This window comes from Lycium barbarum, chromosome 8 (genome assembly GCF_019175385.1).
Source record: "Lycium barbarum isolate Lr01 chromosome 8, ASM1917538v2, whole genome shotgun sequence".
Classification (NCBI taxonomy): Eukaryota; Viridiplantae; Streptophyta; class Magnoliopsida; order Solanales; family Solanaceae; genus Lycium; species Lycium barbarum.
In genome coordinates, this window is record NC_083344.1 from 101,476,362 (window position 1) to 101,548,450 (window position 72,089).

Consider the following 72,089-nt stretch of genomic DNA (forward strand, 5'->3'; position numbering starts at 1 on the left):
TTCAAATAAGGAAATGTATCATTATTTTTGGGATAGACTAAAGAGAAAAGTGTATCACATAAATTGGGGCAGAGGGAGTATATGTTTTTAAAAATTTAAAACCAAACAAAACCCAAATAATTATCAGAATTTAATCAGTTTGGTTCGATTCGCAGTTTGGATCGGTTTCTAACCAAACTGTGAACGCCCTTAGTACCACGTAATTTCCTCAAACTATAATGAAGTAATTGCACGGTTCCCCCTTCAAATGAATTGGTCTTTTATTTTGCCCTTCAAATGAGTTGGTTTTTCTTGGTCTTTTATTTTTGCCCTTCAAAATTGAACTTATGTCTAACGGGGTCGAAATTGTTTCAGTGAGTTGGCATAACTAGTAGATATTATGATGCGTAACTTATGCCCTTCTATACATAAGTTCGATTTTAAAAGATAAAAATTAAGAGAAAATTACACCATAAGTCACTATACAAGAATTAAGAACATAAATAGCACAACTTTTCATATTCTACAAAAAGAACACTATTTATGACATTTATAACATTTGAAAATAAATATGTGACGAATGGGAATGTCCCCTAAATTAGGGAATGATATCTTGTTTTCTTTATTTTCATTTATCCATCATTTATTTCTCTGATTTAAGGATAAATATCTACCAACTTATCTATCTTCTTCAACCAATATATCCTCCATCTCCTATTACTCCTCCCTCTATTCTTTCATTTTATTTATAAAAAACACATCCGAAAGATAATTATTATATGAGGTATTACTGCATATAATATTATTTAGCTCACACACAAAATTATACGAGGTATATAAAATTAATTATACAAGGTATATAAAAATATTATACAAGGTATAATAAAATTATAGAATATTATTATGTGTATAATAATTTTATTATACAACCCATTTCCTACTGTGTTGAATCAGAGCTACTATTTATATGAAAATAATTATACAACGTATATAAAATTATTATACAAATATTATTCTGTGTATAATAATTTTATTATACTACCATTTTCCTACCGTGTTGAATCAGAGCTACTATTTACTCCTCCATGGGTAAACAATGAAACCAGACTAGAATAGGAAGGAAGTGGAAAGAAAATTATTGTACTTATGTTCCACATCTCATTTTTTATTATGTTGAATCAAAACTGTGATTTTACTATCCATGTATGATTAATCAAATAAGGCCAGAATAAGGAGAAAGTAGAAAATTAAAAGAAGAACGTTAATTATTATAGGAGTAGTTAATCGTAAAGAAACAGTTATAAGATATCTACTATGAACGAAAAATGGGGAGATAATGATGTGGGTTTATTATTAAGAAAAAATCACGTCCGGATGATTTCTTATAAATAGGAATTTGTTTTTACTATGGAATTTCTTAATTTGCCATGGAATGTTAATTGCATTTACATGCTAAGTGTATGTAAATATTACTGTATCATTGTCTACTTATGTTTTTCCCCAAAAATTAAAGACCAGCCCAATTGAAGGACCAAAATTAAAGACTAGCACAAAATAGGGCCAAAAGAGCAAATGACTCAACTATAATAGGTGTCCACTATAGTCCACGTTGATGGTCAACGTTGTGGAACATATATGCATCATCCTTTGACGTGCTCAAGCATACACTTCGCAAAAATTGTAAATCCATTTCTCACACAAGATAAAATTCAAAATTTGGACTTAACAAAAGCACAAAAAATAAAAATGAAATTCACTAATCACTATACATTTTTTTTTCTTTTTTTTCCCGAAGCATCAGTCGATCACAAGACAAATGCTTTGAATTGGTCTTTGCGTCACACATGAACAAAGTAGTAACAGTATATCTTATCTTAATGGGTTCTCAGATTCTTAAAATCTCACCTTTTGCTTCTTCAACACCTCTAATTTTCAACTCCACCACCCCGTTCTTGAGATTCCAAGCCAAAAGAGTTGTCACCCAACTCAGATTCTCATCATCAAAGCCTCTCATTTCATCATCATCATCATCATCTGAATTTGGGTTTGTTCCTTCAAGTAAGAGGGGGTTCAAAAGTGGGGTTGTTGCTATGGCTACACCAGGGTCTGTTCAGAAATCAGAAGAGGATTGGCGTGCAGTTCTCTCCCCTGAACAATTCCGTATTCTAAGACAGAAAGGCACCGAGTATGCTCTTTCCTCTCCCTCTTTCTCTTTTTCCCTTTGTAATCTTTTCTTTAATTAGTGAAATCCCGCAAGTGGGGTCTGGGGAAGGTGGGTCCATTATATGCTTTAGTTGAGCTGAGAGTCTCCTCTCTGCCTACTTTAAAGGCTGCCTATTCGCCACTCTCCCCAGACCCCACTTGTGGAATTCAAATAAGTGTTGTCGCTAGGTATTTGAACAAATAGGATCGTCCAGTTGCTATATAACCTATCACTAAAATACCCTGGAGGGATAAGGCTAAGAAGCCCTTTTTTCTTTTTCTTTTTAATTCCCCTATAGTAATGCCAATACGTATAGAAAATGAGAGACCCAAAGTAAGGAGAAAATGACTTGTAACAGTGAAGATATAAGGTATCATACAAAATAACAAAAAAGTAAAAGTGACCGACATGCGAGGGGGAGACTTCTTTTATTTCACTGGGTATGTTGTATTGTATATAATCAGTGGGTGTATATCCTGCCTTTGTTAATAGAGGCGAAGTCAGGATTTGAACATCATGGGTTGTTAATTCTAGGATAGTGTCGTCAGGTGTTAGTAACAGGGTTTTAGATTTAATTTTTTGTGCAATATTTAGTGAATTTATTAATACAAATACAAGGTTTAAACTAAAGTTATTGTTCGAACCCGTATGTCGACTTCTAGCTTTGTCCTTGTTTGTCAATCCTGTGCTCTGTAAGAAGGTTTCAAGTAGGAATATACAAGTAGTTTCTATGCTAAACTTATTTTCCTATTATTGGAATTTTGCTGCCATTTTATAGTTCTTTATTTGAGTCAAGGGTCTATTGGAAACAACCTCTCTATCTCCAAAAGGTAGGGGTAAGGTCTGGGTACGCACTATCCCCCGCCCCCTCCTTCCCACAGAACCCACTTGTGAAATTACACTAGGTTTGTTGTTGCTGCTGCTGCTTTCATTTTATAGTTGTTATAAACTCCACCTCCCACCTGTGGAATTACACTGGGTATTTTATTGTTTATAGTAGTTATAAGCTTTAGAAAATTTTCTGGTTTAGTAAATTAATTGTTTGATGACAAAATTAGCAGTTGTTGTTGTTAGTGCTAGCTCGTTGGCTCTGACTAGATGTGTGGTGTTCAACAATTTTTAGGTCTAGGTTTACTCTCTGAACGTGGAGGGTTATGGATGGTCATTTTAGGTGTTTGTTACCATATTCATGCCCTAATTTACATGCTGAGTTTTGTTTTTCCTCTTCCATCGATTCAAGTTTTCTGGAGCTGCTGTACTTATATTATAAGAAATGCTTGTTATTTCAGGTTTATTTTTTAGCTTGTAAACTGATGTCAGTGGCCCGTTCTAGGCTTTTATACCTTCAAGAATTGTTTTACTTATTTAAATTGCAAGAGACCTTGATGAGCCTCTGCAGTTTTGTGACTCAGTCAGTATTTTCTATAACTTCCATTGAACAATTTGAAACTTAGTTCTAATATTTATGTAAAGTCAGTTAAAAAGTGCATAACTTGACCAAGTTTAGTTAAGGATAGAATGCAAGTTTATGGTGTTACTTTCTGAATTCACCCAATCTCCTGTTGAAATGACAAGAAATCTTGAAAATGTCAGAATTTTAATGTCATTTGTGGGATCACACTAGGTATGTTGTTGTTTTTACTAAAAGGAATTGCTTGTTGATCTTGATAAAAAAAATGAATTGCTTTGGAAGGATAACTCGTTGTGAGAATCATTCGAAGAGCAGTAGATGGATCTTGCATATAATAGGAGTCACGTAATCAATTACAGAGGATTCTTCAATGTTTTCTTCCCGTGGACATTTGTTCTGTCCCTATCTCTTTCCTTAACGCGCATGTGTCTGTGTGTGTGTGTGGGGGGGGGGGGGGGGGGGGGGAGTAGGGGTGTATATGCTGCAGTTTAATGGTGCTTACCAGAACTGCTTTTAACTCCCTCCAAACAAGCATTCTGGAGAATTTGTTCACCCCTTTGGCGTGAGGATTAACACAATTTCGTGAACATTTAACTCATTTATCTTGTTATCTAAGTTTATCACATAAGAGTGTGCGTGTTTTGGATATGATGCAAGATAAGAGCTTCTTCCAGGAGAATTCCTTGAATTTGTTCTCCTCATGTATGCTCAGCATGTAGATTTATAAAAGTTCAACACCAACCTTGTGGTTAAATATATTTTTATTTCTTCTGCTTTAGATACTCAAATATTCGACAAGGAAAAATAACACCGTTGAATGATCATGATGCTTATTAATTGATTAAGATGAAGAATTTACCATAAAGGATTACTTCACAGGTATCCAGGTACTGGAGAATATGACAAGTTTTTTGGTGAAGGAGTCTACCAATGTGCAGGATGTGGCACTCCCCTCTACAAGTCCACAACAAAATTCAACTCAGGCTGTGGCTGGCCAGCTTTCTTTGAGGGTCTTCCTGGAGCAATTAATCGCACTGTGAGCTTCCTTCTCTTTCTCCTCGCTAAATCAATATGGTTTTGTCATTTTGAAAATATTTAGATCATAATACTCATTATGTAGGAGAGCTATTGTTTGTGTTAGTTGGTGTTACATGTGTAAGGAGGCGGGCGAGTGGATCACCTCTTTTACATGGCGGGCTAACCATGAGGTTATGGTGGGATATGTTTAGGTGGTTTGGTACTCCATTGGTAATGCCAAAAACTGTGGAAGATTTGATGTTCAGTTGGAAAAGCTGGAGAAGGAGGAGAAGACAAAGGGCTTGGGACATGGTTCCACTTGCGTTAATGTGGGTTGTGTGGAGATGGAGAAATAGGAGAGGTTTTGAAGGGGTAGAGCCCAGTTCTCTCAGTTGAGGAGAAGTCTCGGGTCCCTTATTTTCTTTTGGTGCACATAGAAAGTTCCTTGTTGTATAGATGATTGAGTGGAGTGTGTAGAGAATCATATCATTTTGTAAATTCTCTCGCCTTTGATATATACCCCTTGTATACGGCCATTTTGGCCATGTTTATTAATGAAAATACTTTTCCTTGATTTAAAAAAAAGTGTGTAGGAGAGCTATTGTTTTTGGGCAGGGTCATCACTCCCCCCTAACTTCTGGCATAGAATATAGAGTTTCTATACGAGGTTACATTAATATGAATGTCCTCCCTGCCGTTAAGACCAAAAGTAGAGTCTAGCCTTAGCCTTTGGGAGGTCTGCCTCCTTATGTTAGCACCTTCTTTTAACTTCCTTTTGCTACCTTCCATTGTTTCTCTTTCTTCCTGCCATTTCCAAATGATGCTGGAGTAAGAAGTGAAGACAATCTGTTTATCATTCCTGAAGCTATTTAAGTAGTTACATGTGAATTTGAGAAAGAAGGCACCACCCCGTTTAATAATTGACAAAGTAAAGGCTCTACGAAATTCTTGTTCCACTATTCTCTAGTTTCAACGTTTTGTAGTTATACTTGTTCTTGAAATTTTTCAAAAGGCAGTCGACAAACATGGAGGTATTCCGTTGATTTTTCTTGAATATATTTGGTAATGAGATTGCTTCTTCAATATTTGTACGCTTTGCCTGGGTCCTTTTTAGCAATTTTTCTAGATTTGAGATTGTGGCACTGTCTGATGTGATATATAATTGTGCTTTTCAGGCTGACCCTGATGGCAGGAGGATCGAGATTACTTGTGCAGCTTGTGGTGGCCATCTTGGTCATGTTTTCAAGGGTGAGGGGTTCCCTACCCCAACTGATGAGCGCCATTGTGTCAATAGTGTTTCCCTCAAGTTTACACCAGCAAATTCTTAATCCATCGCACTTGGGATGTGATGGTTATTATCACAGCTTTATATCTCTCTTATAGTTTATGTAGATGCTATGTTAACTACTGATGACAGTGTTGTGTTTCGGAAATAAAAGTTACTTTTACTCTTGTGCATTCTTGGAAATGATTCTTGACCTTTTGTAATGTAGCTTCAATATATAGAAAAATTATACAAGTTGGATATAAATATTTCATTGACTTTGATATAAACAGCTGATGGCAACTCCATCCATCCCTTGTAGACAGAAGTGTTTTTGAGAAGCTGAAGCTTCCCAAGTATAGGTAAATTATAGATATTCAACAGTTGATCAATACAATCTGAAGCAGTTTCAGAAAGCCGAATCTGGAAAGTTGATACCGGGATATGCATTGATACGAGCAACTCTTTTGAGGTTTTCATGTAGCTAATCATTTCAAAGACCTTGTCATCATCCTCCTGTAATTACCGCACATGAGGTGTGGTGCCTTTGTCAGTTTCACGTTGTGCTCCACTTTCCATTGAACAGTTTTTATCTCTGATGTTCTCCTATCCCTTTGCACATAACATACGCGGGCAAATTTTGAAAGTGAGCCAAGTTTCTCGAAGCGGAAGGTGAGCGACTCAGGCCTTTATGTCAAGATCCTTAAACCAGTTATAGTAACCAAGCCAAAAAGGTAACTTTTTCAGGTTATCATAAGATGAAATTGACAGGTTCAGTGTTTGCAAATTACAAAAAGGTAACTTGTTTAGGTCATAGGTTGAAGATGGTATGAGGGTGCCTTAGATCGAACTGCCGAAACAAACAACTCAGACCTTCCTTTGGTACTTGTCCATGTACAATCTAGGACTAGAAATATTGTGAACAATATGTCCTAAAGAGTACATATAGCATCACAACGTTGACTTCTCCAAAACCCAAAGTCAATTATAGTCTCTTTATCTGTGATGCCAACTGTAATATCACTCATCTAGCCTAAACATATAATCATCTTGATCGCATTCCCCCTAATAAATTTCACATTTATCACCTAGACTTCCTAAGTTTTCCTAGATTAAAAAAAACATAGCCTATTACATTACCCAGAAAATATAAACAGAAAAAGAAGTTTTTAGCTCATAAAAGATATACCAGCTATTATTCATAAGAACTACGTTTACCTGCTAGAGACATAATAGCTGCTCAAAAAATTTCCATTTTTGAATCTACTAGGTAAATTTCTGTTCTTTTCTTTTTTTAGGTAGCTTTCTCACTGTACAGGTCATTATTTACTAATCCAGCTTCTACCATTTGGTGAAGGGGAGAGAATTCTCCCTGTAGACACCTTAGCTAACCTTATAGATGAATCTTGTTAAGCCACAAATCCATATTTATATATGCTCCACGCTAACTTGGCATGCCATTAATAAAATCCCTTTTTTATGTAGTTGAGAAATCCCCGAAGACACACATTCCATACTTATATTTAAGTCTCACGCTACACTTGGTGTGCCATTAATAGAGAAATTCCTGAGGTCAATGACTCATGGTTCAAGACGGTTCAAAATTCAGTAGATAATGGGTTTGACCTTCGACCTTCTCCATTTAAATACGAAGCTCTTGTCTGTAGTAGCCTTTAAACCCGTGAGGTACGCCTAACCTGTACATGTGCTGCAATCATACCACTAAACCAAAGCCCTAAGGCCATTAATGAAATACGTATCAAAACAATCACTGTAAAGCATTTTCAGTTCTGTTTCAGTGGCCAAGTTTCAGGGCTTAAGAGTTGAGGACACAGAGTGCCTATGATTTCGAACTTTTGACCATATTTGTTCGCTTTAATCTATGCATAGGTAGAGGTAAAAATTAATTTCCCCGATTACTCATCGCATCTTTTAACAATCTCAGAGTCGTATGTACCTGACTTCCACGGCATCAGTAGCAGAACTGCTAAAATTTAGCCACAAAAGCAGATCACTTTCATCACCATCCTCAAACTAATCATTAGTGGGTTTCAAGTTACAAATGCATCTTCCAGCTTCAGGAAAGATCAGAGGCAACGCCACAGATCACGGTGGATGAATATCATGCAAGACCTTGGAAGCTTGCAAATCCTCTGTTAACTTTGTGACTGAGGCATTCATACTTGGTTTATGCAATTGGAGAACGAAGATCAATTCATATATATTTAAATTTTTTCCTCTTGGATAGCTTTAAAAGTCATTTCCATGCAGAAAATACCGATGAAAGCAGCATCTTCTTGTGCTGAATCAATTTTAAGAATATGAACTCATTTCCACCCCCCACACGAGGGCGGAGAAAGAATTGCTACAGATTTCACGCCCAATTCAGTTAACAAGCTACAAAACTAGTTGTTCAAGCTTTATCAGTTGCCAGCTATTGAAGTGAAAGATCACCAGCAGGAATGGATCTCTTGACAAGCTTTGCCCAAGACTCGTTGGTTTCCGTAATAACCTTAAGTGCATAATCCTGTGATTGCAAATGAATTAGACAATTAGCAGGGTTATGTGAAGTTACTAAATATCAGTATTCTTGACGCATCCATGTCATTATGTGCTAAATAATTCACTCAACATAAAATCACATCCAAGATATATAGTAGTTATATAAAATCACATCGAAGATATTATAGTAGTTAAATAATAAATCACTGCAGGACAGCCTTGGAAAATTTATCTTCATATGTAATAACTCGCCCAGATGTGGATGTCAAATTGTTGCTAAGCACCAATAATCAGTAAAAATCTAAGATTGGTCTCTTCCAATGCATAAAGTCTCAAGATATTGCTCTCTCCATCCGAAATTAATAGTCACTTTAGCTCAAAATAATTGTCACTTTAGGAATTCAAAACGAAAGCTGGCAATTTTTCCAACTATACCTTTGATATTAAAGTAGTTCTTTTTAACTCTGCTCAATTCTCAAAAAACAGTTAATAGTTAATATCGGAATGGTGACAACCATAGGAGAGCTAACGCCATTCACACTATATGCAATCATTATTTCTTCAATATTCAACTCTTTATCTCATATTAAGTCTCTTCTAGTAAAATCTTCAACAAAGTATACTAACGTATTTAAGAGGAAAAAATCAATCTTATGTTCCTCCCTCGTCCCATTTTAACTGTTGTTTTAACTCTTTTCACGCTCATTAAGAAAACAATAGACACAAGGTATAGTTTACAAAGTTACCTCTATTTAATAAAAGTAGATTGATTTTTTCCTCTTAAATACTTGAATATGTTTTGATGAAGATCTTTACTAGAAGAGACTATTTATATGATATAAAGAGTTGAATATTAAAGAAATAAGCATATAGTGTGAACGGTAGTAACTCTCCAATGGGTATTTGACTATTAAATGATTTTTGAGAATTGAGCAGTATTAAAAAGAACTACTCCCTCTGTCCCATTTTAATTGTCATTTAGCTCTTTCATGCTCATTAAGTAAACAATAAATACAAGGTAGAGTTACTAAGTTACCGGTATTTCATACTCCCTCCGTACCAAATTAACAATCACTCTAGTTAAAAGAATTGTTCCAAATTAGGAATCCAAGACTAAAGTTTGCAATTGTTTTCCGAATATGCCCTTAATATTGAAGTAGTTTTTTTATACGGCTCAATTCTCAAAAAAACATTTAATAGTCAAATACTGGAATGTTGACAACCATTGGAGAGTTAACACTATATGCGGTCATTATATCTTCAATATTCAATCCTTTATCTCATATAAATAGTCTCTCTAGTAAAACAAAATAAATTTAAGTATTGAAGAGAAAACAACCGAAGGGGAGCCTTGGCGTAACTGGTAAAAGTTCCTGCCATGTGACCAAGAAGTCACAGGTTTGAGCCGTGGAAACAGCCGCTTGCAGAAATGCAAGGTAAGGCTGCATACAATAGACCCTTGTGGTCCGGCCCTTCCCCAGACCCCGCGCATAGCGGGAGCTTAGTGCGCCGGGCTGCCCCTTTTTAAGAGAAAACAACCAATCTACTTGTATTTATTGTTTTCTTAATAGGCGTGAAAGGAGCTAAATTGATAGTTAAAATGGCACGAGGGAGTAGAAGTAGATTGATTTTCCTCTTAAAAGCATGAGTATATTTTGTTGAAGATCTTTACTAAAAGAGACTATATGAGAGAAAGAGTTGAATATTAAAGAAATAATGATTACATATAGGGTTATTCCTATTGAATAATGATTAGCTCTCCTATGTCGGAAACCACCTCTATACCTCCCAAGGTAGGGGTAAAGTCTGCGTACAGTCTGCCCTCCCCAGACCCCACTTTGTGGGATTTCACCGGCTATGTTGTTGTTGGTGTTAGCTCTCCAATGGTTGTCACCATTCCAATATTTGACTGTTAAATGCTTTTTGAGAATTGAGTAGTATTAAAAAGAAGTACCTCTTTTGATTAAGGGTATAGTTGGAAACAATTGCCAACTATAGTCTTGAATACCTAAAGCGACAATTATCTCATGTCGTCTTTTTGAGCTAAAGTGACCGTCAATTTGGGACGGAGGGAGTACCTCTTTAATATTAAAGGTATAGTTGCAAATAATTGCCAACTTTTGTCTTGAGTTCCTAAAGTGATGAGTTATGACATTTCATAGTTTTGATGATTTGACAAACACGCCAAGGACCAGGTCCTTGAACAGGGGAAGTCCCCTGAAGACTGTACATCACATGACAGCTGTAAAGCTGTGTGCACTGTTCTGTCAGGCAGTACCACAGCAGCACAGCTGTATGCATGCTAAAAGCTAAAGACCAGTGTAACGTCTCTATTGAGGTCTTATGCATCTCACATGATCCTCACATGCTCTCATTTGAGTTCCTATTTAAACAACATGTTGGCATTGTTTAACCTATCACTTGAAAACCTTAATATCCAGATCTTTACAAGTGCAGCCGCCACTGTTCTATTTGGTGCTTTCAAGAACAAAGCTAAGACAAGTTCAAGGACCAGATCTCAACAACGGAAGATGTTTTGAGTCCTAGAGTTGTCTAGTCTTTATGATCTCTATATTGTAAACCTACACTTCTTCAAGAAGAGTTTCGTAGGTATTTTGTTTTTATCAAGCTTTTGTTGTAAAAACTTGGATAGAGTTAGTCATAATGGTATTAAGGTTCAGCTAGAGTTAGTTGAATCAGTTTGGTGCTTGGCTAGAGTTAGTCAAGAAGATTCTTGCAATAGAGTTATTGTAAGGGGAGGGATTAGTGGTCTAATTCCTACGTTGCAAAAGCTTGTAATCTAAAACATTGTTCAGTTTAGTGAAGTTGGAAATCTTACTGAGGTAGGTCGTGATTTTTAATACCTTGAGCAAAGAGTTTTCCACGTAAATATCTTGCCTTAGTTACTTTGAGTATATATCTGTGAAAACAACCAGGTCCCTTAGACTGTTTTGGTGGATTCATCAGTTCTATCAATGGTATCAGAGCATGAGCTTTCTAAAAGGGTAACACCTAGAAAGGATCTCTCGTTATGTCTGATCCACCAAATCTTGAGAAAGAAGAATATATTAATAGGCCACCAAGATTCAATAGACAACATTATGAATGGTGGAAGGCAAGAATGCAAGATTTCATCATGGGACATGACTCAGAGCTGTGGGGCATTATCTATGATGGTTCTCACTCTCCTATGGATGTTTGTGTGACCAGTGCTGCAACAGATCCAATGATAAAGGACGAACAAAATGATGCTGACAGGAAGGTAAGTCAAAAGGATATCAAAGCCAAAAACATACTTATTAGCAGTCTGGGATCAGAAGAATACAATTTTATTGCTCATTGCAAAACTGCTAAAGACATCTGGAAGGCTCTCCAAAATACGTATGAAAGAATAAATAGAGCAAAGCAGTCCAGGATTGAGATGCTTACTACTGAATATGTGTTCTTCAAAATGAAGGATGGTGAGTCAATTTTTGATACGTATGCTAGATTTTCCTCAATCATTGATGAGCTTCGTTCTCTGGGTAAAGGATATGAGGAAGAGTCCCTTAACCGCAAACTATTGTGGGCATTGCCAATATCATGGAAAAAGAAAGTGTATACCATCGTTGAATCTGAAGATTTGGCAAAAATAACTCTTGATGAGCTTATATACGATCTCAAGACCTATGACTAAAAAGGAAAGATGAAGAAAACAAGAAGCGAAGAAGGAAGAAGAGGAAAGTTACCAAGGATGAGGACAAAAATAACTCAGGAAATAAGGAGTTTGAATTAACTCTCATTACTGAGGAACTGTCGAAGATAGGATGCTGCAGCAGAAATGCTCAAGAAGAAAAGGAAAAGAACCGGGTCCCGGTCGACAAGCTCAATTCAAAAACTGCTGCTGACATCATGGTAGAAGAGGCTCTGGCTGCTTGGGAAGATACCTCAGACAAATCTGAAGATGAAAATGATACTGGGGAGGCATCCTCGATGGATATTGACGGGGAAGCTTCACAATATAATTCCTTCCATGCATTTGTGGCAAAATCTGAAGATGAGGATGACAATGAGGTAAATCTTCTTGATGTTCAAAGAAATCTAAAAAACTACTCTCAAAAGAAGTTAATATCTCTTGCAAATGTATTGATTGATGCATATCATAGCCTTGTAAATGAGAAAAACACTCTAAATGAGGAAGCTGATGTTTTAGTACAAGCAAGAGATGATATGGCAGTCACTATAGTGGATCTAAGGGAACAAGTTGAGGAATTGTCTAGAGATCATGCTCTGTTAAACAGCCAAATGAAAAAATGGATAAACACGCCTTGGAGAAAACAAGAGGGGGAGGGCAGTAAGACTCATCTTGAGATTGCAAGCAAACTTGAAAAGGCCAGGATAAGCCTCACTGATGAAGTAGACAAGAATAAACTACTTCAAAAGAAGCTAAAACAAGTCAAAACTGAACTTGAGAAGTCACTCCTTTGGACCTTGCCCTTGGATAAAACTGCTGCTACGCGCAATGGTGATGATAGAAAACAGAGTTTTGGTGCTAAAAAGGTCAAGAATCCCCACAATATGCAGGGTGAATGTTCCTCTGTGACTCAAAACTGGTGGTGCACTCATTATAATCATGTTGCTCGTTATGAGGACTTGAGTAAAGCAAAAGTTCGAGAAACAGAGAAGATGTTGAGAACAGACCTAGAAAATAGGGACCTGGTCCCCGTAAGAAGAAGAGTGTGTTACCAGTATGGGCGAACAGACATCTAGTTCACCCATTATATCAGTACTTGGGACCCAAGTTGGTTTGGGTTCCTAAGTTCAGCAAGTGATCATGTATAAAGGCTGGAGCAACAGTGGTTGGTACATGGTGACTGCTTTGAGAAAATGATTGAAGAAATGGAGAATCTTCTCACTCAAAGCCTTAAAAAGTGGGAGCGTGTCAAGTACTATCATGAAGAGATAATGTACTCTTTATGTGAGCAAAAATTGGTAACACACTCTCCCATAGAATTGAATGTGCGTACCAAATTGAAGATTTGAACTACAAGTGTGCTGAGTTGTATCAGCCACAGTTCAATATGATAAACCTCATTTTGTCAACAGATGGATACTTGATCTCTCTCAATGATGTAAATGAGAAGGATACCGACTCTGAAGGCATATCACTAGAACTGAGATGTGCAAGTTCTCTTCTGAGGACAGAGTGAAAAGTTGAAATAATGACTCAAGCTGAGTATATAGCAAATCAAAAAGGTATAGCAAAATGTCCAGAAGATGTAAAAGAACCTGCTTCTTTCAGCACTTGCAGTTGAGTTCCACCTAAGTCTGAAGATGTTACTTCTGATGCACTTTGGGCATAAAAAATTCCTCTTAAAATCGACATGGGAGGAGAAAAGAGAAGGGTATCTAGCTCATGGACAGTAATTCTGAAGAAGGGATGGTAAATAAGGAAAATCTTCTCCTGGTTTTGCCATTAGTAGTCATCGAAAGGTACTTTGATCAGTCAACCCAAGTGCAATCAAGGACTTGCTTAATGGGTCAGGATGAAGGATGATGTTAAGATCACTGAGGTGTCAAGTAAATCTCTGTTGCATGCAAACAGCTAGAAACCACTAATCCTTGTACTGGGTGCTGAGATGGATGGTAAAATTCAACCAAGTTCAAAGGGGTTCTCTTTGATAATAGCTAAGAGGGACAACAGTATTTTAAAGGAAGGAAGGAGCTGGTCCCGACTCTTCTTCAGGAGATAACATCAGTCCGATTGGATATGCTGAAGTCCCTTGAACTGGATTCCTTATGAATTTGAAGAGTAATCGTGGAATGAGATATCTTGAGTGAATATGGACGACCCTTTAGATACAAATAAGTAAATGACATGAGTTGAATACGCAATCAGAGATGTCACCAAACCTTGAAATGGTATGTAATCTGTAGAATTTGAGCAAAAGAGAGGGAGCAGTCTTGATGATGTGGAATATCACCTCTGAGGGACAATGTGAAAAGAATGACATTCTACATGAGGGTCTGCACCATATACCAGTTTGCTCGCTTCTTCATCAAGGCCTTGAGTTGGGTGCATATCGAAAGAAATCATTTGGAGTCGGTTTTGTTCAAGATAATCTAACGGTTCCTTTGTGACTGGCTATGATAAGAGAAAAGGTACAATGCGTCAAGTGTTTTTTGGAGATATCTAACTCACTCCTATACCATTACAGGTATGCTTACATGGCAATCTCAGGACAACTTAATATTAGAGACATAGCACTCATCAGAATTTTTGCCTAAGCTGGTGTCAAAAGTGTCAAGGGACCAGGTCCCTATGACTCAGGTTAATAGTCTTTTCAAGCACTTACATACTTTTTAATTTTGCCTGAGTGCCATGTCACTATTAGTTCCCGCCTCTTCTAAAATGAGCCAATTGCTTCATCTTTTCAGAACCGACCCGCTTGAAATGTTTTCTTTAACCAATAAGAACCTACTTTCTCTTCTCCTCTTTAAGCCAAAAAGTCACTCTCTTTCTCTCTCTCCTCTCTCTTCAACCCTCTTTCCGTTCTGCTCCATCTCTTTTCTCCTAGCACAAAATCAACCATGTCTAACCTAAAATCTTCATCTCCCACCTCTACTAAAGCCAACCTTACATCCTCTTCCATCGAACCATCTATTTCGTCGAACCCGAAGTCAATCCCTTCTCCCACAAAGTCTCAAAACTCGTCTGACCAAAACCCTATCTCTTTTTTCCCTATAACAGATGTTCCTGGTCTCTCTACTATTGATCAGTGCTTGACTCATGAGAAAAATGCCTCCTCCGCCATAACCCCAAAATCTTCAGAAAAGCTCGACTCAAAAGGGAGTATGACAACCTCACAATACCTTGATCTTTCTGAGGAATCGTTGAGAAGGATGACAAAATGGAGGTGACAAGCAAGGGTATCACTGAAGACCACTCAATAGTGGAAGAGGACCTACTCAAAAAGGAAGCAGGGGTTTCAAAGAAAATATCTCCAAACTCAAGTAACTCGGATTCTCTGGTTAGTGAGAAAGTTGTAGAGAAATGTGTTAATAGAGAACCTTTAAAAATTGGGTGTGAGTCGAATTTGAGTGCTCCTGTTAATGAAGAGACTGTGGATATTGTAGTTGTTGGGTGTGAAGAAACACAGAGGGGCTCTGTAGTAGTTGAAAACATAGAGAAATTAAGAGAAGAAAATGTTGAAAATGTGGGAATCAATGATGTTTTGGCCAGGAATTACTAATGGAAAGTGATAATGTGAGTGTTGGTTTGGAAAATGTTGGTGAATACCTTAATGACATTGTCAGAAAGATTGTGAATGATGTTGCTGATAGAGAATCTGAAAAAAAAATTGTTGAAGAAGAGTTTGAGAAAGAAATTGTGGAGACTGAAAGGCAATAGGGAAATTCCAGCGGAACAAAGGTAATGAACAAAGGACCTGGTCCCGAAAGAGATTGTTGGGATCTGGTACTTCTATCCACCGTTGCTATTCCTTGGGAAGGCTCCTCAGAAAAAGAACCTGGTTCCCCAAAACCACCTGAAAGGGAAAATCTTGAACGAGAAGAGATAAACTCTGATGAGGACATAGCATTGGGGACTTTCTTTAAACGTAGAACTGGAAGTGCCAAGTCAAAAGGAAATAAAAGCAAAGGTAAACCCACATCCGCTCGAGGAAAAGGACCTCCTACCACTAGACGAAGGGCCTTAACACAACTCAACTCTGCTCTTCAAGGTAACAAGGAGAAGAGTACTAAAAAGAAAAGAAAGTTGGCAAAGACAGCCAACTTAAGACGTTTGATAGATGAAGAGGAAGTTGTGACTGCGTCTGATAAAGAAAAAGAGGAGGATGCTCTTCTAGAAAGAAAATTCAAAAGGAAAAAGGAAATCTGTGATTGATGAAAGGAAAAATGTGGATGAGGTGGAAACTGAGAAAGTTGCTGAAAAAATAAGAAAGGTGAAGGAGGTGACACCCTCTCCTAAGAAAAGAAAGAGCTCAGCTAGTTGGGAAGCAGGCTCCTCTAAGAAAAGAAAAGAAACCTGGACTGAGGGACTTGGTTCCAGTAAAAAGGGAAAATCTAGAAGGGATGAAGAAAATTTGAGACGAGAATCTGAGAGGTCAAAAAGTATTGCTTGACAAAGTATTTGATCCGGAGGCGATTGGGCACCAAGGATTCTATAATTTAATGGAGATCGATCTTGAGAGCTCAAAGTTGGGATCATCTTCTTGAAGGGCCTACATTAGCCTATGAGAAGGAAGTGGCAGAATTCTTTGTGAATCTGCAGTATATGGATGATCTTGGTTTGCAAGGTTGGAAAAGTTGACTTTACATTGAATGAAGCTCAGTTGGGCGAAATTCTGAATGTCCCAATTGAAGGAATTAAAAAACTGGGAAATGACAAGGACATCAAGGCCTCAGACAACTTCAAGAGTATCATAGTCCGAATAGGAGAGTGGGTGACCACTGAAACTCTGTACAAGAAACAGATGAAGCCTCAATATCAGCTTCTATTCGAGCTAGTCACCAAAGTAATATTGCCTAGGACTGAAAAGAGGTGCATTGCATCTAAGAAGGACCTGTTTCTAATGGAAATACTGGACGGAGGACATCTAGTCAGCTTACCCTCTATCATGATCAAGCACATGATGAAAGTTGTGGACACAAAGGATGGCAAGCATGGTCTCCCCTACGGCTTCCTTCTAGCTAAAGTCTTTGATCACTTCAAGGTAATCTCTGGAAAGGTCACCAAAGGAATTAAAAAACAAATGTTTTCCTTGGGCACCCTAGAGGAGTGTGATATTATGCAAAAGAAAGGGGGAGCGGGATGTACCTCTACTATATCTAGCCTCATTGAGACAAACGAGAAGATCTTGGCTGAAATTGCCAAGTTGAAGCTAGAAAGACCTGGTTCTAGCGGGGTGCAAACAGCAGAGGTTGCTGAGTTGAGAAAAGATAATGCTCAGCTGAAAAAGAAGGTTGAAAAACTTCAGGAGCAGATTTTGGATACCCACAAAGCTGTAGATGCCAGGCTAGACATGATGTTCAAAGCTCTCAACCCCATCAAACCTGCAAACCCATGATTCAATTCTCTTAGTTCACTATCTATCTCTGTCATCTTTTCGATGATGCCAAAAGAGCAAAATAGTTTTAATGATTGATGTTTAGTTTTGATGATTGATAATGCTGTTGTCTCATCCACTAACCCTGGTCCCCCAAATGGGATTGATATAGTTCCTGCTGAGGGCCATATTCTCAGGGGGGAGTAAGTTCCAAATGAACCTAGTATGGTTGGTATAGTTGCATAGCTGTTTTGATTACATAACAGGTGAAAATGTCAACATGAAGTTGAGGGTCTAATCCGCAGGGAGAACCTGGTCCCACAGGTACAAATGAAAAATTGCATACTCTTATGCTACTGGAATTTATCTTGAAGTGGAAACCTGGTTCTCAGGGGGGACATCAATTACAAGTTTGTCATCATTAAAAAGGGGAAAATGATGAGTTATGACATTTCATAGTTTTGATGATTTGACAAACACGCCAAGGATCAGGTCCTTAATCAAGTCCCCTGAAGACTGTACATCACAAGACAGCTGTAAAGCTATGTGCACTGTTCCGTTAGGCAGTACCACAGCAGCACATTTGTATGCATGCTAAAAGTTAAAGACCAGTGTAACGTCTCTATTGAGGTCACATGCATCTACATGATCCTCACATGCTCTCATTTGAGTTCCTATTTAAACAACATGTTGGCATTGTTTAACCTATCACTTGAAAACCTTAATATCTAGATCTTTATAAGTACAGCCGCCACTGTTCTCTTTGGTGCTTTCAAGAACAAAGCTAAGACAAGTTCAAGGACCAAATCTCAACAACGAAAGATGTTTTGAGTCCTAGAGTTGTCTAGTCTTTATGATCTATACATTGTAAATCTACACTTCTTCAAGAAGAGTTTCGTAGGTATTTTGTTTTTATCAAGCTTTTGTTGTAAATACTTGGCTAGAGTTAGTCATAATGGTATTAAGGTGCAGCTAGAGTTAGTTGAATCAGTTTGGTGCTTGACTAGAGTTAGTCAAGAAGGTTCTTGCAATACACTTATTGTAAGGGAAGAGATTAGTGGTATAATTCCTAGGTTGCAAAAGCTTGTAATCTGAGATATTGCTCAGTTTAGTGAAGTTGGAAATTCTAGTGAGGTAGGTCGTGGTTTTTAATCCCTTGAGCAAGGAGTTTTCCACGTAGATATCTTGCCTTAGTTACTTTGAGTATATATCTGTGAAAACAGTTTAAGGACCAGGTCCCTTGGACTGTTTTGGTGGATTCATCAGTTCTATCATAAAGTGACAATTATTTGGGACAATTTTTTTGAGCTATAAGTGAATGTTAATTTTGGACGGAGACAGTATTAAATAGGGGTAACTACCTTGTATTTTTTTTCTTAATGGGCATGAAAAGCGTTAAAGCGACAGTTAAAATGGGATGGAGGGAGTAATAGATAAACAGAAATGAGCATCTTCAACAAATAGTTAAACAAATATGTCCAATAATTTCTCTGTATGAAGCAATCAGATCAACATAATTGTGTCCTGCAAGATACCTTGTTAGCCGGCTTGTTCCCTAGTCCAAACTTGTTAGCAGGCTTTCCGTCAGGGATCTTATAGTCTCTAAACCAGTCCCTGATAGCTGTCAGAGTGCCCTGAAAATTAAGAGAATTAGTTTGACGAATATTGACGAATTAAGAAAATTTAGTGAAGAACTCACATAATATATAATCGGAGTAAGAAAAACACCGAAGGGTGTGGCCTAGTGGTCAATTAAAAGAGTTGAGAACCATGGGATTGAGCAGGTTCAAATCACAGCGGATGCAAAAACACTAGGTGATTTCTTGCCATATGTCCAAGCCTTGGTTGACGGTATTACCCAGTAACTATGCAATGCTGGTGGGAGGTAGCAAATACCTCATGGAATTAATCGAGGTGCGGGTAAGCTGCCCAGACACCACGGTTATAAAAAAATATGGAATCAGTAATAAAGTTTTGATTTAGCTCATTAATAGCTATCTTAGTCATGACTTGGCATAACCATTTTGAAACATGGCACCCATACCTAATAAATGCTATAGCAGTGTTGGCCTTTTGAAAGCCATTGAAGTAATACTTGAACACAGTATTGAACAGGTTTTGCCTCTTATTACAGTCAACATTCATGAGCATTTACTCACTCTATTGAGAGAGCAAAAAAGAAAAAGAATCAAGGAACCTCACTGAGCAGATAAAGTGGAATTCCTCTAAGCACTAGTGTCCTTAGGATCCCATTGCAACCTTTTAGTACCTTTTTTGATAAATCAGAAGTATTCCATTGTTACTAGACTAAAATAGAGTAAAACAAAGATGTACAATACAGGGATGTGGCTCAAAGAAAGTTACATTCCAATCTGCCTAACTGTCTATACAGCATCGAACCTTAGCATAGAACCTCCAAAGATTCATACCATGTAAACTGATTTGCCAGTAAGAATTTAACCTAGTTGCAGATATAGAGGCACTAGACATTGAAGGAATGCAATTCCAAGTAAAGGTCATCACAATGGTTGTGAAACACAAATATCAGAGAAGTTCAAGATCAGGGTACATGTATAGGACTAGGATAGAGTGATATATAACTAGGCTTTATGTACTTGCAATGTGAATGGATCATCAAAAGCAATGGGAAAGTTTTTGTGTGTTTGCACGTTTGCTACAAAGTTCAGGAACTAGCAGCAAGTCTTAAGGATCTTCTTGTGGAGTAGGTTGATGAACCAAATGTCTTACCTCTTCCACATGGATACATGGAATGGGTACTTGGTATGCCTGTATTTTTTTTTTCTCTTATTCATTGTACTACTGGTTAATAAGGAGGGTATAGCTTATAATGGCCAAGAAATAATACAGAGCAAAAGTTGTAGTCCATCTTCATACTTCTACAGTTCTTTTGTACAAATCCAAATCATGCAACTTCACATAAGGGATTGGTGATTGTAACTTAGACGAACTAGTCCGCCTTCGAACAAAGATTCAACTGGGAGCATAAGCTGTATGGTTGAGGTTTGCAACCAAGGGTTAGAGATTTGCTGGAGATTAGTCTACCAGCAGTTATAATAGGAGTTTTGCCTAAAGAACTTTGACCATGTATTTGCTTTAAACTCTCACTCCAATAGTGTAAGCAGCTACTTCTGAAAAAATGCAAGGTCACTATTTTTATGCATAAAAGTTCATTCTTTCAACTTTTCTATTGCTGTTCCTAGGCAATGATCAATGGTGAACTTTTCAGAACTTCTTCTCAATGGATCCTATTAAAGAATTAAATTACTGATAAATTAATCAAACCAGAGAACATCCATAATACATATTGGCATAAGCATAAAAAGTCGAAAATCCTGACAGAGAAATATCTTTAACATGGCACACATAAACAGCAGCAAAAAAAGAGTTTCAGACAATGATAATATAGTGTTGCCGAACCATCAGCAGTGTGAGAGAAAAGGAGAATGGAAAACATAAGGGCCTTTTTGCACTCAAAGCATACCGGAAAATGTTTCTCCACATCATCGATATCATTGACAAGTGAAGCTCGGGGATCATCTAGGGAAATAGCAACTATTTTCCAGTCAAGTTCTCCTTCATCAATCATTGCCAAAGCAGCTAAAGGTTTGACCTTCAAGACTTGGCCAATTTTAGCACGGCTTTCCCCAATCTCGACAACATCAACTACAGACAAATCAATCATCAAGAAAGTTAACCAGCTCACCATCCTCTAAATTCATTTTTACCTTTTTGATGGATGATTAGAAGAAAGCTCATTTAACAATTTAGGAGCGCTGGAAACATACCAGGGTCATTATCTCCAAAGGCCCCCTCAACTTCAGCATTTGCCAATGAAGGGTCTTCCCAGGTTTGAGGAAGCAATCCATAGTTCCAGTGAATATTATATCTGAGAATGGTACAAGACATGCATCAAAACAAACAAAAAACAACACGACATCATGAAATTAGCAACTTCACACCACTGTCACTACAGAATATGAGCTAAAAGCTGCACCAGACTAAAACCTATTGGTCCTCAGCAGTTAACTCATGTAGGCCACACATTTGTCATCCTTTCAACCTTCTTTTCCAACATAAAGACAACTGATGGCCAAATAAATAATTCCACAGGACACAACGATCATACTAAAAGTAAGTAGGGAAATAGTGACATAGAATACTCTTACGGATAGTATCTAAGTTTCCATAGAATAGTCTTACGGATAGTATCTAAGTTTCCCCTTCTTTGTGTCTTGTTTAACTGGTGTGTACAGCTCATCCGTAGCAACTTCCATCTTTGCACTTGATTCTTTGGGAATTTCAGCAATGAAATTGAAAATGCCATCACCTAAATGAAGTGGTATATCATGCCAAGGGGATACCTGCAGATTATATCGATATAACATGACTGCATAGGAATTTCTTTGTTAAAATTTATGTTTATTTTGGCATGTGTTGAGAAAAAATTACTAACGTTGACAATGACGTATGAACTAAAATGTAAGAGATATATAGTAGCAAAAAACATGCCCTTCATTCTTGTTGTCTTCGTACCAATCACTATCTTCTCTATTTTGATTGGAATTTATTTGTAACAATCCTCTCTAAGGATCTTCTTGAAATAGACAACTTGCAAATGCCTCGGGCGACATTATACATGAACAAGGATTTAACAACAATATGAAGCTTCGTGTTGGTCATAGATTGATCTAGGAATTTATGCCAGTGGCAAAGAGTGTAGAGACACACACACACACACACTATGTACATATAGAATTGGAACATAATGAAGTAGGGCCCGCCAGTAACCATTGCCAACCATGTAAGTCCACTCATTGCAACAAGATACAGCTTTTGGATTAATCATGTAAACTTAAATGTATATCCTGGAAAATTTCCACTATTTGGTTGGGTATAAATAGTAAGTGGCGTAGAGTGAGGATAAGATATGACAACAATATGTCGCAATTATGTCAAATTGTTGTTGACATAAGTGATACAAGTGAAAATAATAAATTTATAAAGAAAATGGGTTTCACCCATAAGAAAAAATTAGTGCTGGTATGTTAACTTCGTTTGGTAGGGTGTATAAGAATATAGTACTGAATAGGGTTTATTAGTAATGTTGGGATTAGTTATGCTGTTATTATTTTTTATCAACGGTTTGGTTTGTTGTATACTTGTATTATATAACATGAATTTTTAAATAGCACTGAACTGGGTATGAATAGTACTGATATTGGTAATGCCATGATTTACTATGTATAAGAGAAGTACTGAATAGGGTGCACAACTAAAACAAGTATTAATTAAACACAAGTTGGAAACACTGCCAAATAAAGAATTAAATAATACTAAAGCTATATCAGTACTCCCTTCGTCCCAATTTATATGTCTTATTTTTCTTTTTGATTCGTCGCAAAAAGAATGCATTCTATATTTTGTAAGTTGACACTTCAAACACCATACATAGCAAGTTTAAAACCACAAAATTCAAAGGATATTTTAGTACATTACACATTAGAATCACAAGATTGAAAAGTCTCCTTATATTTCTTAAATTCCAGAACCAGTCAAACTAAGACACTGAAATTGGGACGAAGGGAATATTATTTTCTCTAATACCTCCTGCCAAACGATAGCGTCTTCGAGTTGAAGAATACAAAATGCATCACATTGCAATAGAGTAGCCATTAGACATCCACTATCAAACAAACATTTGATAGAAGGGAGGGAAGTGATAGTAATAACCTTTTTGCCGTAATGATCAACAAAAAAGACACGATAATCCAATGTTTCAGGCAGTCCTTGTTCTTTGATTTGAATCTGAGGATTGTAAATAGCACTACAACTAAAAACTCGCTTCTTGTGTAGTGCAGCAGGTCCGTTGCGGAAGCAAATGTTGAAATTGTTGGGTTTTCGAAGAAGAGGAGATTTGGATATGAGTGAAGCTGTTGCTATAGTGTTGTTGGCTGATGATATAGTCACTCTTGCAGCCGCCATTGTCAGTTGAAGACAAGTAAAGAACTGAAAAGGCAATGTCAGTGCTGATGTTATTATCACTTATTTAACTGGAAACCACTGGCTAATTTGGTCAGACTTGGACACACTGTTTGATTTCTGAATGTCAGATCTCTTAATTTTATACCTTCTCAAAGGCACTTTGAATAATTGCTTTAAACCCTATTACCTACTGCTTTCATTCCAAGCATTCCGGTCGCAATGTAACTGTCTTATAGTAGGCGTTTGCCATAGAAACCAAAATAAAAAATCCACTTTTTTTTTTTTTTTTAATTTTGAAGTTGGAGTTGTGTTTGGCCATAGTTTTTACAAATAATATTTTGTTGTTGAAATATTCTTTTTCAATAAGATTTTGGTTGTGACAAAAGTGAAAAATAAGATTGTACTTGTTTTTCAAATTCCAAATACAACTTCAAGTTGTATTTGGAATTTTCATTGCCAAATACTGATTTTTGAAAAAAAGTGAAAAAAAAATCAGAAAAAAGTGAATAATTCTTATGGCCAAACAGGTCCTTAGTTTAACTAGGTACGAAGTCATGAAATAAAGAAAAACTTTTGAATTTTGTGGTCTTAAATTAAAAATGAGTATAGTACTTTAAATCTTGTGGTCTTAAATTAAAGATGTATATAGTAACGATTCCCTCAGGGGAATGTAAAGGTGACTGCAAGGTCGCGGGTTCGAGGCGCTGCAGCGTGTATTCTCAAATTGGCTAAGCACCCTCTCACGTACAATACCTGAGTATGTCATGACATGTCTGCATGCATGGGCCACCAGGGCCAGGGTCCCACCAGGGGTCCCCACAAAAAAGGCGCCTTGTGTTTGAGGATCCACAGGGGTGTCTAGGACCTGGCCCACTGCGGGTTGCCCTCCATGACATGCATGTTACACTGAAGTATTGTGTGAAAGGGTGCTTAGCCAGTTCGCACACGCTGCAGCGCTTCGAACCCGCGACCTTGCAGTCACTTTTACATTCCCCTGAGGGAATCGCCTCTTACCAATTGAGCTGTCTTAAACTTGCCACATAGAATGTTGGAATTACAAAACTTACTAAATATAGAAAGATACACTATTTTTCGTACATACTAAAAAAGTAAGATATTTAAATTAAGACAGAGGAAGTAATTTTTTCCAAAAATTACCCTTCTATTTAATAGGTCTTCCAACAATCCCAATATTGACTATCTCTTATTTTACTTTTTTAAAATATTAGAAGAAGTAAAAGGTTAATATTGACACATTTCGCTTTAATTAAGGTCTGTATTTAATTTTATTAGAGTGTGTGTCACACTTTAAAAATTCATTTATTTTGAAATGAAGAGAGTATTGACCAAGCTTATGTTGCACTTTATTGATTTAATTGAGTTGTATAAATTGCGTAAAATATACACGTACAAAATTGATAATGTAATCTTGACCGAGAGAAGACCAACGTCAGAGTTCAGCAAAAATTAATGGTTTATGGGCAATATTTAGGTTTTTTCCCCCACAAACATATACTGTATTCCCCGACATTGGATAAAAGGACTAGGTGCTATGCCATAAATTTGGACCTCCCATGTTAGTTTAGTGGTATTTATAGGAATTTGTCACACAATAGGTGTTCAATTATTCCGTTTATAGAGGTGCTTAGCCCGTTTTTGTCCTTTGTTTCACTAAATTAGAAAAGCATATTAAACATTGTATATTTAATCTTCACTACTTAAAAATTAATATTGTAGTCATTTAAAATTTTATTGGATTTAAATCAGTATATTGATTTGGACTATATTAAATTTAAGAAAATAGGTCAAATAATGTGGCTAATATGGTTGGATTAATCATCTAATCTTAAAGATATTGGGCTAGTCCATTTTATTGGGCTCCAAATGATGAGTCCACTTTAATAGCCCAAAGTCCAAGCCCGCGCCACGTGTCAAATGAGGTGGCAATCCAAGTCAAATTAATGGGCCAATGAAATCATGTCAAGTGTACGGATGATATGCTCTGACCAATCAAATGACAAGGCTATACCTCCCTAAAAACTATAAATAGGGATCCTCATAACTCATAAAGGAGGAGGAATTAAGAACAAGAAGCAAGAAGAGAGCTCGTGGATCAAAGTCTACATATTTCTCTACAAGCTACAAGTTCAAGCATCCAAGTCATCAAGTTCAAGCTCAAGCTCAAGTTCAAGTTCAAGATTAAGAACGAAGGCAAATATCAAGGCGTTCAAGATCAAATTACTTGTTCGTGGCAAATACCAAATCCAAATTCAAATACCTTTAAGATCAAGCTGCTGAAGCCCTTGAATCTAAATCATATTCAAGTTTTCAACATAGTTTACGTTATTGTTGGAGAATCAGAGGATTATATAGAGATTGTAACACTCAACATTCTTGAAATCAAATACTACATTTTGTTACTCCATTTTCCTGTCTTGATTATTTATTTTTCTAAAGACGCGGAAATTTGTTGGTTACAAATTTTGGCACGCCCAGTGGGACCTTCTCTACCTCTCATCTCTTCACATTAATCATCAAATCGCAAGAACACTGAAATGGCATCCAAGAAGATCAACTCCAAGTCTACTGCTATTAAGGGTATTGATTCCAAGTTTTCCTCTGAGGTGGAAAACATATTGGAAACTACAATGGGAAGTTTGGGACGTGTCACTAGGAACAAAGCAAACTTACTAGGACAACAAACATCTCAAGCGCTGTCCGCATCAGTTCCTGTCTTTGAACTTCAATCCTCAAAGGGGGCAAGAGTCTTTCCGGATGGATTGGAAGAAGGAGAGAATATTGCTGAGATCGTTGAAAAGACGTTGGCTCATCTTAGCCCACTCCAAACTAAGAATCTCATCATCCAAGATGAAGATGATGCCTTGATCACCAGATCTGCCTCAATCACTCCACGAAATCTTTTCCTTTCAAATTTCATTTTGAGGGAAAATCCATGTTTTGCTCCATCATCTACAACGTCCATCCAAGCAATGATGACTAATACCTCAACTGTTGAAGAACAACTCGCGAGTTTAACAAAGGCGATTGGTGACTTGACGAAATATGTGCAAGACCAAGATAATCGAATTGTCAAGTTTACAGACAGATTTGATAGCGTGATGGAGGGGGATTCGAGTCATGCACCTGGGAAGCATCCTATGGTACAAGAAAAAGAAGATTTGTCTACAAAACAAGTGCATGTTGCTGAGGAACTACAAGTATCCTCTGAAGGATTAATCCCAATTCATCGACTGAAGGACTTCATTATGGGAACAATTAAAGACAAGTATGATGTTGCTGCTAAGTCTTCGATTACATACGCCAAGCCATACACTTCAAGGATCGATGGGTTAATGATGCCTGCAGGTTATCAACCTCCAAAATTTCAACAATTTGATGGTAAAGGAAATCCAAAGTAACATGTTGCTCACTTCGTGGAAACTTGCAATAATGCTGGAACTTATGGGGATTATCTTGTTAAGCAGTTTGTGCGCTCCTTGCAAGGGAATGCATTTGACTGGTATACGGATCTCGATGCTGGTTCTATTGATAGTTGGGAGCAACTTGAATATGAATTTCTCAATCGCTTCTACAGCACGAGGCGTATTGTAAGCATGGTTGAACTTACAAATATGCGTCAATGGAAAGATGAGCCCGTTATTGATTTCATCAGTCGATGGAGAAATGCTAGCCTTAATTGCAAAGACAGACTTAGTGAGGCTTCTGCCATTGAAATGTGTATCCAAGGAATGCACTGGGGACTTCTTTATATCCTACAGGGAATCAAGCCCAAGTCTTTTGAAGAATTGGCTACACGTGCTCACGATATGGAATTAAGCATGTCCTCAAACGGAAATCAAGGGCCACCAGTTTATGAGCCTCGTAAAGGGAAAGACAAACTAGAAGTAAAGAGAGGGGGTAGGTTTATGCCAAAGTCTGAAAGCAAAGAGTCGATGAATGTTAATTCTGCACCATTAAAGGTCACCACAAAGCTAAGCAAGAAGCAAAGTGTGAAGACTACATCTTTCCAAAATAAAGGTGGCAAAAAGTTAACTTTGAAGGAAATGCAAGAAAAAGAGTATCCATTCCTAGACTCAGATATTCCAGCAATATTTGAAGAACTTCTTGCATTGAAGCTTATTGAGTTACCCGAAATGAAGAGGCCAAATGAAGTTGGGAGGACTAATGATCCAAATTACTGCAAGTATCATCGGTTGATGGGTCACCCTATTGAAAAGTGTTTCATCTTCAAAGAAAAGGTCATGAATTTGGCCCGGGAAGGTAAGATATTGCTTGAAGATGAGAACGAAAGTTCAAATCAAGTCTCAGTCACATTTGGCTCGCTGGATCCCATAGTTCTTTGCAACTTTGCTGAAGTATGTGAATGTGGAGATATTTTGATCGCGTCACCACCAAAGACGATTAAATTTGGTGACTTCAATCCCATCAATGTCAACATGCCATGTTGCCTTCCTATAATGCATGATGTAACAGTGGAGGAGATTTTTTTTTGAAGAAAGTCAATTTTATGTTGATCAAACTGATGATGATGGATGGACTTTAGTGACTCGGCGGAGACGCTGCAAAACGAGCTCACGAAGAGAGCCAAATAATCAAGTGATAAGAGGAAAAATGATGAAAAGACCCAACAAGCAAGGGGTACAGAAGAATGTGAAGAAATCAACAAACGAGGAGGCTTACTATCAAAGGCCACGTTGTCCAATAACATTAGAGGAATTCTTGCCAAGCTGGTTTCGCATAAAAATTTCTCACTATGATGCTAAGGCCTCATGTTGCAATATTGATGAAGAAGAGATGAAAAAGGGAGATGTCACATTGCCGTCACTTCCATTGTGTGAAAACCTCATCGAGACTCACTCTGAAGAAGTGGACACTTGTGATACAAAAATCACATTCACTAATGATGATCTTTTGTTAGGCCAAACACTGCATAATCGTCCTTTATATATGGTTGGTTTCGTGCGTGGGCATAAAGTTAACAGAATTATGATTGATGATGGGTCTGGAGTCAACATTCTCCCAATCCGCATTGTGAAAGAGCTTGGAATCTCGGTAGATGAACTGTCTGAAAGTCGTCTGATGATTCAGGGATTTAATCAAGGGGGGCAAAGAGCTATAGGCGCTGTCAAGCTGGAAATAAATATGGGAGGTATGTGTTCAAACGCATGGATGCACGTGATTGACGCAAAGACCTCATATAATATTTTGTTAGGAAGGCCATGGATACACGAAAATAAAGTGGTTCCATCTACCTACCATCAGTGCTTTAAATACCTTGAAGATGGGGTTCAAAAGAAGATAGTTGCTGATGATGAGCCTTTTGCTGAGACAGAAGCACACTTTGCAGATGCGAAATTCTACTTGAAGAATCGTGTCTCGAAGGAGTTTAAAGTGGATAATGCGATGCCAATAAAAAAGGTTGGTACTGCAAAGATGGATGATCCAACAGCTGGAAAGGTAAAGGTTATGGTTGAAAAGAATCAAGCGCTTAATAACGTGAGCAAGGTACCCAAGGTAAACATGGAATCTTCAAGAAAGAAAGATACTTCTTTTCTTCACTATGTTCCAAAGGCGAAGACGGGTGAAGGCCACTCTTCTGAGTTGCAGGGTAATATGTTAAGTGGGTTGACCTTTCCTATGATGCAAATTGATGCAATCAAATCATCTTAAAAAATGGTGGAAGGATTTGTCAAATCATCCTTCACACGAATCACTTCCAGAAAAGCGTACAGATGAGGGTTTTGACCCAAACGCCTACAAGTTATTGGCAAAAGCTGGATACAATCCCAATGAGCCTTCTAAATTAGGGAAGCTCCCACCAGAAGCTGTTGGAAAGGGAAGTCATGGACTAAACCTTACTCAGAGGATGATGATAGAGAAAGGGTATGCTGTCAAACAATCATGTGAAGGTTTGGGTTACAAACAACCTTCACCAGTCCGCATCTCTATAAGAAGGGCAAGCAACAACTACATTACCACTAAGGAAGAGTCAACAACGTCTAACCAAAGGCTTTCTGTGTTTGATCGACTTACCAATCCAACTCCAAGGATTTCAGTGTTTGATAGATTAGGACCATTGAAGAAGAAATACAAGCGCCAAGGGAATAATAGAAGGATGGAAGCGCTTGTTTATGCTCAAAAGCAAAACATTTTCAAAGATTGCCCAAGTTTGATTCCTTCTAGAATGAGGCGAGAAACAAAACTTGTAGTTTCATGTGGGGAGGTCCTCAAAGCAAAAACACATACCATAATCCATACCAAGGGGCGTGATGAAGACGAGGAAAGTGTAGGATCATCATATCACATCGCAATCTGGGACGAACAAAGCACTACGCTTCATCCAAGAGTTGAGGAAAAGTTTATGGATATTCATGCATGTCATCACATATCTTTCAATGATGGTGACCCCCAAGAAGATGAAGACGCTGAAGATGCAGCGCCTGAGTTTGAGGAAGGGGTAAAGACGACTGTTGATGCATTAAAGGAAGTTAATCTTGGAACTGGTGAAGACCCAAGGCCCACATATGTAAGTGCCTCACTGAATGTTGATGAAGAAAACAAATATGTTGAGCTACTTATGGAGTTCAAAGATGTTTTCGCTTGGAGTTACAAGGAGATGCCAGGATTAGATCCCAAAGTTGCAGACCATCGTCTCGCCGTAAAACGAGGTGCTCGTCCTGTTAAGAAAGCTCAATGTCACTTTAGATCTGAACTAGTTCCCTTGATTGAAACTGAAGTGAACAAACTCATTGAAGCGGGTTTCATTCGTGAAGTTAAGTATCCCACATGGATTTCGAGCATCGTACCTGTAAGAAAGAAGAATGGCCAAATCCGAGTTTGTGTTGACTTTAGAGATCTTAACAATGCATGCCCTAAGGATGAATTTCCTCTTCCAATCCCCGAGCTTATGATTGATGCCACGACTGGATATGAGGCAATGTCTTTCATGGATGGTTCATCTGGGTACAATCAGATTCGCATGGCACCAAAGGATGAAGAACTTACTGCCTTCCGCACTCCTAAAGGTATATATTGCTACAAGGTGATGCCTTTTGGTTTAAAGAATGCCGGTGCTACTTATCAACGTGCCATGCAGAACATCTTTGATGACATGTTACATAAAAACGCCGAGTGTTATGTTGATGACTTGGTGGTGAAATCAAGGGAGAAAAATGACCACTTGAAGGACTTGAGATTGGTGTTCGAAAGACTTCGACGATACCCGCTCAAAATGAACCCTTTGAAGCGCGCCTTTGGAGTTTCTTCTGGAAAGTTCCTTGGATTTATCGTCCGACAGCGAAGGATCGAAATTGATCAAGCTAAGGTCGATGTTATTCTGAAGATGCCCGAACCTAGAGATATCCATGAGTTAAAAAGCCTGCAAGGAAAGTTGGCATACCTTAGGAGGTTCATCTCAAATCTGGCTGGGAGATGTCAGCCATTCAGTCGTCTTATGAAGAAAGACATTCCTTTTGAATGGGACCAAGCCTGTGCGAATGCTTTCGAGAGCATCAAATCTTATTTGATGAATCCTCCAGTACTTGTAGCTCCCATACCTGGAAAACCGTTGATATTATATATCGCGGCACAAGAAAGGTCAGTAGGAGCACTTCTAGCCCAAGAAAACGATGAAAGGAAAGAAAATGCACTTTATTACTTGAGTAGAATGATGACACCGAACGAGATAAATTATTCACCCATAGAGAAGTTATGTCTGGCACTTGTATTCTCAATTCAAAAGATGAAGCATTACTTCCAAGCTCATGTGGTGCGACTCGTCTCGAAAGCAAATCCTATCAAGTTTGTCATGTCCAAACCCGTCCTAAGTGATTGTTTAGCAAGGCGGTACCTCTAATTTCAGCAATTTGAAATTGTGTATATTTCTCAAAAGGCAGTAAAAGGGCAAGTGCTAGCCGATTTTTTGGCCAACCATCCAATTCCAGATGATTGGGAGTTATCCGATGAGCTACCTGATGAAGATGCAATTCTTGTGGAAATTCAACTTCCTTGGAAAATGTACTTTGATGGTGCTGCACATTGTGAAGGAGCTGGTGCTGGAATAGTGTTTGTCACTTCCTTAGGGGAGTTCTTGGCATACTCCTTCACTCTAACACAACACTGCTCCAATAATGTTGCTGAATATCAAGCACTCATACTTGGGCTCGAATTGGCTGTTGACATGAAACAATTACAACTACAAATTTTTGGAGATTCCAAGTTGGTGATCAATCAAGTTTTGGGTAGTTATGAGGTCAAGAAGCCAGAGTTGCTGCCATATCGCAACTATGCTCAGAAGTTGATAGGTTGGCTAGGAGAAGTGACTATTCAACATGTTCCTAGAAAGGAAAATAAAAAGGCTGATGCATTAGCAGCTCTAGCTTCCGCATTAGTATCACCTAATCAAATGCAAGTCGTCGTTTGCCAGAGATGGGTAGTACCACCACCAAATGAATGTGAAGAAGAAGTTGAGCATGCCATCACCACTTTAGAGGTTGAAATTGAAGATTGGCGGCAACCAATAATTAATTACTTGTGTTATGGGATACTGCCAGAAAATCTTCGAAGGAAGACAGAAATCCGACGGCGAGCCCCTCGTTTCCTTTACTATAAGAATACACTCTACAGAAGATCATTCGATGGAGTACTCTTACGTTGTTTGGGGGCAGATGAGTTCGTTCAAGCCATGCAGGAAGCACATTCTGGAGTATGTGGGGTGCATCAATCTGGGCCAAAACTTCATTTTCATATAAAAAGAATGGGGTATTATTGGCAAACTATGGTGAAAGACTGCTTGGATTATGCTTGAAGGTGTAAAGCTTGTCAATTCCATGCTAATTTCATACATCAACCACCAGAAGTATTGCACCCTACCGTGGCTTCATAGCCATTTGAAGCTTGGGGTTTGGATGTTGTTGGGCCATTGCCAAAGTCTTCTGGCGGTCATTTATACATTTTGGCTGCGACTGATTACTTCTCAAAATGGGCAGAAGTTGTTTCTCTTAAAGAAGTAAAGAAGGAGAATGTGGCAAACTTCATCCGAGTCAATATTATCTATCGTTTCGGCATTCCTCGATATATATTGACAGATAATGGCAAGCCATTCGATAACAAGTTGATGACTAAGGTCTGTGACCTTTTTGGCTTCAAGCAACGTAATTCTTCTATGTATTATGCCGCTGCCAATGGCCTTGCTGAAGCATTTAACAAGACACTCTGCAACTTGTTGAAGAAAGTCGTCTCCAAATCTAAGAGAGATTGGCATGAAAGAATGGAAGAAGCTCTCTGGGCATACAGGACCACCTATCGCACACCAACGCAGGCGACTCCTTATTCGCTTGTTTATGGAGTTGAAGCAGTCCTTCCACTTGAGCGTCAAATCCCATCATTGCGGCTTGCTATTCAAGAAGGACTCACTGATGAAGAAAATGCTAGATTGCGCCTCGAAGAATTGGAAGCTCTCGATGAAAAGAGGCTAGAAGCTCAACAAAGCCTGGAATGCTATCAAGTCCGTCTATCTCGATCTTTCAATAAAAGGGTTCGTCTTAGATGCTTCCAAGTGGGTGACCAAGTCCTTGTTGTAAGAAGGCCAATTATTACTTCTCATCGATCTGGGGGCAAATTTTCTGCTAAATGGGATGGGCCATATGTTGTGCAAGAAGTATACTCAAGTGGCGCTTATAAGCTTGTTGACTCAGAAGGCTTGCGAATTGGGCCCATCAACGGGAAATTCATGAAGAGATATTATCCTTGAAGAGAAGAAATACGCTTCTTAAGGCACGAGCATAAACTGCATGCAACTCCTGGCCTGCAAGAGTATAAACTGTGCACGGCCCAAGAAAATGTCCGCTAGGTTGAAAATCTCGCAAGAGGCGGCCTAGGCAAAAGTTAGGACACAAAAAAAAAATGTCCGCTAGGTTGAAAACCCCGCAAAGGGCAGCCTAGGCAAAAGTTAGGACACAAAATAAAATAAAAAAATCATTTTTCTGAACTACGGTATGACTTGATCCTTTTTACCGAGGTACGTAGGCGCTTAGAGTATTATTCTAAGTTCAGTCACACGAGTGAAAAAAATAAATAGTATGGCATTATGTGAACGTCACATCCATTCTATCAAGTAATGACACCATTTAAAAAAAAAAAAACTTGCGTAGATGAATCAAATGTGAATTATGCCTCTGCCCTCGGCATGGATATGACATTTGTAAGTTGAGTTTGGGAAGACCAAGTAGTGGAGGAGTTGAAAACACCAAACTCAAGTTATACAAAGCGCACAAAACTAAGGAGTCGAGTAGGGTAGAATCCGAGCTAACTTTAAAGAACGATCTGCAAAGCTCTTGGCCGTGATTTTTATAAAGATCGTAGTTTTTGGAGTTACCTTTCCAATGGGACAAAGCTCTCGTGATTTTGAAGTTCCTACACCAAGATATGAATTTTTTGGTGAGGCCGCGCGAATCTGAATCTGCAGCGTGCTTATATCTAAGGCAGAATTCTAGGATTTATCTGGGACTATTCAGAAGGCTTCAAACTTTGAATTTAGGATATGTCGTAGATATAGAAATCTAGTCTCCGGGGAATTTTACAGCTCGTGATTTCTCCATTCCTACATCGATATATGAATTTTTTGGTGAGGCCGCGCGAATCTGAACCTGCCAGCGTGCCGATATCTAAGGCAGACTTCTAGGAATTATCTGGGACGATTCAGAAAGTATCCAACTTTTAATTTTGGATATGTCCTAGATTTAGAAGTCTAGTTTCCGGGGAATTTTATAGATTGTGATTTCACCATTCCTACATCGAGATATGAATTTTTTTGGTGAGGCCGCGTGAATCTGAACCTGCCAGCGTGCCGATATCTAAGGCAGACTTCTAGGAATAATCTGGGACGATTCAGAAAGTATCCAACTTTGAATTTTGGATATGTCTTAGATTTAGAAGTCTAGTTTTCGGGGAATTTTACGTCTCGTGATTTCGTCATTCCTACATCGAGATATGAATTTTTTGGCACAAAGACGCAAAGCTGATGAACAACGTTATTGTAAGAGGAAATGAGTGTGTGGCCTCTAAATTCAAATCTTCGTCACCCTTGGGAACTTCGAGATATAAAAAAAAATGCTGTTTAAGGGAAATTTGGTGATATCAGTGTGTCACGATGGATATATCATTCTTGTATAGTAAATAAAAAAAAAACAACCACAGAACGTATCAAGGAGAATGCGCAGTCTAAAACAAAATAGACGAAGTCTTTATTTCTGATAATAACATCCACTAATCAATCAAAGGCAAGAAAAAGAGAAAGAGAGCAATTGAAATACATTCTATAGACTAATCTAAACACAATTTATAATTGATTAAGTCTTGGCGCATAGCTTCCAGGCGCCCCTTCTTCTGCTCTAAGTCAATTGAGTCATTGGCATTCGACAAGTCTACATCATGGCACGCGTCGAACTCCTTTCCAGCAGTCAAGGCCCTCAATTTAGCTTCTTCGACTTCCTTCTCAGTGGCTTCTAGGAGGAGTTCTAACTTCTTCTCCTTTGCGCGCAGCTTTTCTAACTTCTCTCGCACCTCATCTAGAGATTGACGGATAGATGAAGCTCTTTCGACCTTCTCGTGTTCTTCAAACATGGCATTTGAAAGATGCTCTCCAGCTGCTATAGATATTTCTTTTCTGGCAGCTTCCATGTCCTTATCATATAGGTCTGACCGTGCCTGGTCGTACGAAGCTGCAAGCTCAAAAAACGACTTCAATAAATTCATCAAAGGGGAAACATCCACATCCTTTCCATCCATATCCTGGAGAATCACTTGGATTTCTTCTTCAAGAGAGGAAGACCTGTCTACATCACTTCCGGAAAGCTTATCTCGAATCACAACCCAAAGATTTGAAATAAACATCTTTCTATAGTTCAAGACAACCTTCTTTCCGTCAAATACGGATACTGCAGCTGATGTACGTTTATGCAAGTCGGAACTCAACTTTTCTTTCACTTTATCACGAAAAATAGAAGTTGTCCCCTGTTCTGCCTTTGCTATGGAAGAGGATTTTATTAGGTCCGGACCAGAAACAGACTCACCGCTCTCCGTTGACTTTCCCCGTCGTAATGCTCCAACACTATTTGGCTAAAAAAAAAAAAAAGAGGACAAATAGTTAGTAAAAATCATTATGGCATGTGTGACAAACTGAAGGCTTTAAGTCATACCTTTCTAATAAGAGTTGTCACGGTCCTTGAAGGACTATCAACGCTGTCAGGAATCTTGGCCACTGCCAAATCGGTATCTTCCAATTTTTCTGAACGCGACCTCACTTTCCTCTAACAACGATCTTCATAACTGCTATCACTCTCGCCTCGAGACGATCTCTTGTTAGAAGTTTGAGCAGCCTTACTCAGCGGAAATGAGCTTTTGCCAACTTGGTGGCCTTGATCATCCAAACATTCTGTTGGAGCTTTTATGAGTGACTGAGACCCCTTGCCTTTGCATTTCTCGGTCAATATGACCTCCGGATGGAAAGAATCATCAGCCATTAGGGCTGCAATGGTGCATCCTTGATGTGTACCCTCTAAAAGCGCATTAGAGATTGGCCCAGCTGCATCCACCAAATATTGGAAGTAGTCATCAAGAAAATTTCCATGGGTTTTCGACCACCAAGTCCTGTAATCATCGGCAAAGAGTTTCTTCACATTAGGTGTAATAGGAGGGAAAGTCGCACAGGACATAGACTTGGATAACACACAAATCCGCCAAAATTGGAGTCCTTCAGCTAATGAGGCACTGCGATAATCATTGGCCAAAGCACCTGGGATTTTTTGATAAAATCCAAATTGACGACTGAATCGGTGTGGACTATATGGCTCGATAATGACAGAGTTTCCATCCCTCAAGGAGAGATATCTAAAGCGGACGCTCATAAAATAATTTAGCTCCAGCTCTTGTGCATCATTATTATCAACGTAGTTGTAAGCTCAGAATTATTTAACATAGTTGAAGTCCAAGCTACATTATCTCCTTGATGGATACGCTTCCTTGCATCCTTTTTTTCGAAGTACCGTGCGGCACCCTCTCCCGAATATGCCACCATCAGTGGATTAGACGGTCCATTTACAAGCGCAAAATGAGTCTTGAAATAATAAGCAAGCCAACCATAAATATAATGGATTGGAAAACGGACTTTGATAAGATCAAGTTGCGACGAACGGGAAGTATTATTAAGATTGCTATAAATACTTGCTAAAACCGGCACTGCAAGGCTAATCTTTAGTTTGGCTGCCATCATAGTCGCCATCTTAAAAGTCCCTGGACGAATGAAGTTACCCTCTTCGGAAGGAAGTACGAAAGCACACAACCAACATGACAAAAATGCTGCAAGATATGTTTCATCTCTCTTTGCAGGCCTCACCCCAAGTTTATGAAATACAACTTCTTGCTCTCTTGACCATTGGGACGCCTCAGGTATAGCTCCAGTAGGGTTGTGTGTTGATTTAAAACACGCAGATTTCTTCTCCCTCCTTGGCGGAGCAGGTTGGTACTTTAGAGCTCTTTTGTACCAAAATTGTATCCACTTGCTCAAAGAGACCCTCGGGTTATCGCTTCTGCCCTCTTGAAGATAATGAAAAGCGGTGAACAAGTACTCGCAAACTCGTGAAATATATCTCTGATTTTTCGCGTCAACTCCTGTGAGTTCCTTAGCTTCAGGGACAACCTCCTCATAGAAATGACCTCCAATCGGCAAACCTCCAAGTGTATGTAAGTCCCATAAAGAAATAGATAGTTCCCCGACAGATGTAAGGAGTGTATTCGTCTTGGGGCACCAAGCCTCACAAAATGCTTGCAATATATTTGAATTCCGATCATACGTGAAAGCGAGGCATAAATGGCATCATAGATATCTGCTGCACTTAAGACTTCTTGACTTCTACTGAGTGTATCCTCGGCCCACTCCCAATATCCTGGAATGTGACAAAATTCACCTTCGAACACTACCGTCTCTCCCCAGCGTACTTCTCCTCGGACTATGCGACGACCCAAGCTTGGAAGCGCGCTTGCAATATTTGCATTACGGTGGTTGGGCGCCCGAAGAGACCACATCTGGGGAGTTCGAGTTGAAGTAGATTTGCATTCTGAAGTCCAGTTTGACATATGAAGCGAGTTCCGAAGGGGTGGCCACGAACCTGCATACCATCTAGTTAAGGGAGTATGAACCACTAATTTCGTTTGCACTGCTGCACCACCATCATTGCTCTCAATAATAAGATACTTAAGTTTGGATGAGGGGGAAGTGTAGCCTCTAAAATTCACCATCTTGTTGAGCTGCAAGGGCAAAAGAAGTCATCATCATCCAACTCAAAGACAAGGAAATGAATAATAGAGATCATCACAGATAAAATCATAGCCAAAATCTTAAGGCGCTGATAAAAAGAGATTCACCCTGTACTACGCCTTAAGACTAGTCTCTTCTAAGGATCACACTGATCATGCATTTGTTAAAAAAAAATGTATACAAGAAAAAGGAGACAAGTCGCTGGAAATAAAATAGATACCAATTTTCTCTTTTGCTGATAAAAAAAAAAAAGTTACATTGAAGAGTTCAAATACAAGGCTACATAGTTATTTGTGTTGACATGACTCCCAAGATATACGAGGCCGTATCATTTTTTTTCTCCTTTGGTTGCTATAAAAAGAATTTACAGAAGCCTAAATCAAGAAAACAAAATATGGTTCATGCTGTGCTCAAAGTACTATCTCAGAAGGGAAAGAAATAATTTATGATAAACATGAAGAAGTGCCTGGTACTTGCTCAAAGTGCCATATAGAAAGCAAAATGATTAGCATGAAGAAAAATGGATGCTGGAAACAAAGTTTTACAACTTTCACTTAAGGGAAGGAGTAACTAGTATCAAGAAAATGATGCTGTACTTTCTGCTTAAAGTGACATAGAGTAAACAAGTTTGGAATGAAGTTGGTAATAAAGCCAAGAATTCTCCGACATAAAGAGGCAAAGCTAATAAATTATTTTGCTCTAAGAGGAGAAGGAACAAACCTTGAAGAAGAAGAGCTAAAGTTTGAAGATAACTGCGATAACAAAAATCTGCAAAAAGAAAATTGTGATGTGCTTTGAGTTGAGAAGGTTGGCTTCCTATATAGGTGTCAGCTGCAAGTAACTGTCTCCCCAAAAAAGTAGGATTTGGTATCCCTAAAATTTGGGATACGGGTGAAGCAACGGAAAAAAAAGAAGAAGCAGCAAGTATCTTATTGGTGGACAAGGAGTCCAAGTGATGGAAGAGTTCTAAGGGAACTAAAAATCCTTTCTTTAAACGTGTATTTTGAAAAAAAAAAAAAAAAAGAGGGCACCCAACGTTTCAAATTACCAATCAAGACTCCAATCAAACCCTGACAATAAGCAAAATCATTGTTCTTAAAATCTCTCCTTATCTCTGAATTGGAAATGGCGACTGAACAACCAAAGCCAACAGCTGAAGACGTGAAGATGGATCTATTCGAAGATGATGACGAATTTGAGGAGTTTGCAATTGATCAAGAGTGGGAGGACAAAGAGGAAGGAAACGAAGTAACCCAACAAGGGGAAGATGATTGGGATGATGATGATGTCAACGACGATTTCTCTCTGCAACTCAGAAAGGAATTGGAAAGCAACACTGAGAAGAAATGAGCTGCATTTGCATATGAACTCTTTTTCTTCGCAACATTGGACCATGTTGTTTCTATTCTGGGTTCAGATGTTTCCATATGTTTGTACTCTTTATTTTACTAATAAATCTTAGCTTTCAAAATAAAAATAAAAAATTACCAATCAGTTTTGCATAAGCTTCATTCTTTGTTAGCAAGACCCAAGATTAAAGTAATTGGACCAGCAATCCACTAAATCCGCTAGACAAAAAAAAATAAAAAAAATAAACATCTCAAGTCTCTAAACGTGTTTTCATCTTTTATTGTACTTCAAGCCTAGTCTAAAAAAAAAAATCAAATACGACAAGTCTTGAAGTAGGGGGCATTTGTAGTCATTTAAAATTTTATTGGATTTAAATCAGTATATTAATTTGGACTATATTAAATTTAAGAAAATAGTTCAAATAATGTGGCTAATATGGTTGGATTAATCATCCAATCTTAAAGATATTGGGCTAGTCCATTTGATTGGGCTCCAAATGATGAGTCCACTTTAATAGCCCAAAGTCCAAGCCCGCGCCACGTGTCAAATGAGGTGGCAATCCAAGTCAAATTAATGGGCCAATGAAATCATGCCAAGTGTACGGATGATATGCTCTGACCAATCAAATGACAAGGCTACACCTCCCTAAAAACTATAAATAGGGATCCTCATAACTCATAAAGGAGGAGGAATTAAGAACAAGAAGCAAGAAGAGAGCTCGTGAATCAAAGTCTACATATTTCTCTACAAGCTACAAGTTCAAGCATCCAAGTCATCAAGTTCAAGCTCAAGCTCAAGTTCAAGCTCAAGATTAAGAACGAAGGCAAATATCAAGGCGTTCAAGATCAAATTACTTGTTCGTGGCAAATACCAAATCCAAATTCAAATACCTTCAAGATCAAGCTGCTGAAGCCCTTGAATCTAAATCATATTCAAGTTTTCAACATAGTTTACGTTATTGTTGGAGAATCAGAGGATTATATAGAGATTGTAACACTCAACATTCTTGAAATCAAATACTACATTTTGTTACTCCATTTTCCTGTCTTGATTATTTATTTTTCTAAAGACGCGGAAATTTGTTGGTTACAAATATAAAAAACATAAAAGTTACTATTTATTCGTTATCTTTTAATCTTACAGAAAAAAAAAATGTTCTTAGAAGTATGTATGCATCTCTAATTAATTTATAAATCTTAAATTATAATCTCTATATATAATCCTAAATTTTAAATACATTAATTATTAAAAATCCAATAAAATATCCTACTGATTGAGATTTACCTATAATGTCTGTCTTTAAGAGTAAAAGTTTTAGATGCTTATCATTAAGGTTTTTACCTTGTAATTTAGAGCCCGTTTGGATTGGCTTATAAGTTGCTTATAAGCTGTTTTCAGTTTTTTTGAGTGTTTGGCTGGCCAGCTTAAAGTCATTTTGTGCTTAAAATAAGCTCAAAAAAATAATTGAGCTCATTTGACTTAGCTTATCTAAAGCAGCTTATAAGCTGAAAACAACTTATAAGCCAAAAAAAAAAAAGTTAGACTACCCCAACTTATCTTTTTTAGCTTATAAGCTACAAACAGCTTATAGGCATAAGCCCGTCCAAACAGGCTCTTAGTGTCTAAGATGTGTATTAAGATTTGACCTTAGTGTTTGAGATTTGTAATTTTAAGTTTAAATCTTGCATATTGAAATGTAGAACTTCAATTGAGATGCCGAAAGTTAGAGTCCGGAGCCAAAATGGCTTATTTTTGCAGCCATTAGACAAAAATAGTATGCTTTTTTTTTTTAGACCAAAATGGGTATTTCGTTGGATAACCAACGAAATACCCACACAAGTACTGTTCCGGTGTCGATGAATTTCTTGCATTTCGCTACATGTGTAGCGAAATGCAAGAATTTTTTTTTCTTTTATTTTCCTTTGCATCAATTCACGAAATAGGCATTTTTAATTTTTTTTTTTTGCCATTCGTGAAATTAAAACTGTTTTTTTTTTTAATTTTCCTTTGCATTTCGTGAATCAATTCACGAAATAGGCATTTTTTTTTTTTGCAATTCGTGAAATTAAAACTGTTTTTTTTTTCCTTTGCATTTCGTGAATCAATTCACGAAATAGGCATTTTTAATTATTTTTTTTGCAATTCGTGAATAAAAACGAAACTGATTTGTATTTTTGTTTTTTGCATTTCGTTGTGCAATCAACGAAATATGTGTTTTTTTTTATTTCGTGAATTGATTCACCGAAAGTGATTTGTTTTGTTATGTTTTTTTTTGCAATTCGTGACACAATCAACGAAATAGGGGGGTTTTTTTTTTTTTTTTGCATTTCGTGTATTAAAAAACGAAATAGGATAATTTTTTTTTATTTCATTCATATAAAAACGAAATTGGAATATATCGCTATGGTTTTAATTTTATTTTTTTGTTCATTTCTGTTGGTTCAATCAGTTTCAGACGAGCATTGAATAGTTGTCAAAATAATATCTTTTACATTTCGTAACTTAATTTGCGAAATTTTTTACTTTTCTTCATTTATTAATATTGTCCTATCTTTACTTATGGTATATCCTTAGTCTTTCAACTTTCTTTTATCCATCTCATATCTTTCATCTATTGTTTTTCTCTTATCTGTTTCATATCCTTCAACTTTTATTTTTTCTCTCATATATTTCATAAAAGATGACGGAAACTCATGTTAAAGTGTATTTATTTTGGGGTGGTGAAGTTGTGTATGAAGCAGGTTCGGTTAGATACAACCGTGGTCCTGAAATAGGGAAAAAGTTTCCAATTTCCCTAAAATATGATCGTCTGCAACGCGTCTTAAGGATTAAAATGTTCGTAAATGATCCTGAACTATCGGTGGTTATAACCGGATGATGTCCAAGTTCATTTACCGCCGATGGTTCACCAATTTATGGTGAGATGCCAATTACGGACGATGAATCTTTATCGTCATTTCTTCGTTGTCCTGAGATTTTTAAAAATCACATATGCATAGCGGCGCTTGACATGTATGCTACAGTTCAACGCTCTACCCAGATCGAAGTACCGACCGACAATGAGTTCGATTTTGGAGGTATTACCTATCTCCTAAGTTTGAATATTAGTTTTTCAAGGGGTGTAGTTCAACAACAAACAATTGTAGGATTTGGTAGTCAGTCAAATTATACAACTAATTATGGTACACAGTATGATGGTATGGCTTCAACGCACGATCATAACTTTGATTGGAGTGGACAGAATCGTGAGACGGGTGGACCAAATAATGCTACTACGCTGTTGCATAATTTGAATTGTAATGTACGACACCCTTCACATCCTGGTCCAAGTGAATTGGACAGTGATAGGTAAATATAATCATATTTTCTTCACTTTATTCATGGATTGTATAATTGTATTTGACTTGTAAATTCTATGAATTTTTCCTATTTATAGGCATAACGATTTTGAAGATAACCCCACGTTGACTCAACTCACACAAATTGTGAGCAATAACGATTTAGCTAATGATATAATAAATGAGTCGGATAGCGATAGTCCATTAGATCATGAAGGGACGGACGATGATCAATCGTCTACTGACGGTGACGATTCGGATGAAGATGTTGCGGCCCCCAGTAATGTTAGTGTTAATTATCATTCAAATGTGATCTCATATTTGGATAATACAGAAGAAGTAGAACCGGAAGATGTTGCATACATGAGAGATAACGGGTCTGTTCGGGTTGCACTTTGGAATTCCAGTAATCCTAAAGTTATCAAATCAGGTTAGTTTCGTGCGACTAATTTTTTTAATAATATATTATTTTTGAATTTTGTGATTTTAATTGGTGTAATTAGGAGTTGATATTTTTTCTTGTACATGCAAATAGGTATGTTATTTCACAGCAAGAAGCAAATGAAAGGTGCAGTGAGGCTCTATAATATAGCCCACAAAAAAAAATATAAAACAGATCAAGCCAAAAGTACATTTTGGAAGGTTATTTGCAAGCGGCATGAGGAAGGTTGTAGTTGGATGATCCGTTTTTCGTTGATCGGAAGTGGTATGTGGAAAGCAGGAAAAATGATTGAGCCACATAATTGTGATACGGATGATTATACAGAGGATCATTTCAATTTGAATAGCAACATGATTGCTACTTCGTTGATACCATATGTTATGATCAATGCACAAATCAGTATTGAGTTTGTTCAGGAAACTATAAAAGGCATCCATCACTATACTCCTAGTTATAGAAAAGCGCAAAAAGGGCGTAAGAAAGCTTTTGAGATGGTGTATGGTGATTTCGAAGGTTCTTTTAGGGCATTGCCTCGATACATGGCTGCCCTAGAACATTTCAATCCGGGCACTATTGTTGAGTGGACACACGAGTCAACTACAATGCAAGGCGAACACATCTTCAAGTATCTTTTCTGGGCCTTTAAACCAAGTATCGATGGATTCAAAAGTTGCAGGCCGGTCATCTCAATAGATGGCACCCATGTCTATGGTAAGTATGAGATGAAATTGTTGATTGTTGTTGGCATTGATGCAAACGGAAATATTTTTCCACTTGCATATGCTATAGTTGCACGTGAGAGCTATGAGTCATGGACTTGGTTTCTCAGTTTATTATGGAGACATGTTGTTTGTGATAGAAAAGGCATTGGACTAATTTCTGACCGTCACCAAGGGATCTTGCAATGTGTAATGACACATGAATGGTTACAACCACCCACCACACATCATAGATTTTGTGTTCGACATTGAAAAAGAAACTTTAACAAAAAGTTTCTTAACTCTGATCTTGAGAAGCTAAGGTGGTTGGCTGCTACAGAGCACCAGAAGAAGAAATACCAAATGAGGATGCAATAAATCAAACTTTGTCACCTGCAGCGCATATGTGGTTAAGCGAGCTTCCGAAGGAAAAATGGACATTGTATAAGGACGGTGGTTATAGGTGGGGGGCTATGATGACAAATGTCTCTGAGTCTTACAACGGTTTATTGAAGAAAGCCCGTGGATTGCCTGTTACTGCCATGGTTCGCTTGACCTTTAAAAATATTGTTGATCATTTTGTTAAAAGAAGCGCCCTTGCTGCTCTGCTAATGGTAAATAAGAAAACTTGGCCGCTCGGTGTTGATAAGAAGTTCCATGAATATTGGGATAGGGCCGCCATGCACACTGATATGATGAACTACAACATTGTGACTGGGGTCTTCGAGATTCTGACATTTGCACACGAAGGTAAGGGTGGAAATGTCCATAAAGTCTCTTACAATGGAAAAAAATATTCGTGTGGGAAATGGAAAAACTACCACATGCCATGTTCCCATGCAATTAAATTCTGTCGGATCCGTAAAATTCAGCCTAAGGACTATGTTAGCAAGTACTACAGTTGTAGGTATTACAAGCAAACATACAGTGGAAAGTTTTCTCCCTTGGGTGATGAGGCATATTGGCCTGCAAGTCCCTTCTGTTTAATTGCAAACATTGCATATGAGCGAACTTCTGAAGCCCAGAGAACAACTAGAAGGAGGAATGAAATGGATATTGCTCCTGCTCGCATGGCTAGGAGGTGTGGAACTTGCAGGAAAACCGGTCATAACAAAAATCGTTGCCCCAATCGTACTCAGTAGTTGTTGTTGCTTGTTTACTGTTAAGTTTTTTCATGAGTTCTATGTTATTGTTATTTTATGTAATCTTTGTTATCTTATGTAATCTTCAATAGTATGTTGTCGACCTTCAATAATATGTTGTCGTCCTTACTTTAAAATATAAACGGTTCGTATTGTAGAGTTTAATTTTGTCTTTAATTTAACAGTTATTGTTGGATAGAACTTCCACAACACTTTATTGAATGAACATAAAATTACATTATAATTGAAAATTAAAAAACATAACACATAGTTGGTCTAAGGGAGTTCGTTAGGCATGTCATCATCCGATTTGTAAAGTTCGTGTGCTCAAACACTTGCTCTTTCATGTTCTGTTAGCGTGCGATTTGTTGCTGCAGCTTGTTCTTCAGTGAGCTTAAGGATATAGTACCTACAACGTCTCACCAACATCCTATTATTCTCCTTTCGAATTTGTTTCACAACTATCTCATATTCTACCATATCCCTGCGTTCCATCCACACAGAGAATCGACGTGGCTTGGGTGCCCCCAGTTGCTCAAGCTCATTCATGAGCATATTTGACTCATGGTACCTATGCTCCCATTCACGGCGTAATCCGCAGTAGTACTCACATGGATTTGATTTTTTCAGCATCCGAAAATCATCCTCTCGTTCGTCAAGCATGTGCTTGTACATGTCCATCTCAAAATCATATGGATCCCATGTTCCCCAGTAGCTGTTGGGTGACTCTGAACTTGAGCTATCATTTCTGTTTTCCTGGAATGCCCAAGCAAAAGGTGAGGAAGAGCTTCCAGGAGTATTCTCTTTTTTGTTCGACATTTTTTGGATAGTAAATGGATTTTTAAGTCTCAGTCGAAGATTTTGGATAATTTCCGAAATGCAAAATAAAAAAAAATGGCTCTTGCTTGTAAACGCTCACCCGAAGATAACAATGACCGGTTAGAGTTCTTTATAATGAAAATTTTGTTGCATTTCGTTGCATATGCATCGAAAATGTAAAATAAAAAATTGGAGTAATCCAAGTTTATAAATAACTTTTCGTCATGGACTTGTCAAATTTAAGTTTTTTATATTTTGTTTATGACCTTGCGAAATGCAAGGATAAAAAATTGTCAGAAGCTTGTCAATAGCTTTCAATTTTTTTTTTACTTGAAAATTATTTCTTTTCTTTTTACATGGACAAGTCAAATTCATTTTTTTTTAAGAATCTTGTCAGAAGCATTGTTGCAGTTATCTTTTCCAAGCTTTTATATTTCGTTGCATACTTTGCGAAATGCAAATCTAAATAATTAGACAAGTCAGAAGCTAAAAAAGAAGCTCGTCAATAGCTTTCAATTTTTTTTCACTTGGAAATGGATTCCTTTTCTTTTTACATGGATAAGTCAGAAGCTAAAAAGAAGCTAGTCAATAGCTTTCAATTTATTTTTGACTTGGAAACGAATTTCTTTGCTTTTTACATGTACAAGTCAAAATCTAAAAAAAAGATAGGCAATAGCTTTGAATTCATTTTAAGAATCTTGACAGAAGCATTGTTGTTATATATCTTTTCTCCAAGCATTATTGCATACGTTAAGAAGAAGCTAAAAAGGAAGCTATTAGTAGCTTTCAATTCATTTTAAGAATCTTGGCAGAAGCATTGTACACTTATTTAATTTTCTCCAAGCATTATTGCATACGTTAAGAAGAAGCTAAAAAGGAAGCTATTAGTAGCTTTCAATTCATTTTAAGAATCTTGGCAGAAGCATTGTACACTTATTTAATTTTCTCCAAGCATTATTGCATACGTTAAGAAGAAGATAAAAAGGAAGCTATTAGTAGCTTTCAATTCATTTTAAGAATCTTAGCAGAAGCATTGTACACTTATTTAATTTTCTCCACGCATTATTGAATACGTTAAGAAGAAGCTAAAAAGGAAGCTATTAGTAGCTTTCAATTCATTTTAAGAATCTTAGCAGAAGCATTGTACACTTATTTAATTTTCTCCAAGCATTATTGCATACATTAAGAAGAAGCTAAAAAGGAAGCTATTAGTAGCTTTCAATTCATTTTAAGAATCTTGGCAGAAGCATTGTACACTTATCTTTTCCATTGTTGCATACTTTAAGAATCATTGTTGTTATATATCTTTTATATTTCGTTGCATACTTTGCGAAATGCAGGGACAATTTTTTTAGCATGGACAAGTCAAATCCCAATTTTTTTTACACGGATTCCTTGGTCTTGGCTGTTGAAAGAGCTAACATTTTCTTACAATTGCATTCATCCAATTTATAAATAATCAGACTATTTCAACCAAAAAAATATAAACTTTCAACCAATATTCATCGTATTCGATTATCTATATCTCAATCTAACTAACTTCATTAATGTCTAAAAAACTTTTTTTTCAGCGGATGGTTTTAAAAAAAAAAACATAAAGGAGAGGGGAGTTGGATTACGGCGTTGTGAACTGTGGGGCTTGGACTACGACGCTCTCGGATGGGAGGGGGGAAATCGCTCACTCGATAATGAAGATGGACGAGATGGAGAGGAAGATGAAGATGAATACGATAGCATTTCGCATAAAATACAAATTGAAATAACATTGAAAAATGAAAAGGTACAAATACAATACTTAACTAGCCAACATAACAACAGAAAATGCTTATGGAAAATCATCTTCATCAGACATTTCGTAGTCTGAGTTCCAATCAGGGGTAACTATTAACCCCAATCTGTGTCCCTCCAAACGCAACCATCGCAAACGCATCCTATTATTTTCTTCGCGAATGCGGTTCAATGCAACATTCAGTTCTTGGGGTGATGTGAGCGGCATGCCTATTGCACGGCGTTTTGGACGATGCAAGCCACGACTTCTTAAATCGGTCTCAATATTATGAGCTTCATCCATGCGGTAGTTCCATTCTCTCCTTAGGCACGATCCTGACGACCAGTTGGCAACTTAGGCGGTGCCACATAATGTCAACCTCGTCCCCATTGCAGCAGCATTCAGAGACTCAGTCGACATGTTAATAAACCTTTGCATCAATGCATTCATGCCCTGAGAATCTGAAGGCCACTCTAACGGACTTTCTTGAACACTGTAAGACAAATGTCTAACTCCATGAATTCCACGAGCCTACAAAAAAATATATAACAAATAGTGACGTAAGAACGCCAATGATTGGCAAAAAGAAATTAATGTGTATCATATACGATATAGTTATTAATATTACTATAATATTTAATACATATGATACACATGTATTTGCATGTAAATCGGTTCCAAATCCTTTATATGATGGTTTAGTTAGAAACTATAACTAAATTACTTTCATAATCATGGTCAATTTATTAGTATACAGTCTTTTTGCTAAATAACGAAAGAGATAAAGTATAAAAATCGAAGCACCTAGGTTAAGATTTTCATGGTAAATTTGCCTGAATATTGGCATTGGATGAGTGTAGTAAGTCAAATTCGTAGACTATTTTTCAAGGTATATTAATTAGTACTACCAGTAATTTTGTTTCTACTCAAATGTTAGAAAACTATATAGTACATCATTAACTTTCTATATAACTTGACATGCACCAAAAGTTACGTACCAGTGCTTCATGCCTCCCTGCGAGGTGTTGGTATCCCCTATCCACGGTACGTTCTGGATTTCCTATCAAGGTGCGGGAGTACCTCCGGTACCATTTAAAATATTCAGAATCTGGTCCAGGAGCTACAGTAGTATATGGAGCTTCAACTATTAGTTCCCGACGGCGTTCCCACAAATATTCAGCTTCCTCAAAATTTTCCCCCATCTCCTGACTTATCTTAAATCGCTTGTCCAGTGAAAAATGAAATGGTCTATGTGGGGGGATTGGTCCCGGAACAGACTGCTCCTTACCAAATTGTCTGTTGACCCGACCCGCCATGTGCCACTCTCGGTAGATCCCATAAATGAGTGGCAACTGCACCATCCAAATGTCTTAACCACGTCGGCACCACTCCGGAAGTCCATCATTGATGGCCTCTGTATAAGGCTCCCACACAAACTACGATAACAAAAATATTATACAGTCATTTATAGTTTATACTACAAATTATAAATTTTCTCATTACAACAAACATCCATTATGCATTTTCAGTTAAGTAAAGATTAGAAAGCGTATCATGACCAAATCCTTGCTAGGAGCACTTTCTTTTTTATTCAGTTCCAAAGCATAAGAAGAACAGGCTAACTTGAAAATTCCATAATGAATTTTGATGGAAATAAAAACAAAATAAAATACTTTAGTAACCTTCTAGCCATTAAAACAAACCTAGACAAAATACTAATTAGGCTAAAAGAATAAATGGGATCTAAAAAATATCACTACAAGTAGCAAGTTGTAGCAAATTAGCTATAACAAATTAAAACAAAATTAACCCATTATCATAGTACGATTAAGCAAAAAATGAACAAATCTATAAAAACTCTATTGTTGTTATATTTTTCACATTTCTTATCAAAAAAATTTAAAAGGAAAAATACCTGATCATCAGTTAGGTTGTCTAAGACATCCCTACAAACTACTAGCACAGCTCGTGCCTCGCTTTCACGAACTCCACGACGAGTCCACTTCTGCGCAAACACAATATCTCGTTCGTTTACTCTTGGGGGACGAAGTAATGGCTGCATCGGGATTATTCGCTCCCAAGCCCAAACCTGTATAAGTAAATTTAACTATATAAATATTTTTTGAATTAACTAAAATAACCCGAAAATACACATGAAAATTGTGTTGTTATGGTTGGTCCGATAATGCGCTAATATTGTTGTGCAAGCTATTCGACAAGCTATTATAATTTTTAATGATTTATTATACAAATTATAACACTAGGAAATCTAAAATATTATTTAAAAGATAGCAGAGAAGTTGACTATTTAAACGTGTATCAAGCAATACTTTTAAATTGTTAGCGTGACAACTCAAGGAAATATGGTTAGCTGACATTTAGAATTATACACAAATATTAATAATCCAGATTGCATTATATATAGTGGTACATGTAGTGTTTATAATAAAGCTCGACTTTCGATTCCTAATTTCATTTTTCAAAATTTGGGTAATGGTAGTTATAAGAATGCTGCTTGATCTCTTATTTCTACTGAAGTAAAGCAATATATTATTGAAATTCGCGTACCTATAACAAAGCAATAAATCCACAAACATCACGGCTATTGGCCATCGAAGCACGGCATAAACAACTGTACAAGTATGATAATGCTGTTGCTCCTCAAGCTTTCCCGCCTATTGCATCAAGGTCTATTATGTCAAGCAAAAAGTGTAAACTAAGCTTTGAACCACTATTATCAGGGAATATATTGCCACCAATCAACCAAAGCAGGTACAACCTGACCCTCTTTTGTACCTCAGCCTCATCAGTGTGTTCATCAATAATATCATTATTGACAATCAAGGTTTCCAAATGATTAGATAATTGTGTTATTACCAACATGCTATTACCTATAATTGCTTCTTCTCCGGGCAACCAACCAGTAAGGTCGTACATCAATTCCCGCCACCTTGATTTAGTTATATTTTTAACATTTCTCTGCACCAATGGGTGGCCATCCACGGGAATGCCATATAACACCTCGACATCCTGCAGTGTGATGGTACATTCGCCAGTCCACATATGAAATGTATGCGTCTCTGGACGCCATCTCTCAATAAGTGCAGTGATAATTCCTTCATCATACTGCACATTACCTACTGCTAAAACTCCCCCAAATCCACACCTCTCAAAGTAATTAAGGATGCGATTATGTAAAGGGTATTGCCTCACGTGATTCCAGAATTCATGATCCACACGACGTATAGTTAAACACACGTTCTTTCCAGTCAATTTTCCATCCCACACAGCCTGGGATCGATGCTCATGCTGGAGTATTAATAAATCATAGTTTTCTGGACCTGGATGTACAGTGACTTTGGGGCGATCCATATCTATAACATTCCAACACCAAGCCACTGCTATTAGAATAATGGACAGCACATTACAGAATTGTTTACTATATATTCAATAGGAAAGTCAATAAAGGTCAAACTATAAGATATATTATCACGTGAGAAAAGAAAAAAGAATTAATAAGAGTACAACTGTCAAAAAATAATTGCAGTTCCCTATGTGGCGAACGAATGTAATTAAACTTTTGGTTAAGCTCATAATTAATTGTCATAATAGTATTCATCTTACATATAACTACTTCTTTTCTATTTAAAACAAAACATATGACTGGAGAGGGGATGCAAGGAATATATATATATATATATATATATATATATATATATATATATATATATATATATATATATATATATATATATATATATATATATATATTTAACGGATCGGAATAGTATTTCGTCAGTTATCCAACGAAATACCCATTTTGGTATTAAAAAAAAGGACATGCTATTTTTGTCTATTAGCTTCAAAAACAACACCAACTTCCTCACAGTTTCTTGATCTTATACTTTTAATTTGAAAATTAAAAATTCTTCATGCTTATCAACAGAAAATAATCTCCAATGACTAGTCACAATTTGAACATAGAAAATGACCCAACAAATGATACAAATATCTTTATGTTATATTTAACAATCTTACTTTCCTCACAATTTCTTCATCTTTTTTTTTTAACTGTTGTTCTATGAAAATGACTAACTAAAAGAACATTTTATAATATAAATTTATACCTTTTTAATCAATAGCTTCAACGATTTTTTAAGTATTTTAATTGTAGTTCGTTGACCAATAAACTTTACTAACATTTTTTAAAAGCTTTTTTTAATTGAAGCAACGACTGAAATTACCAACTATTCATTAATTAAACTTGTAACTTTTGTTTTCTTTATTATAGTCTACTACACTAAGTATAACATATAAATAAATCAAAAAAATAAATGTGAACTAATTTATAATGACTAAATCAAAAAATATATGTAAAACCTTATAAAATTAATAAATTACTTCAATTTGAAGAAGATTATGGAGCAAAAGTTGAGGAATCCTTGTGATAGGATTAGTAGAAAAAGAAGAAAAGAATCAAGAACGGAAGAAGAGAAAGAATGGAGGTAGAGGAAGAACGGAAAATGGAGAAGGGAGAATGGAGAATGGAGAAAGAAGAACGGAGAATGGAGAATGGAGAGGATAAGGTAAAATAATATAGGGTAAAAGTGGGGAGCAGAAAAAGGGAATATGAACGAAATAAAAAAAAAATTCCTATTTCGTTGGAACATAAACAAAATGCAAAAAAAAAAAAAAAAAAAAAAAAAAATCTATTTCGTTTTTATATAAACGAAATACCAAAAAAAAAAATATATATTATATTTTCCTATTTCGTTTTTATATAAACGAAATATAAAAAAAAAATTATCCTATTTCGTTCATGTATCAACGAAATACAAATATATATATATATATATATATATATATATATATATATATATATATATATATATATATATATATATATATATATATATATATATATATATTCCAATTTTGTTTTTATATGAATTGCAAAAAAAAAAAAAGGCTATTTCGTGAATTGCACAACGAAATGCAAAAAAAAAAAAAACAATTAATTTCAAGAATTGCAAAAAAAAAAAGGCTATTTCGTGAATTTCACAACGAAATGCAAAACAAAAAAAAAAACAGTTTCTTTCATCAATTTCACGAATTGCAAAAAAAAAAAAAAAAACCCTATTTCGTTGATTGTGTCACGAATTGCACAAAAAAAAAAACCTATTTCGTTGATTGTGTCACGAAATGCAAAAAAAAAAAAACATAACAAAACAAATCACTTTCGGTGAATCAATTCACGAAATAAAAAAAAAAACAAAAACACATATTTCGTTGATTGCACAACGAAATGCAAAAATAAATAAATACAAATCAGTTTCTTTTTTATTCACGAATTGCAAAAAAAAAATAAAAAAAATGCCTATTTCGTGAATTGATTCACGAAATGTAAAGGAAAAAAAAACAGTTTTAATTTCACGAATTGCAAAAAAAAAAAAAAATTCCTATTTCGTGAATTGATTCAGGAAATGCAAAGGAAAATTAAAAAAAAAAGTTTTAATTTCACGAATGGCAAAAAAAAAAAATGCCTATTTCGTGAATTGATTCACGAAATGCAAAGGAAAATAAATAAAAAAAAAATTGTTGCATTTCGCTACACATGAAGCGAAATGCAAGAAATTCATCGGCACCGGAATAGTACTTGTGTGGGTATTTCGTTGGTTATCCAACGAAATACCCATTTTGGTCTAAAAAAAAAAAAGCATACTATTTTTGTCTAATGGCTACAAAAATAAGCCATTTTGGCTCCGGACTCCCGAAAGTTACTATAACGCGTTCCATCTGTTTTAACTTTTAATAGGCTTAATTTTTTTTTTCTTTGTAAAAGCTTACATGGTTTTTTAATTTAAAGAACCCAAGAAGTCAATCTAGCTTGATAACATAATTCGTATTTCAAAAGGGGGCAGCTGGGACCTATTGCTGTAAAGGAAAACAAAGAGAACAGAGGCCTAAATTGGGAAAGACAAAAGGGGCCCACACGTTCAGAAAGTAGTTAAATAATAATGGACTGGTCTATTTGTCCAAAAGAGCAAAAGTACACGCACAAAGCTGTAAAATACAATACCCTTAAAGCATAAAAATAATGAATAACCGAAAATACCCTTGGTCAGAAGCAGGCATGTCGACGGACAGCTGCCTGCTTCTAGACTCTTATACTCCCTCTGTCCCAAAAAGATTGTCTTAGTTTGACTTGACACAAAGTTTAAGAAATAAAAAAAGACTTTTGAAATGTGTAATCCAAAACAAATCTTAGATATTCGTGTGGCTGTAAATTATCTCCTTAAATTATTTTTAAATATAGAAAGGTTTTAATCTTTTTGGAACCGACTAAAAAGAAAAGGAAGATAACCTTTTTTGGACGGAGGAATTACTAAGTAGTAATTTTCCAGTCCTATGCAATAAGAATTAACTGCTGTTTTTCTTTAAAAAAAAAACAAAAAACATTAAACCCATGGGTCGGATGCACAAACGAATCGACTCTTTAGGACCCGAAAATTAAAATCCGGGTTGATAACAAAATTATGCCAAAGACATCATTAGCCTTTGGCCAAATCGAACGGAACACCACTCTGATTTCCCGTTTTTTTTCTTTCTTGTAACTTTCTCTGTCTCAATTTATGTAATACACTTTTTTTTTTAATTTATCCAAAAAGAATGATATATTTATATATTTAAAAATAATTTAACTTTAAGTTTCCGCTTTTATCCCTTAATGAAATAATTTACAGAACACAAATATTGATGACTTATTTTAGACCATAAGTTTCAAAAGGTTTTTTTTTTTTAAAAAAAAACTTTATTGTATATGGTAAAAACTGACGCAATTTGTACTCTATAAGAACCGGGGTAGAATTTAAAGCCTTCCGATATGAGATCGAGTAAGAGTGAGGTTGTTACAATCGATGGGAGCGAAATCCAAGGAGTCGAGTATAGTTAACTCTGCGTCAAAACCGAGGGTATTCTAATGAGCACGAAAAACCCGAGCCTAAAGAGAGCACACTCATCATAGGTTCGGAGAATCCGTTATGGAGCAAGCCACGCGTCATTTGACTGTTTCGCCATTTGCGCTGACAACAGTACGGGTGTCAGACCGTATGGACGCAGCCTTATCCATTTTAGGATTTTTTTAGAAAGGCTTTTTCTTACATTATACTAGAGCCCATTTGTTGTTAGCTATAAATAGAGGTCTACCCCTTTCTTTTTGGGGTTAGCTTTTTATTATTCTACACATTTGTAATCAGAAAAGTGGCAGGGAAACCTTTTTATGTATTTTGGCTCAGATAAAGGGAGCATCTTCCAGACCGGACCAGTTCGCAGAGCTCATAAACTTGACTTCCTAAGTTTCCTTTACTATTGTTTATCAATAACTACTATTTACTTGCTATTGTCTTATACTATAAATTAATCTAACCACATATCCTATTAACCACTTACAAATTTAATTGTTATCCACTTTTGGGGGTAAACAGTTTAGCGCCCACCGTGGGGGCATAGGATAATTGTCACGACCCAACCGGAGGGCCTTGACGGGCACCCGGTACTAACCCACCCGGGCACCTTTTTTCATACATTCACATTTACATCTAGGTGAGCCACGTAGATAAATCATACTTTCTATCCATTATTCATACTAATCTCATGGGGCAACAATACATTTATATCACCATCAACAACTATGCCCATATCGATGTACATAAGCCGACGAGGCTAACAAAATGATATACAAAATATAAGCCGACAAGGCTAAATACATTTAACCATAAACACATGTCTACGAGCCTCTAAGAAGAGTATGTCACATCATATAGACGGGACAGGACCCCGCCATGCCCATAAATATGTACACAAAAGAATAGATACCAAAAGCTATAGCTCCGAATGAAATGGAGCTCCTTTACGTAGTCCTTGAGTAATAAAGCTATGGATCAAGCCTGTCTCCCTGGCCACCTGCGGGCATGACGTAGCGTCCACAAACAAAAGGACGTCAGTACGAATAATGTACTGAGTATGTAAAGCATAATCGACATCATTATATAAGCATAAGAGACAACATAAGAAATAGCATAAGATAGGAGGTAGTAGAACCATCGTCATAAACACTTACTTGCCTTCCATGGGGACCTTCCATTTCTAATGTGTGTTTGTGTACATACACATGTACATATCCATACATCCATATCCGTATCCGTATTCGTATCCGTATTTGTATACATTTTCATATCCATATGCATATTCGTATTCATATTCATATGCATAGCATACCCGACCATGAAGGTTCGGTGTTTCACATACCCGGCCATGACAAGGCTCGGTGATTATACATACCTGGCCCTACCAAGGCTCAGGGTTATCCATACCCAGCTGCAGTGGTGTGCACGCAATACATATCATACCCGACCACATAAAATCGGTGTTACATAATAGTCATACATGGACACACATACATAGGAGCTCATAGGCATCTTTGACATCATTACTATTATTGTTTCATTACATCTATCCTTAAAGGATCACCCATCATATGAGGAATTTAGTAGAATCGTAACATAACGAGAATCATGAGCTTTAGTAGTTTTTAAAGATAAAATCATTTGGAGGTCAATATAGACTCACGAAAGGATAGATATATAGTCAGGGAACCATGCCTTATTGAAAGAAGGTTTGGCCTTACATACCTTTTCATTTAGCTATTCTATCGCTTGAACGTCCTCCTTCAATGCTCACGTTTCTACCTTCATTAGAGTTTATACTAACATTAGATAATCGATAGCTTAGCATACTTGACTAAAGCTAGAGAAAATTGGGCAGCATCTCTTTTGTTTATACAACTTTCTCCATATCATATATCAACTCCTAAACGTCTATAATAACACTTACAACATCATAAGCAATGGTCTTTATTCACCTACATTATCCATATTTCCCAATTCACCTCAAATCATCCATATCCATGGTCATAGTACACTATTACATTCATTTATATACAATGTCTATCCCATGTTCTTAATGTCAATTATATCACAATTATAGTCACAACATGTCAAGAATCACGGCTCATTCCAAGCTACTACTGAAAAATGATGCTATTCCCACATTCATGACCCATTTCCTACCTCCTTCTACAATCTGAGTCTTTCGACCCCTCAATACTTTAAACAACATGGAATGACCATAAAACTTACCTTAGGTGGTGTAGGAATGGACTTTGGGTGGGAACACTTCACTTGAGCAAAACCCTAGTTCCACTTCCACTTGGATTTCTTGTCTTGAATGAACCCTAGTGAGTTTCTTACACTTGATTCTCTTGGTTGATGAAGTTGATTATCAATTTCCTTTGAATTCTTGTGGGAGAGGTATGGATAAATATTCTAGAGAGTTCTTGAGAGAAGGGGAGTGAAGATGAAATGAAATGAAATGAACTTGGTCCCCTTTTTAATAATTCACAATCTGCCCCGCTTTGGTTTCACGGACCAACATACAGTCCGTATAATTTATATGGACCGTATGTATGGCCGTACTTTTGGTCCAGTGAAGGCTGCAAATATGGGCTGAATATACGGCCTAACATATGGCCAGTATATTTTATACGGCTAGTATGTTGGGCCGTATAATGCCCAGCCTTTCCGAACTCGTTCTCGTCGACTCATTTGATGTCCAATTCTTATGGAACCTTCTTAACACTTGTTTAACACCTCGTTAACAATATAAGGGACGTTATAACTCTTCTACAAGACATCATTGAGTCATCATTAACTTGTTACTTATAATTCTTTTCCGATACATAGCATATACCTTGCCTTTCTTGGCAACTTTCTTCTCGTACCTCAAATTTCTTTAAAATCTCAATTAGGATCATCAAATGCTATTTATTACTTATTGAAACATCATATACTTCGTGCCCTTCGTTAGTCTATTCACCGTACATCAACGGAAAATTTTCCGAGGTGTAATATTCTTCCCCCCTTAAGAACATTCGTCCTCGAATGTTAGGTTCTCGGGGATTCTATAAATATTTCGCCAGAGTTTCCCCTATAATATGGCACTACCATCCTGTCACAACAGCCCATAATAACAATGCCTCATAGGTCCACAACATAATAGCAATAGAGTTTGGCCACATACGACCCAAATGCATAAAAAGAAAAACATACATACCTCATGATCTTGATGTTTCATCTTGGATCTCTCCCGGGAGTTGAAATAAGTGCGGGTACTTGGACTTCATATTTTTTTCCGCTTCCTAAGTCATTTCTTCTCGGTTATTGTTCCTCCACCAAACCTTAACTGAGACCACTTCTTTGTTTCTAAGCCTCCGTACTTGCCTATCTAATATGACAATGGGTACCTCTTCATAAGTCAACTTTTCTGTCACTTGAACATTATTTACTGGCACGATCTTAGTAGGATCTCCAACACATTTACGAAGCATCGATACATGGAAAACTGGGTGAACTGACTCCAAATAAGGAGGTAGATCTAATTTGTAAGCCACTTTTCCTACCTTGCGCATAATCTCATAAAGCCCAATGTATTGGGGACTAAGCTTTCCTTTTTTTCCAAATCTCATTACACCCTTTATTGGTTTTTAGGAATACCCAATCTTTTACTTGGAACTCTAAGTCCCTTCGACGATTATCCGCATAGGACTTCTGATGACTCTGAGCCGCTAATAGCCGATCCTGTATAAGCTTAACTTTCTCTGTAGCTTGCTGGACCAAGTCTGGTCCTATTAATTTGGTCTTTCCTACTTCAAACCACCCAATTGGGGATCTACACTTTCGCCCGTATAAAGCCTCATATGGTGCCATTTGGATGCTAGAATGATAACTATTGTTATAAGCAAATTTGATAAGCGGTAAGTAATCATCCCAATTGAATCCAAAATCTAACATACATGCCCGTTACATATCCTTGAGAGTCTGAATGGTACGTTCAGCTTGTCCATCAGTCCGTGGGTGAAATGCAGTGCTAAGGCTCACATGAGTCCCCAAACCTTCTTGGAAAGATTTCATAAAATTGGCAGTAAATTGAGTTCCTCTATCAGAGATAATAGATACTGGGACACCATGAAGTCGCACTATCTCTTTAACATAAAGCTTTGCATAATCTTCTGCCACATATATAGTTCTGACTCGTAATAAATGAGCTGACTTCGTGAGTCTATCCACAATCACCCATATGGAGTCATACTTACGTCGAGAATGGGGTAAGCCTGTAATGAAGTCCATGTTAATTACTTCCCACTTCCAAGTTAGAATTTCTATAGCTTGCAACAATCCGCCCAGTTTTTGGTGCTCGATTTTCACTTGTTGATAGTTGGGACATTGAGCTATGAATTCCGCTATATCCTTCTTCATCCCATTCCACCAATATATAGATTTAATATCATGATATATTTTCGTTGCTCCGGGGTGGACAGAATAACGGGAGCAATGGGTTTCTCTCAATATTTGGTGGCGTAATCCTGCCACATCAGACACGTATAATCTGCCTCGGCATCGGAGAGCTCCGTCTCCTGCGATCTCCAATAATGACTTCTCTTTCTAAGGGAGTGTATATCTGTAATGAACTAGCATGGGATCTTCGTATTGTCGCTTCTTCACTTCCACTACTAGCGATGAGACTGCTAAATTCTGAATGGTAGCTCCCATGCTACCTGAGTCCACTACTCGAACTCCTAGGCTAGCTAACTGCTGGAGCTCACGAGCCATTTCTCTTTTCTCTGGCCGAACATCACACAAACTTCCCATAGATCTACGGCTTAGAGCATCAGCCATAACATTTGCCTTTCCGGGGTGGTACAGGATATCAATATCATAGTCTTTTAGCAATTCCAACCACCGTCGTTGCCGTAAATTCAACTCTTTCTGCTTGAAGATGTACTGGAGGCTCTTATGATCTGTATAAATATCCACGGGGACACCATATAAATAACGTCTCCACATCTTTAATGCATGAATCACTGCAGCCAATTCAAGGTCATGGGTTGGATAATTTTTCTCATGTTTCCGTAATTGCCTTGAAGCATACGCAATCACATTACCATGTTGCATCAACACACAGCCTAGCCCAACGCCTGAAGCGTCGCAATAAACAACATAACCTTTCAATTCCTCTGGAAGTGTCAGGATTGGGGTAGAAGTTAATCTATCCTTTAGCTCTAGGAAACTACATTCAGAAGCATCTGTCCATTGAAACTTTGCTGATTTCTGGGTCAGTTTTGTGAGTGGTGCAGAAATAGAAGAAAAGCCTTCTACAAATCTCCTGTAATAACCTGCTAAGCCCAGAAAACTACGAACCTCCGTTGGAGTCGTGGGCCTTGGCCAAGTCTTCACGGCCTCAATCTTTTGGCTATCTACCTGCATACCATCGGCTGAATTAATGTGCCCAAAAATGTCAGTGAGTTCAACCAAAACTCATACTTAGACAATTTGGCAAATAACTCTCGAGTTTGAAAAACTCTAAGGACAGTACGCAAATGATCCGCATGTTCGGCCTCGGACCTGGAATACATCAAGATATCGTCGATGAATACAATCACAAATGAATCTAGGAAGGGCCTGAACACATCGTTCATCAAATCCATAAATACTGCCGGTGCATTAGTTTGCCCAAATGACATTACCCGGAACTCAAAATGACCATATCTTGTTCTGAAGGCTGTCTTAGGGATATCCTTCTCCCTAACTCTCACTTGATGATACCCGGATCTTAAATCTATCTTTGAAAACCATTTGACGCTTTGTAATTGATCAAATAAGTCATCAATCCTCGGAAGAGGATATTTATTCTTAATAGTCACCTTATTAAGTTGCCGATAGTCAATGCACATTCGCAAGGAGCCATCTTTCTTTCGGATAAACAACATGGGTGCTCCCCACGGGGAAGAACTAGGCCTAATAAAGCCTTTCTCAAGCAAGTCCTTCAATTGCTCCTTCAACTCTTTCAACTTTACGGGAGCCATTCTATAATGTGGAATAGATATAAGCTTGGTGTCTGGCAACACATCAATAGCAAAATCAATCTCTCTTATCGGAGGAAGGCCTGGAAGCTCTTCCGGGAATACATCCGGAAACTCATTCACCACGGGAACTGACTGAAGAGTTAGCAGCTCATCTTCCATATCTTGAACCCGAACTAGATGATAAATGCAACCCTTTGTGATCATTTTCCTTGTCTTTAGATAAGAAATAAACCTACCTTTTGGTGACGCAGTATTTCCTTTCCATTCTAGAACTGGTTCTCCCGGAAACTGGAAACGAACCATTTTCATTCTACAATCAACATTGGCATAGCAAGAAGCCAACCAATACATACCCATGATAACATCAAAGTCCACCATTTTTAACTCATGCAAATAAACCATAGTACGATGGTCACAAATTACAACTATGCATTATCTACATACTCGACTAGCTATTACCGGTTCACTAACGAGTGTAGACACCTCAAAAGGTTTGATCGACTCCGGTTTCACTCTAAACCGACCTGCAATATATGGAGTAACATATGACAATGTGGAGGTCGGGTCTATCAAAGCATATACATCATGAGAAAATATCGATAACATACATCAGGAGAAGACTCAAGATCTTGGCATCCAGCCGAGGACAGCTAGAACTGAGGACTCTCCCTCTGCCTCTACCATGGCCGACCGGTGCATGTTAACCTGGCCCCATAGGGCGTATAGATGATGAAGACCCAACTACCGACCCTGAAGGCTGGGTACTACCTCTACCACTAACTGAGGGGAAATCACGCATAATATGGCCTGGCCGACCACATGCATAGCAATCCTCTGAGCCTAGTCGGCACTGGCCCCAATGTAACTTCCCACACTAGGAACATCGTGGCACGGGTGGCTTCGCCTGACTCGAATCACCCCTAAACTAAGAATCGAAAAAACTCTGACTCGGCCCGAATGAGTAGATCTATCAAATCTCTGGCCATAAAACCGTAGAGGCGCATTAGTCATAGAATGGCCTGAATGCCTAGAAAACTGTTGTCTGTGCCCGCCTCTAAACTCACTCATCGGACCCGCAGGTCTAGCCCTCTTGTTATACCCTCTATCATGCTTACGCTCACTTCTTTGTTGTTGTTGGCTTTCCTCTAAATTTTGGGCATGGGCTTGAATGCGTGAAATATCCATGTTGTCCTGAAGGGACGCCGTCAAGCACTTATCCATCAAATGTGGCCCTAGGCCTCTCACATATCGGTGCACTCGGTTATCCATATCTGCTATCATGGCTGAAGCATACCTAGCCAAAGAATTGAAGCGGAAACTATACTCTAAAGCACTCATACTTCCTTGCCTCAAATTCAAGAACTTATCGGCTCTAGCTCGCCGAACCTCTGGAGGCAGGTAATGTCGCAGGAAGGCATCTACAAATTCTTGCTATACCGGGGGAGGCGCATTGGCTCCCCGTGAAGCCATCTAAACCGTGTACCAATGAACCACAACATCCCTCAATCTATAAGATGCTAACTCCACCGATTCGGTGTCAGAAACATGTATCAACCGAAGTGTCCTTAACATTCCATCAATAAAATTCTGAAGGTCCTCGTCCGACTTTGATCTGAAGAATTTCAGAAGGTTCAAGATAATAAAATCATGGGCCCTTGACTAACAGCCCTATCACTTTTCCCTATACCTTGCCGTTGAGTCTGGGCGGCAACCAACTGAGTAAGCAAATGAATGGCCTCTTTTACATCTTGGCCTGAAGCATCCACTGGAGGAGCTGGAGGTGCTGGAGCTGGGGCTGAGGCTCCCTTATGCTCCCAAGAATTAGGCACTAAGTGGGAGGACTGAGATTGAACCGCATTCTGGGACTCACTTTACTCTACAACCGCTGGCAGTGCTTTTTCAGCCCGCTTTCCTGTTACTGTCTTGCCCTTTTGGGCTGCCGTAGTATTTCTCTTCACAGGTATCTCTGAAATACACAATACACAGTTAAGGAAAAGAGAAATCCTTATATCATGGCTCTATCGCACGTTCTTATGAAGAAAAAAGGTCATTCATTTCTAAGATGCCCGCAACCTTTTGTTTATAAGTGTGGAGCGCAACGCACCTATAACAAAGACTCTACTGGACACGGCTCGTAGACATACCCCAGGACAGAACTGCTCTGATACCACTTTTGTCACGACCCATCCGGAGGGCCGTAACGGGTACTCGGTACTAACCCACCCGGGCACCTCTTATCATACATTCACATTTACATATAGGTGAGCCACATAGCTAAATCATACTTTCTATCCATCATTCATACTAATCCCATGGGGAAACAATACATTTATATTACCATCAACAATTATGCCCATATCAATGTACATAAGACGACGAGGCTAACAAAATGATATACAAAATATAAGCCGACAAGGCTAAATACATCTAACCATATACACATGTCTACGAGCCTCTAAGAAGAGTATGTCACATCATATAGGCGGGACAGGATCCCGCTGTCACGACCCAGCCCCGTGGGCCGCGACTGGCACCCTACCTGGGTACCCAGACCAAATCGCATATTCATTTCCGAACTCAAATTTATTTCAGAATTTTACAAAAATTATATCAAACATAATTTATATCGAAAATATGTCTTAAGCGGTCATATCAAATCAAATTCACACAAAGCGGCGGAATAGGCATCGCCGGTAAAAATACAAATATATACATAAGGGCCATTTGGGGCCATCAGATCAAACAGACCGCTTTAAGACCCGAAAGCAAAATCATACAATATACACATAGGACCCTCGCCCCACAAAGATGACTACAGGCCTCTACGAATTCAAAACATAACATATGGCGAGACAGGGCCCCGCCGTACCCAAACTGTCAAATATCCAAAATATATACGGAGTAGAGGAGTCTGTACCAAGAGTGGACTCCGAATCGAATAAGAGTACTCCGAGAAAGCAAAAAGTGGAGCCTACTGCGGAGGATCACCAAGATCTGCACCTGCGGGCATAAAACGCAGCCCCCGGAGAGAGGGGGTCAGTACGGAATATGTACTGAGTATGTAAAGCACGGAGTACAGAAATATGAATCAAAATCGAAAGCAAATCAGATGTCAAAGTCTGTATCGAAATCATATACATATATATTATGCAAGTAAAATCATGCAAACGCTTAAGGACGTGGTCGCCACTCCGACGCTGGCGCCACACACAGCATAACACCAGAAGGTTTCAAATCTCCGTACATCCCTGAACATAATCATAATCATCGGTGAGCGTATCGCATCCCGAGCCATATCACAGCATAACTCCAAACGGAACCCGGCCCTATGGCGAAGCCTTGGGAACCGTAACACAGCATACGACCGAATTTGTCATTAGGCGCACGAATCAAAACCGGCCCGGGAACCGGCGAACGAAGTCATAATAAGGCACGAACGGAGTCGTGAGCAAACAAATGCAAATCGTCTTTCAAAATAGTGTTTCAAAACAAAGTAAATTCATAAATCATATCATATTACAAAATAGTCGAATACTTAGTCGACATAAAGTTTCATTTCGCAAAACGTTTCCAAAATGGTCCATATAATTCAAAACATAGGTTAGCGTATCGAATTGCCCAAACCTACCCCGTAGGAGGATGTTCCAAAGATCCGAAGTAGTATGTACAAATTTATTATCAAAGGTGGCCCGAAGGGCAAATCGGGCATTTTGGGGTAGCGGGCCCACCTCGAGTCGAAGTGAGGTGGCGAACGTGTTTCTACGAGCATTTATATGCCAAAGGTCATACATTATCATTCCTAGGTTACCCGACCACATTTTGATAGGTTTCGGACGAATAGTGGCATTCTAGCCAAATTGGAGCCTTTAGGCTTCAATAGAATTGAATGAATAGTAACTTTTCTGTGGATCGGGTTTCGAGGAGCAGAAATGCTCCGAAAGGTCTCCTATTCGACTGACACACTAAGATATGCCAAATGAAAGAGTGGGAGGCTTTACATACCTCACAGACGTCGTAAGCTCTTCCAAATGTCTCGTCCCGTTTCGTCAAAAATCTGCAAATGGTCAAAGTTACCAAATGAGATCCTTAGGCTTAGAAATGCCTTTAACTTCACAATTGCCTACCGAAATTTCGGCAGCACTTCCCCTATAAATCTAACATCCCCGAGGCATAGCTCGGCTCAAATTAACCAACTACAACAGCCCACACATCAACAACCAAAACAAACAACAATAACACCATTCTAGTTTCAAAGTTTTTCATGACTTCTTAAGTTGGCAACTTTTCATTCAAACTTTCACAACTCCAATTCTATACCTACATAATTGTATGTATTCCCACATTCAAACTTATACAATCACATTCTAATTACAAACCATGCCATACACGAAATTGCATAAAAATCCATTATTTCCCAAATTCTTCAAAACATCTAAAATGCACTTACGAACATTCTAACTCACGTAGTTTCATTCCGAATTCATCAACATCGATATAGATTCACATCTAAAGTCCATAACACCCAAGATATACATTGATATACATAAAGATACCGAAGGTATACGCTTTCCGATAATATTCAAAATCATTTTTTTAAATGCCAATTTCATTCACCAATTAATCATTTACGATATAAGGGCCACAATAACACATTCTACCAACTTAAACAAGATCAATTCACACCAATTTTCCCATTTATGGCTCACGGCCAAACCTACTACAAACACACACCCACACGTTTCCATTTATGTCCAAATTACGGGATTCTCGTCTACTTCCAATCCTTAACCCATTCATAGCAATTCTATAACATTAGAGGGTAAGAATTCATACCTTTCTTGAAACCCCGACTTGTCGAAAACGTCGTCCTCGTGCCAAACTAATTATACCATGTCGGAGAGCGTCTTGAGCACTTCACAAATATGTAGAAACCAAGATTATTGAACCACCACACAAGCTTGGGATTTTTCCTTTTCTTTCTCTCTAGCTCTCGGCCGAAACCTTATTTTTGGGTGTTCTTGATTTTGTGAGTTGTTTCTTGGATAATACTAAGTATAATTCATATATATCTATTTAGGGGTCATGTGCATAGCACATGACCCTTTTAAAATGGGTTTGGGCCTATAACATGGCCGGATCCCCCCTCTTCCATTGTTGGGCTTCAATTGCATTTGTAGTTTCTTGGCCCAATGCTTAAAAATCCCGTTTTGTAATTCCCGAAACTAATTTCCGAAATTCCAAATTTATCCTCGGCCTTCCCCGAGGTCTTAGCATTAAAGATTACACAACCAACATAGTCATATTCTCAAAAATTAATTTATGCCCTTCTAACACCCGAGTCGTAGTTATTTCCCGATTTCCAACTGTGCGAAAACACGGGGCCTAACATTCTCCCCCCCTTAGGAACATTCGTCCCCGAATGTTAAATAAATCTTATAAAGACTCACAAGCATAACGGGAAAACCATTTTATATACAAATAGCACACATGGTCCATCCGTTCATTGGTACAACAAATACAAAAGTTTAGATTACAGGAGGCGTAGGGAATAAATGGGGAAATCTCTTCTTCATCTCATCCTCTGCCTCCCAAGTCATCTCTTCACGGTTGTTATTGCGCCACAGAACCTTGACCGAAGGCACCTCCTTAGTGCGCAATCTCCTCACCTGACGATCCAGAATAGATACCGGCTGCTCGTCATAAGATAGCTGCTCCGTCACCTGAAGATCATCTACTGGGAATATCCTTGAAGGGTCACCAATACACTTCCGCAGCATAGACACATGAAACACCGGGTGCACGGACTCCAAATCGGATGGCAAGTCTAGCTCGTAGGCGACTGCGCCAATCCTCCGAACAATCTGGTATGGCCCGATGTACCGCGGACTCAGCTTGCCCTTCCTGCCAAATCTCATAACGCCCTTCATAGGCGAAACCTTCAGGAATACCCAGTCACCACTCTGAAACTCCAACGGTCGACGCCGTTTATCAGCATAAGCTTTCTGTCGACTCTGGGCAGCTAACAGTCGCTCCCGAATAAGCTTCACCTTATCTACAGCCTCCTGGATCACATCTGGCCCAATCAGCTTAGTCTCGCCCACGTCAAACCAGCCAATAGGAGATCTGCATCTCCTGCCATAAAGGGCCTCATACGGGGCCATCTGAATGCTGGAGTGATAACTGTTATTGTAGGCAAACTCTATAAGCGGCAAATGATCATCCCAGCTGCCCCTGAAGTCAATAACACAGGCCCGTAACATATCCTCGAGCGTCTGAATAGTGCGCTCAGCCTGGCCGTCAGTCTGAGGATGAAATGCTGTACTGAGGGTCACCTGGGTCCCTAATCCCTCCTGAAATGACCTCCAAAAATTAGCTGTGAACTGAGCACCTCGGTCAGTGATAATAGATATAGGGACCCCGTGAAGTCTGACTATCTCTCTGATATATAATCTGGCATAGTCCTCAGCCGAAAATGTGGTCCGGACCGGAAGGAAATGGGCTGATTTCGTCAGCCTGTCCACAATAACCCAAATGGAGTCGTACCTGCGTAGAGTACGCGGCAACCCAACAATGAAGTCCATATTAATCATCTCCCATTTCCAGGCTGGAATCTCCATCTCCTGTAACAACCCACCGGGCTTCTGATGTTCAACCTTGACCTGCTGACAGTTCGGGCATTGACTAACAAATTCAGCAATGTCTTTCTTCATGCCGTCCCACCAATACAAACATCGAAGATCCCGATACATCTTAGTGGAACCAGGATGAACAGAATACCGGGCACAATGTGCCTCGCCCATAATCTGCCGTCGTAAGCCCGCAACGTCCGGTACACAGAACCTGCTGTTGTACAATAATACTCCCTCAGGTGAGATCTCAAACTGGGTCTTTGTCTTATTAATGGCCGCCTCTCTGTACTGAATCAAAATAGGATCCTCAAACTGGCGCTGCTTTACCTCCTGAATAATAGATGACTCAGCAACCGGGCGAACAGAAACCCCAGAATCTCCAGAATCTATCAAACGGACTCCGAGGCTGGCCAGCTGATGAATATCACGAACCAGATCTCTCTTATCAGATGGGACATCCGCTAGGCTGCCTACGGACTTGCGGCTAAGCGCATCAGCTACCACGTTGGCTTTCCCTGGATGGTACAGAATATCAACATCGTAATCCTTTAGTAGCTCCAGCCACCTCCGCTGCCGCAAGTTTAGCTCCTTCTGCTTAAAAATATACTGAAGGCTCTTATGGTCCGTATAGATATCAACGTGGACCCCATATAAATAATGCCGCCAAATCTTCAAGGCATGAATCACCGCGGCCAACTCAAGATCATGAGTGGGATAGTTCTTCTCGTGCGGTCTGAGCTGCCGGGAAGCATAGGCTATAACTCGACCGTGCTGCATCAATACGCACCCTATCCCAATACCAGAGGCGTCACAATATACAACGTACCCATCAGATCCCTCTGGCAGAGCCAAAACTGGCGCTGTAATCAATCTCTCCTTCAGCATCTGAAAGCTGCGCTCGCAGGCATCTGACCACTGGAATTTTGCTGCTTTCTGGGTAAGCCTCGTCAGTGGTGCTGCAATAGAAGAGAAATCCTCCACAAACCTGCGATAATACCCAGCCAATCCCAGAAAACTGCGCACCTCCGTCGGTGTAGTAGGCCTGGGCCAATTCTGCACAGCCTCAATCTTCTGCGTATCGACCCGAATACCGTCTGCGCCGACAATATGACCCAAGAATGCCACAGAAGTCAACCAGAACTCGCATTTAGAGAATTTAGCATATAACTTCTGCTGACGGAGAATGCCAAGTACCGTCCGCAAATGATCTGAATGCTCCTCGGCTGATCGCGAGTAAATCAGGATATCATCAATAAATACTATAACAAACATATCCAGGAAAGGCCGAAATACCCGGTTCATCAGATCCATAAATACTGCAGGAGCATTAGTCAGCCCGAAAGACATAACTCTGAACTCATAGTGCCCGTACCGGGTCCTGAAAGCAGTCTTCGGGATATCGGACTCCCGTACTCGCACCTGATGATAGCCTGAGCGCAGATCTATTTTAGAGAAGTGTCTAGCACCCTGCAGCTGATCAAACAAGTCATCAATCCGGGGAAGGGGATATTTATTCTTAATAGTCACCTTATTTAGTTGCCGGTAGTCAATACACATCCGCAGCGACCCATCCTTCTTTTTGACAAATAATACCGGCGCTCCCCAGGGTGACGTGCTGGGTCTGATAAAACCCTTATCCAGCAAATCTTTCAGCTGCTCCTTCAACTCCTTCAGCTCTGCTGGTGCCATCCTATACGGAGGAATAGATATAGGCTGCGTATCCGGCATCAACTCGATAGAAAAATCAATCTCCCGCTCAGGCGGAAGGCCAGGAAGCTCCTCAGGAAAAACATCTGGAAACTCACTGACGACCGGGACAGACTGAAGGGTAGGTACCTCTGCTGCAGTATCGTGCACACGGACCAAATGATAGATATAACCCTTCTGGATCATCTTCTTAGCCTTGAGGTATGAAATAAACTTACCCCTCGGCGATGCAGTCGATCCGAACCACTCTATAACTGGTTCCCCCGGAAACTGGAAACGGACTACCTTTTTCTGGCAGTCGACATTAGCATAACAGGAAGACAACCAGTCCATACCCATAATGACGTCAAACTCAAACATACCTAGCTCTACCAAATCAGCCTTAGTGGTACGATCATAAATGGTCACAGAACAATCCCTATAGATCTGTCTTGCTACAATAAAATCTCCAACTGGCGTAGTTACCTCAAATGGCTCTATAGGCTCAGACACTATCCCAATCTTACTAGCAACGAGCGGGGAAATATATGATAAAGTAGAGCCAGGGTCAATCAATGCATATACAGATCTGGAGAAAACCAGTAATGTACCTGTGACAACGTTTGGCGAAGCCTCCTGATCCTGGCGGCTGGCCAAAGCATATATGCGGTTCGAGGGACCGCTAGATCCTGAAGCGCCTCCGCGGCCTCGACCGCGTCCTGCCGGTGCTGGAATACCCCGCCCTCCAGGGCGTGCAACAGATGGAACGGAAGAAGAACCGGCGGCTGACCCTGTCTGCTGAGCCGCATTACCCGAACCACTGGCCAATGGGCAGTCTCTCATAAAGTGGCCCTGACCGCCACAAGTAAAACAAGCTCCCGTCGCTCGGTAACACTCCCCGGGATGAGACTTCCCGCAATGTGGACAACGGGGTCTAGGTGGTCTGGCCTGACTGGGACCCCTGGATACCTGCGATCCTGCCACTCTGGAGCCCTGACCGGCCCCAGGCGATCCCATACTGTCGAATCTCCGGCTACCTGACTGAGTACCCCGGCCGGAAGGAGGGAAATATCTATCAGACTGCTGCTGCTGCTGAGGCTGTCCGCCTCGAGAATCTGCTGAATAACCCGCGGATCTAGCCCTCTTGGGCGGCCTCCTGTCTCTATCTCTGCCAGCAGGATCAGATCTGCGACGGTCCTCCATACCCATCGCATAGGCCTGAAGCCGAGAAATATCCATGTCTGTCTGCAGTGACACGGCCATACAACTGTCTACCAAATACCGGTCCAATCCCATAACATAGCGGTGCATCCGATCGGACATATCTGCTACCACGGCCGGTGCATATCGGGCCAGAGAATCAAACTCAAGGCTATACTCGCGAACACTCCGACCCCTCTGCTGCAGACGTAAAAATCGATCAGCCCGTGCCCGCCGCAACTCTGGTGGCAAAAAGTGGCGGGTGAATGCCGTCACAAACTGATCCCAAGTGGCTGAAGGGGCACCCTCTCCCCTAGATAGCTCCCAAGTCTCGTACCAATGAGTAGCCACATCTCGGAGCCTGTGCGAAGCTAGCTCAACTGACTCGGTCTCAGAAGCCCTGACCAAGTCCAGCGAGCGTCGCATCCCCCGAATAAAGTCATGGGGGTCCTCATCGGGCTTAGACCCGAAGAACTCTGGAGGGCCACATAGCAAAAACTCCCGAACTCGCAGGCTGTCCCGCCTGTCATCATCATCATCATCCCTACGCCCGCGCCTGCGAGCCTGTCCTGCCACCAGCGTAGTCAGTAACTGCACAGCCTCCCTCAGGGTCCGATCCTCCGCCCCTGGCTGAGGAGCTGGAGCCTCAGGTGCGGGTACACGAACCTCTGGAGCTGCTGAAGGTCCTACTCCAGGCTGTACTGGTGGGGGTGTAGCAGACCCCTCAGACTGTGGCACATCCTCAGGCAAATCATAAACACGAGCCCGGGTAGCTCGCTGTGCCTGGCTAGCCTCTCCAATCCTCGCCTTGCCCTTCTGGGCCGCCGTTGCCTTCTTCGGAGGCATCACTGCAAACACGAAGGCGAGTCAGATCAACATCATCCTAATAGCACAGCTCTATCGCACGATCTAAGATTACAAAGAGAGTAACGTCCTAAATGCCCTGTAGCTTCCCGTTTATAGATGTGGTGCACAACACATCGATAAACAAGACTCTACGAGACACGGCCTGTAGACATTCCAAGGACAAACCGCTCTGATACCACTTTTGTCACGACCCAGCCCCGTGGGCCGCGACTGGCACCCTACCTGGGTACCCAGACCAAATCGCATATTCATTTCCGAACTCAAATTTATTTCAGAATTTTACAAAAATTATATCAAACATAATTTATATCGAAAATATGTCTTAAGCGGTCATATCAAATCAAATTCACACAAAGCGGCGGAATAGGCATCGCCGGTAAAAATACAAATATATACATAAGGGCCATTTGGGGCCATCAGATCAAACAGACCGCTTTAAGACCCGAAAGCAAAATCATACAATATACACATAGGACCCTCGCCCCACAAAGATGACTACAGGCCTCTACGAATTCAAAACATAACATATGGCGAGACAGGGCCCCGCCGTACCCAAACTGTCAAATATCCAAAATATATACGGAGTAGAGGAGTCTGTACCAAGAGTGGACTCCGAATCGAATAAGAGTACTCCGAGAAAGCAAAAAGTGGAGCCTACTGCGGAGGATCACCAAGATCTGCACCTGCGGGCATAAAACGCAGCCCCCGGAGAGAGGGGGTCAGTACGGAATATGTACTGAGTATGTAAAGCACGGAGTACAGAAATATGAATCAAAATCGAAAGCAAATCAGATGTCAAAGTCTGTATCGAAATCATATACATATATATTATGCAAGTAAAATCATGCAAACGCTTAAGGACGTGGTCGCCACTCCGACGCTGGCGCCACACACAGCATAACACCAGAAGGTTTCAAATCTCCGTACATCCCTGAACATAATCATAATCATCGGTGAGCGTATCGCATCCCGAGCCATATCACAGCATAACTCCAAACGGAACCCGGCCCTATGGCGAAGCCTTGGGAACCGTAACACAGCATACGACCGAATTTGTCATTAGGCGCACGAATCAAAACCGGCCCGGGAACCGGCGAACGAAGTCATAATAAGGCACGAACGGAGTCGTGAGCAAACAAATGCAAATCGTCTTTCAAAATAGTGTTTCAAAACAAAGTAAATTCATAAATCATATCATATTACAAAATAGTCGAATACTTAGTCGACATAAAGTTTCATTTCGCAAAACGTTTCCAAAATGGTCCATATAATTCAAAACATAGGTTAGCGTATCGAATTGCCCAAACCTACCCCGTAGGAGGATGTTCCAAAGATCCGAAGTAGTATGTACAAATTTATTATCAAAGGTGGCCCGAAGGGCAAATCGGGCATTTTGGGGTAGCGGGCCCA

General features: G+C 38.7%; 5 protein-coding genes across 5 annotated transcripts; 2 read left to right on the top strand and 3 right to left on the bottom strand.

Moving 5' to 3' along the window:
- The first annotated feature begins 1,756 nt into the window (after nt 1-1,756).
- Nucleotides 1,757-6,062, top strand: LOC132606456 (peptide methionine sulfoxide reductase B5-like). The gene is made up of 3 exons (XM_060319969.1): nt 1,757-2,164; nt 4,473-4,629; nt 5,786-6,062. Exons 1-3 carry the CDS (start codon nt 1,824-1,826, stop codon nt 5,936-5,938), a joined length of 651 nt encoding a protein of 216 aa, XP_060175952.1. The 5' UTR covers nt 1,757-1,823; the 3' UTR covers nt 5,939-6,062.
- Nucleotides 6,063-8,094: 2,032 nt separating this feature from the next.
- Nucleotides 8,095-23,641, bottom strand: LOC132606455 (soluble inorganic pyrophosphatase 6, chloroplastic-like). The gene is made up of 6 exons (XM_060319968.1): nt 23,175-23,641; nt 21,645-21,805; nt 21,230-21,330; nt 20,926-21,107; nt 18,959-19,057; nt 8,095-8,401 (listed from the first exon to the last, which is right to left on the bottom strand). Exons 1-6 carry the CDS (start codon nt 23,424-23,426, stop codon nt 8,309-8,311), a joined length of 888 nt encoding a protein of 295 aa, XP_060175951.1. The 5' UTR covers nt 23,427-23,641; the 3' UTR covers nt 8,095-8,308.
- Nucleotides 23,642-34,417: 10,776 nt separating this feature from the next.
- Nucleotides 34,418-35,914, bottom strand: LOC132605188 (uncharacterized). The gene is made up of 2 exons (XM_060318407.1): nt 35,645-35,914; nt 34,418-35,564 (listed from the first exon to the last, which is right to left on the bottom strand). The coding sequence occupies exon 2, from the start codon at nt 35,337-35,339 to the stop codon at nt 34,770-34,772; it is 570 nt and encodes a 189-aa protein (XP_060174390.1). The 5' UTR covers nt 35,340-35,564; nt 35,645-35,914; the 3' UTR covers nt 34,418-34,769.
- Nucleotides 35,915-38,704: 2,790 nt separating this feature from the next.
- Nucleotides 38,705-39,726, top strand: LOC132605189 (protein DELETION OF SUV3 SUPPRESSOR 1(I)-like). Its single transcript, XM_060318408.1, has one exon. It carries the CDS (start codon nt 38,887-38,889, stop codon nt 39,109-39,111), a length of 225 nt encoding a protein of 74 aa, XP_060174391.1. The 5' UTR covers nt 38,705-38,886; the 3' UTR covers nt 39,112-39,726.
- A 10,253-nt stretch (nt 39,727-49,979) lies between these two features.
- On the bottom strand, nt 49,980-50,690 carry LOC132608025 (serine/threonine-protein phosphatase 7 long form homolog). The gene has a single exon (XM_060322106.1). The coding sequence runs from the start codon at nt 50,688-50,690 to the stop codon at nt 49,980-49,982; it is 711 nt and encodes a 236-aa protein (XP_060178089.1).
- Nucleotides 50,691-72,089: the final 21,399 nt, after the last annotated feature.

Coding starts and splice junctions, on each gene's coding strand:
- LOC132606455 (XM_060319968.1), bottom strand. CDS start 23,426: ATGGCGGCTGCAAGAGTGACTATATCATCAGCCAACAACACTATAGCA. Junction 21,331..21,644: donor GGGAAACTTAGATACTATCC/GTAAGACTATTC, acceptor TACCATTCTCAG/ATATAATATTCACTGGAACT. Junction 19,058..20,925: donor ATGTGGAGAAACATTTTCCG/GTATGCTTTGAG, acceptor CTTAATTTTCAG/GGCACTCTGACAGCTATCAG.
- LOC132605189 (XM_060318408.1), top strand. CDS start 38,887: ATGGCGACTGAACAACCAAAGCCAACAGCTGAAGACGTGAAGATGGAT.
- LOC132605188 (XM_060318407.1), bottom strand. CDS start 35,339: ATGTTTATTTCAAATCTTTGGGTTGTGATTCGAGATAAGCTTTCCGGA.
- LOC132608025 (XM_060322106.1), bottom strand. CDS start 50,690: ATGGATCGCCCCAAAGTCACTGTACATCCAGGTCCAGAAAACTATGAT.
- LOC132606456 (XM_060319969.1), top strand. CDS start 1,824: ATGAACAAAGTAGTAACAGTATATCTTATCTTAATGGGTTCTCAGATT. Junction 2,165..4,472: donor CTAAGACAGAAAGGCACCGA/GTATGCTCTTTC, acceptor ATTACTTCACAG/GTATCCAGGTACTGGAGAAT. Junction 4,630..5,785: donor CTGGAGCAATTAATCGCACT/GTGAGCTTCCTT, acceptor TGTGCTTTTCAG/GCTGACCCTGATGGCAGGAG.